The 72089-nt window shown below is 43.0% G+C and overlaps 1 protein-coding gene across 1 annotated transcript; it reads right to left on the bottom strand.

Annotated features, from left to right (window-relative positions):
- Positions 1–17086: 17086 nt before the first annotated feature.
- TWSG1 (twisted gastrulation BMP signaling modulator 1) lies at positions 17087–65628 on the bottom strand. The gene is made up of 5 exons (XM_073550958.1): positions 65369–65628; positions 55871–56031; positions 46340–46439; positions 30695–30967; positions 17087–17813 (listed from the first exon to the last, which is right to left on the bottom strand). Exons 2-5 carry the CDS (start codon positions 55994–55996, stop codon positions 17632–17634), a joined length of 681 nt encoding a protein of 226 aa, XP_073407059.1. The 5' UTR covers positions 55997–56031; positions 65369–65628; the 3' UTR covers positions 17087–17631.
- Between the last annotated feature and the right edge of the window lie 6461 nt (positions 65629–72089).

Below are 72089 nucleotides of genomic sequence, written 5' to 3'. Positions count from 1 at the left end.
AGATGGTTGTAGCCTTCACGGTCCATTATCTGTGGAAACATGAGATTGGAGTGAAACTGAATATACTGGGAACAGGATTTACACAAAGAGACAATGAGAATCGGTCTGTGATTAAATGTGAGCATGATACATTGGGATCAGATTATCCCTCAATCCTACTAGGATCGGCATCAATCACACGGAGATGTTCCTTACCTCTGGCGCTATGTAACCCTGATTGCCAACAAATTTATTCACTATGCCATTCTCAAACATATTCATGGCTGATAAGCCAAAGTCGGAGATTTTGATGTGTCCGGTGTCTTGGAGAAGTATGTTCTCTGGCTTCAGGTCACTGCAGGGAGAAGGAGCAGACACGGATTGTGAGGATAATTCATGAAAATAACTTTCTACAATAGATATGTAAGGAGACAACAGAGTCACAGGTGACAGATTTATGGCGGTAAAATGATTACCTATGTATGACGCCGTGTTCATGCAGGAATTGGAGTCCGCACACCATCTCTGCCGCAAAGAGTCTGTGGAGTAAAAATGAAAGGGTGGATCAGTGGTTACATGCACAATCATACAAAGAACATGAGGAGATCATAGACGTGTCCTTTCCTTTTCATGTCATTATGGTTTCTTGTTGTCATTGTCCATTGCTCTAGGACTACAGCGGATTATTAACATTTAGTACAAGACATTTACCTTGTTGTCTCTGTGTTAAACAACATCGATTCTGCCATGTGGCCAAACAGGTCTCCTCCAGCCATATAGTCCATAGATATAGCATAATTGGTTTGTGTCTCCATATACGCCCGCATGGACATTAGGTAGGGGCACCCGGCAGCCATTCTCATGACTTCTACCTCTGTAGAAAAAATGTCCTCCCTACAAGATCTTTTGTCCATGATCTTAATGGCCAGCAGTCCTTCATTGACCAGATCTGATGTCAAGATCACCTGGAGAAAAATCACAACAGATCAGACAAAAAGCTCATCCATTAATGTGTAATATGTCACTAGTTTATTCCAATTATCCTTACATATGAGTATCCTGTAATTAATATGTACATCCCTCCTGGGTATCTGTGCAGGATACATTGGTTGAATACGGAGGAGGATAAATTCACACTTACTTTTCCGAAGCGTCCGTGTGTAAGAACTTTCTGGAATTCAAGGCTGGCATGGTCAATAGTATTTGGAGTCTTGACCATTTCTTTAATGGGTGAAATACAGATTTTAGCTTCACCAAGGTCTTCTGCTGGCATGGCTGCTATGTCACAAGGTATCATAAGGCTTCCATCTGCTGAGATGATACAAGATTATTAACCCCTTTGCAAATGCATAATGGAAATGTTTATCATGATGTGCAGCAAATGTATGTAGCGGGCTCAGTAGCTGAGCATGCACCGTTCCAGGCAGATGCTCACTGTATTACATAGCTGCCACCTGATTTTTTTTTTTACATTTTTTGGAGGCGCTGTATCCACCTAACAAATTGCAATAAAAAGATATCACAATGTTCTGTCTACCCAGGAAAGATATCAATAAAAACTACAGCTTGCCAAGCAAAAAAAAAAATCACAGCGATCCATCGCGTTATCAAAATCAAAAAGTTACAAAGTCTTAGAATAATGGGGACACGAACCAATTTATAAATATAATTCCCTATTATCTGTTATAAACCCCTATGCGTGTTCAACATTATCATAGTTGTAACTGACATGGAAAAACATCTTGTGAGGTCATTTTCACCACAAATGAATGAACACAGTTAAAAACATGGAAGAATCTTTTTTTCCACAGTTTTATCACATTTTGAACCTTTTTTCCCTGTTTTGCAGAACATTGAGTGATAAAATAAATAGTGTCCTGCAAAACTACAGTTTGGTCCAGTAAAAAAACAAGTCCACATACAGCTACATTGGCAGAAAAATTAAAAAAAAAAAGTTGTGTTTTCGAAGCAGGGAGGCAAAAAACAGAATATTACCCCGTCAACAAGAGGTTAAGAAATATAGCTCCAGAGCATATATTATAATTTTAAACAGAATTATGTAAATGAGCAGGAAATATCTAATATTTGGGCTTTCATTAATCAAAACTGTCCAATAGCAAAAAAGTTCCTGTTACCCATAGCAACGAATCACAGCAGATTCCATTTCTTAACATTCCATAGAACAATGAAAGCTGCATTGTGATTGGTTGCTATGGACAACAAGGGCAGTTTTTCTGCACTTTGGATAATTGTGGCCAGTACATAATATTAAGAGTGTAATCCCCCTCACCCCAGTCTCATTATACAGAGCAATTTCCATCTTACCTGGCTCCTCTTTATCCAGTGAGGTGTTTGGTGGAGAATCACTCAGCTGTTTGTTCTCTGAGATGGAGATGTTCTCAGCTGATGTCCTGGACCTCCGTAATGCACCATTCCCATTTATAATGGGTTTGGCATAGATGAGACGTCTCCTACATTGGACAACCCAGTCTCTGCTGTTCCTGATCCTCTTCTGGGCTGCTGCTCTTTGTAGGTTCAGTGTCTCTAGACTTTCAGATCTGGAGAGTGTGACATGTCTCTGTGTTTCCTGGAGAACCTCTTCCAGCTCTAACTCTGCACTGATGTTTCTCCGCTTATTGAGGATGTCATCTTTGTTCCTCCTCCGTATTTCAGGGACCAGATCTCCGATTTTTTTCAAGGAGATTATAATGGCCCTCTGAAGCTCAGCGGAGGCTACAGAGTGAGACTCCATGAGGGTCTCCATATTCCTTTTCTCTGTAAGAATCTCATGTCTTTTGGTCTTTCTCATTTTCTCCAGAGTTTGACGTTTGGACGCCTGTTATGATTGAGTCACCGTAGGAGGCAAAAACAGAAATGCTAGCTAAGTCCAGAAAACCAGAGAAGTTGGCAGACCCCTGAACCTATCAACACAACTAGCAGTAGCTGTGGGGGGTTACTATGATGCCCTAGACCCCTCGATCACAGCTGGAGAATTAAATAGGCCTAAAGAAAGAAAGGGGAAATCTAAACTGCCCCAGAGCAGACCCCAAAGCAATAGGCAGCCCCCAACATATAATGACGGTGAAGCAAGAGGAAAACACTAACACAGGCAGAAAGATAGACTGAGCAAAGACGGGGCCCAAGCTAACTAGATAGAAAAGGACAGGAAGGCTGCTGTCTGCAATCCATGAAAAACCCTATGAAAATAAGAGCCAACAGACTGACAGTGAAAAAGGCCCTGAAGACGCTAGGCTTCAAAAAAGCTATGTCAGTACTCAGGAATATTCTGAAGACAGAGCTACAGGCAAAACAGCTTTAGAGGAGCAGGAATCAGACTGGTGTCCTAGAAGTCCACAGAGAAATCACCCGCAGGGCAGAAGGGCGTCGGCAGCCTTATATCCAGTCCGTGACTCCACTCAGCCAGTCATCCTCATTAGGCTCAGGTGCCTGATAATCAGGCTCATTACCTTCCTTTACCAGAATAAGGAGTTCACCAGACCTCAGTGACGAAGGGGAAAATGAACTCACAACAGTACCTCCCCCTTGAGGAGGGGTCACCGAACCCTCAACCACGCCACCAGGGCGATCAGGGTGAGCTCGATGAAAGGCACGCACCAATCTTTTGGCATGAATATCAGAGGCAGAGACCCAGGAATTATCCTCCTGACCATAACCCTTCCACTTAACCAAATACTGGAGTCTCCGTCTAGCCAGACGGGAATCCAGTATTTTCTCTACCTCATATTCCATGTTACCTTCAACCAATACAGGGTCTGGAGGTGCCACCCCAGGAACAACTGGTTCAACAAACCTCTTCAACAAGGACTTATGGAACACATTATGGATTTTAAATGTGACAGGAAGAGCCAAACGAAAAGAGACCGGATTAATAATCTCCAAAATCTTGTAAGGTCCAATAAATCTAGTCTTAAACTTAGGAGAAGCCACCTACATAGCAATATTTTTTGATGATAACCACACCATATCACCAATCTTAAACTGGGGACCAATGGTCCTATGTCGATTGGAAAACTGCTGGGCCTTTTCCTGGGAGAGAGATAACTTATCCACCACTTGGTCCCAGATCTGGTGCATTCTCTCCACCACAGTGTCAACACCTGGGCAGGCAGAAGGCTCCACCTGCCCTGAAGAAAATCGAGGATGAAACCCAAAGTTACAAAAAAAAGGTGACATCAAAGTGGCAGAACTAGCTCTATTATTTAAAGTAAATTCGTCCAAGGGCAAAAATGAAACCCAATCATCCTGATCAGCGGAAATAAAACATCTCAAATACGACTCCAAGGTCTGGTTTGTTCTCTCTGTCTGCCCATTGGTCTGAGGGTGAAAAGCAGGGGAGAAGGACAACTGAATTCCCAGCTTGGAACAGAAAGTCCTCCAAAATCTAGACACAAACTGAACTCCTCTGTCAGATACAATGTTCTCAGGAATCCCGTGTAAGCGAACCACCTGTTGCAAAAACAGGGGCACCAACTCAGAGGAAGATGGCAACTTAGGGAGTGGTACAAGATGAACCATCTTAGAGAACCTATCACAAATCACCCAAATAACAGTCATTCTTGAGAGACCGGCATATCAGAGATGAAATCCATTGAAATATGGGTCCATGGCCTCCTGGGGACCGGCAAAGGCATCAACAACCCACTAGAGCGAGAACAAGATTTAGACCGGGAGCACGTCCCACAGGACTGCACAAAATTCCTGACATCATGAGACAAGGTGGGCCACCAAAAAGAGCGACTCACCAGATCTCTAGTACCAAAAATACCTGGATGACCAGCCAATGCAGAGCAATGAACTTCAGACATCACTCTCTTCTTCCACTGGTCAGGAACATACAACTTTCCACTGGGACAACGCTCAGGTTTGTCCTCCTGGAACTCTTGCAGAGCAAGTCTCAAATCGGGCGAGATGGCAGAAAGAACTACCCCTTCGCCTAAGATGGTATCAGGCTTGGTCACCACAGGAGAATCAGCAAAGAAACTCCTAGAGAGGGCGTCTGCCTTGACATTCTTAGTTCCAGGAAGAAAAGAGACCACAAAATCAAAACGTGTAAAAAACAAGGCCCACCTAGCCTGTCTAGGGTTCAAGCGTTTAGCCGACTCTAGGTAAATCAAATTCTTGTGGTCAGTGAGGACCACAACTTGATGTTTAGCTCCCTCCAACCAATGTCTCCAATCCTCAAATGCCCATTTCATGGCCAACAGTTCCCGATTCCCCACATCATAGTTACGTTCAGATGGAGAGAACTTTCGGGAAAAGAAAGCACAGGGATTCATTTTAGATGTTACAGGATCCTTTTGGGACAAAACAGCTCCTGCACCAATCTCAGAAGCATCCACCTCTACCTGGAACGGGAGTGATACATCAGGTTGCCGCAAAACCGGGGCGGAGGTAAATCTTCGCTTCAGCTCCTGAAAGGAAGCAACAGCCTCCGGAGACCAATTCAACACATCAGCACCCTTCTTAGTCAGATCAGTCAATGGCTTGGCAATACTAGAAAATTTTGCTATAAATTTCCGATAAAAATTAGCAAAACCCAAAAACTTCTGGCGGGCCTTCAAAGAAGTGGGCAGAACCCAATCATAAATGGCCTGTACCTTGGCCGGGTCCATTTCAATAGTTGACGGAGACAAAATAAATCCCAAAAATGAAATCCTCTGTACTCCAAAAAGGCATTTCGATCCTTTGACATACAGGGAATTCTCCCTCAAGATCCGGAACACAGTCCGAATATGTTCCAGATGAGAATCCCAATCCTTGGAGAAGATCAAAATATCATCCAGATAGATAATCGAAAATTTATCGACAAAGTCTCGGAAAATATCGTTCATGAAGCACTGTAAGACAGAAGGGGCATTAGTGAGCCCAAAAGGCATCACCAGGTACTCAAAATGTCCCTCCGGACTATTAAACGCCATCTTCCATTCATCCCCCTGCTTAATGCGGATAAGATTATACGCCCCCCTGAGGTCAAGCTTGGTAAACCAGCAAGCACCTCTAACTCTAAAGAATAGATCCGAAATCAGGGGTAACGGATACTGATATTTAATAGTAATTTTATTGAGGGCACGATAATCAATACAAGGCCTTAAAGAACCATCCTTTTTGGCCACAAAAAAAAACCGGCACCTAAGGGTGAAGAGGATGGTCTAATATGACCCTTCTCCAATGCCTCCTTAATATAGGACCGCATAGCCTCGTGCTCGGGTACAGATAAATTGAAGAGCCGACCCTTGGGAAATTTACACCCCGGGCTTAGTTCAATTGCACAGTCATAACTCCTATGAGGAGGCAAGGACGCAGACTCATTCTCACTAAATACATCATAAAAGTCCGCCAAATAGTCAGGAACATCATGCGACTGAGGAGAGGTGGAAAAAACCGGAGCCTCACGAAAGGCACACCGACAACCCCAACTCACCACAGACACAGATTTCCAATCCAAAACTGGATTATGAATTTGCAACCAGGGAAACCCCAGAACAACGGCATCATGCAGACCATGCAACACCAAAAATCTGCAATTTTCTTGATGGTCTGGGGCGACCCGCATGACCACCTGGGTCCAAAACTGAGGTTTATTTTTAGCCAAAGGAGTAGCATCAATCCCCCTCAAAGGGATAGGCGTCTGCAGAGGTGTCATCGGAAATCCACAACGTTTAGCAAAATCCAAGTCCATTAGGTTTAGCGCTGCTCCCGAATCCACAAAAGCCTTGGCGGAAAATGTGGACAGGGAGCAGATCAGAGTAATTGCCAGAAGAAACTTAGGTTGAACACCACCAACAGAAAACGTGTGTGTAAAGCGTTTCTCTCGTTTAGGACAAACAGAAATAATATGCGAGGCATCTCCACAGAAAAAACACAGCTTATTACGCCTTCTGAACTCCTGACGTTGCGCCTTAGACAAAACTCTATCACATTGCATAGGTTCAGACGTCTGTTCAACCGGTGGCAACACCTCTCGTGCAATCCTGCGTTCACGTAAACGCCGATCAACCTGAATGGCTAATGACATAGAATCGTCCAGACCAGAGGGAACAGGAAATCCCACCATAGTATCTTTTACGGCTTCTGAAAAACCCTTCCGAAAGAGAGCAGCCAAGGCATTATCATTCCAGGTAGTAAGGACCGCCCACTTTCGGAACTTTTGACAGTACAACTCTGCAGAATCTCGACCCTGGTTCAATGCCAACAGGGTCTTTTCAGCCTGATCAATAGCATTAGGTTCGTCATACAACAACCCCAAAGCTTGAAAGAATGCGTTCACATTAGTCAGAATAGGATCATCTGGTTTCAAAGAAAACGCCCAATCCTGGGGATCGCCACGCAGCAAAGAGATGACAATTTTAACCTGCTGCGCGGAGCTCCCTGACGAGTTAGGATTCAAGGCAAAAAATAATTTACAATTATTTTTGAAACTCAAAAATTTAGATCGATCCCAAAAAAATACATCAGGTGTAGGGATCTTTGGTTCAACAGCATGCGAACGAGCAAGGTAGGCGGAAATTCCCCGCACTTCCGCAGCGAGCTGCTCCACATGATCAGACAATTGCTTTATCTCCATTGAGAGAAAAAAAAAAATTCCCCCTACGGCCTCAGAGATATCGAGGAAAGAATATACACTCTTTCTTTTTTTTTTTTAAACACAATTCTTTCCTGCTATTGAGTACCCTAGGATCTGTGGTATGGCGGGTGATTCTGTTATGATTGAGTCACCGTAGGAGGCAAAAACAGAAATGCTAGCTAAGTCCAGAAAACCAGAGAAGTTGGCAGCTATCGGATTGCAGACCCCTGAACCTATCAACACAACTAGTAGTAGCCGTGGGGGGTTCCTACGATGCCCTAGACCCCTCGATCACAGCCGGAGAATTAAATAGGCCTAAAGAAAGAAAGGGGAAATCTAAACTGCCCCAGAGCAGACCCCAAAGCAATAGGCAGCCCCCAACATATAATGACGGTGAAGCAAGAGGAAAACACTAACACAGGCAGAAAGATAGACTGAGCAAAGACGGGGCCCAAGCTAACTAGATTGAAAAGGACAGGAAGGCTGCTGTCTGCAATCCGTGAAAAACCCTATGAAAATAAGAGCCAACAGACTGACAGTGAAAAAGGCCCTGAAGACGCTAGGCTTCAAAAAAGCTATGTCAGTACTCAGGAATATTCTGAAGACAGAGCTACAGGCAAAAGGAGATTCAGCTCACCCCAGCAGGGAATGGCAGAATCCAGAAAAGCAAGGAAAGCAAAAACAAAACACAAATGCCAACAGGCAAAGCAGAAAACTTAGCTTTAGAGGAGCAGGAATCAGACTGGTGTCCTAGAAGTCCACAGAGAAATCACCCGCAGGGCAGAAGGGCGTCGGCAGCCTTATATCCAGTCCGTGACTCCACTCAGCCAGTCATCCTCATTAGGCTCAGGTGCCTGATAATCAGGCTCATTACCTTCCTTTACCAGAATAGGGAGTTCACCAGACCTCAGTGACGAAGGGGAAAATGAACTCACAACAGACGCCATTTCTGAGGCGTCAGTGTCCATGTCCGGTAGAGTAATGTCTTTTCGCCCTAAAGCGAACAATGGTACCTGCTCTTCATTAATTCCTCTTTTCTCTCTCAGAACCCGATCTCTATGGGCTCTTCTTCTGTCTTTATCCATTTTGTAATCAATTTTTGCTTCGTTTGTCACGAAAAACAAAAGGGGTTGCCTCACCCTTGGGAGTCTGTAAGGCAATGATTTCCCTTAGGCCGCAACAATGGAATATAGAACGTGATGATGTCACATCACTTGTGACATCGGATTTATTGTGATGTCACCATGAGAGAGATGATAGGGATGATAGACAGATAGATTTTTTTTTCTCTATAGATTGATAAATATAAAATTTGGAGTATGCAAGCCAAACTTTTGCTGGTGTATATATATATATATATATATATATATATATATAATGCTCAAAGTGTGTGTGTGTGTGTGTGTGTGTGTCCGGGATAGGCATCCGCACCGTCGCAGCTACAGCCACAAAATTTGGCACAGTCACGTCTGGACCCCGAGAGCGTCCTAAGCTATGTTGTGAGGCAAAATTTTAACCCCGAACCCCGCGCTTTCCAATTCTCCAAACAATTTTGCCCCTATCTACATACTGGGGGAAAAAGTGTGTGCGTGTCAAGCCCCGCCCCTCATTGTGATGTCACAATGCCCCTATTTGCATACTGGGGAAGCAGTGTGTGCGTATCAAGCCCCGCCCCTCATTATGATGTCACAATGGTCGCCATGGCGACGCTGATGTCATCAAAGGTTGCAAGCCCTGCCGCCGCTCATTATGATGTCATAATGGTTGACTATGGAAGGGAGGATGTGTGATGAGTATATGGGCACCGGACTATGGGATGGAGGATATGTATGATGGGTATATGGGAACAGGACTATGGGATGGAGGATGTGTGATGGGTATATGGGCACTGGACTATGGGATGGAGGATATGTATGACAGGTATATGGGCATGGGACTATGGGATGGCGGATATGTATATGGGCACGGGACTATGGGATGGAGGATGTGTGATGGGTATATGGGCACTGGACTATGGGATAGAGGATATGTTTGACAGGTATATGGGTACGGGACTATGGGATGGCGGATATGTATATGGGCACGGGACTATGGGATGGAGGATGTGTGATGGGTATATGGGCACTGGACTATAGGATGGAGGATATGTATGACGGGTATATGGGCACGGGACTATGGAATGGAGGATATGTATGATGGTTATATGGGCATGGGACTATGAGATGAAGGATGTGTGATGGGTATATGGGCACTCGACTATGGGATGGCGAATATGTATGATGGGTATATGGGCATGGGACTATGGGATGGAGAATATGTATGATGGGTATATGGGCATGGCACTATGGGATGGAGGATGTGTGATGGGTATATGGGCACTCAACTATGGGATGGAGGATATGTATGATGGGTATATGGGCACGGGCCTATGGGATCGTGGATATGTATGATGGGTATATGGGCATGGGACTATGGGATGGAGGATAATTATAATTTTCTATAACTAACCACAGTTAGTTACTATGCCTGGGCAGCGCCGGGCTCTTCAGCTAGTATATATATATATTAGCTGAAGAGCCCGACGCTGCCCGGGTGATCACTGTATTACCTGTACACTGACATTATATACAGTGCTCCTGTGTATAATGGCATTAGTGTTGTGTTTTTTATTAATGATCAGTATTGTAGTATTCGGTCACTATGTGGTGGTAGTATGTGATCTGGTTAAGGTGTGGCTTTATTTCTCCCTGTATGTGGTATTATTTAGTCACTGCGTGATGGTAGTATGTGATCTGGTCATGGTGTGATGGTTTTTGTCCCCTGTATGTGGTATTAATGGTCATTCTAAATAATATATGTGACTTCACTTAAAGAAAAATAAATAAAAATAGACCTAAAAAGAGTTTTGGATATTTTAAGAAATGTTTAATTGGTTAGAGTAGAGTAGGGTCCGGCCAAAAGAGTCTACCTTGTCGAGGTGGCGGCTTAAAAATTCTTTTGGCCAAAACAAAAGTTGCTGGCTATGTATGTGATCTGGTGTTTGCTGGGCACTGCTAATATTAGATTGGTGAGAACGTGGTGCAGAAGATGAGTTTTTGCAAGAGCGGGCGGTGGGACTGTGGAAGGTTTTGTTGTGTGGAGGCGGAGCTGGGGTGGAGCCTCGGTGGAATCTTAAGGAGGCATGAAAATTTTGCCAGAATGGGGCCCCGAAATTCCTGGTGGCAGCCCTGGCTGCATGCCACCTGTGTACCCTATCTTTAGCATTGGATACGCAGGCAGTGCGCAGGTATGTTTTTGCCGGCGCATGCGTCCTTTTGCCTGTTTGTTAGGCAATCCCCACATGTATTCAGGCTGTCTAGCAGCTGCAAATCATGCAGCAGCGGAGACACAAACAATCTTTACAATCGTATATAGACTGTGGCAGAGTACCGCGTGGATTGAGAGTTTTTAAACCAATGGCCCAGTTTCAGGATAATGTTAAATTTTCTGAAGAGTGGAATCGGATTCTATTAAAGTGTTCACAAGATCTCTTGAACTTAGTTTTACAACAGAATATTTCCAATTATGAACAGGTGAAATTTGATCTGGACAAAACTAAGGAGGAATTAAAAACAAGATTGACAGAACAGCAATGGTCGACTTTGAACAAAAAATTGGATAATAAATTAGTGATTTTGCAGACTGAGATCAAAGAAAGAAAGAGAGATAAATTTATTCGAGATAAGCATGATTTTGAAAATAATCAGGTTTTTTCATGGAATAAGATTAAATCTTCTCAGTTTAATCCTCGTTTCAAGAAAAGATACCCTAAAAGGGAAAGAGTTAAAACACGGTATAACAGAAAAGATTACTTAACCACAGACTCAGATTCTAGTGCTAATGAAGAAACCATTCATCCTGCATGTCCAGGTGATATGAGGAGTAATTTTGCATCTACGCCTCTCCCTTTAGACACAGAATCCGCAGAGGAAGGAGGAGGCCCAAGCGGCAACCAACGGAAACGAAAACAAGTATCTTGGAAAACATAGCAGAAATTAACCCTGCAAGTGTTTCGGTCGTCAATTTAACCGATCGCATTTTGGAGAAAAGACATTTTGCGGTAATATCCAAGGGTCTGAATTATTGTGTACCTCAAGACTTTGACATGGTTGAATTCCAAATAGACCTGTTCAAAGCCCTGAGGAAAATCCATTTGCATAAATCATTTGTGTCCAATGTTTCTTCTGAAGTTAATATTTGCCCTGGTGAGATTCCCTGCACCATTGGTCCTTTGGGATTTATGGCAGGCAGCGGATCATTAGCAGATATCAGAGATGATGCTTTGGCTCTATTGGATATTAATTCAGAGCCAAGGCATAGTGCAGTGACACCTAATACATATGATCCGTTTCAGGGAGGGTGCAGTTCATCTTACATGCCTCCCATCTCCCCAGGCAATGTTGTAGATTTGTTCGGTATGAAAGTAGTTAAAGATTTAGAAGCACAAATATACCAGAAACAAACCTCTAATCTGACAATAGACGAAAGACAGGCAATTAAAGAAATACAGGGATGGTCGGATGTAATTGTACGCTCCGCTGACAAGGGAGGTAACGTAGTTTTATTGAAAAAAAGATAGTTACGTTATGGAAGCGAATAGACAACTATCTGATTCTTCGACCTATCCAAACTAAAAAACGATCCAACTAATAGGCATAAAGAAGAATTACGATCCATTCTAAAGAAACAGGTGGAGGGTAGTGTGCTGTCTAAACAGAAGGCTGAAAAATTATTTTCTGAGTATCCACGGAAGGCTCATTGGTATCACATCCCGAAAATACACAAGTCTGGTTCTAATCCCCCTGGCCGCCCCATAGTGTCGGGGATAGGATCCCTCACTGAACCCCTATCCCAATATATAGATTGGTTATTGCGACCCCTTCTAAAAGAGATTCCTTCCTACATTAAAGACGATTTTGTTGCGGTGATAAAGGAAATTTGCTGGCAGGAAAATTTTCAGATGGCCTCTATAGATGTTGAAAGCTTGTATACCAGAATCCCCCACGAAAGTGGGGTCGATTCAGTAAGACAGGTTTTGCAGAGCTCTGGAAAAGATCCAGAGACCATTAATTTTTATTACTGATGGCCTTAAATTTATTCTTACCCACAATGCGTTTCAATTTGACAATAGTTGGTATAGGCAGATAGAAGGCATAGCGATGGGTACGCCCGTCGCGTGTACATCTGCTAATCTATTTTTAGCGGTCTTAGAAGAAAAAGTGATATATGCAACTACTAATCCTTTTTTGAAACATATAAAACTTTTCATCCGTTATGTGGACGATATTTTTATAGTTTGGGACGGATCCAGCACAGATTTTGATTCATTTGTGGAATTTCTGAATTTGCATAATTGTATGAACATGAAATTTACATCTCATTTTGGGGGTTCCCAGATAGATTTTTTGGATGTCAGATTATCATTGGAAAGTGGAATTTTGCGCACGGAAATTTTTCGCAAACCGTCAGCAACTAATTCTCTCTTGCATTACAATAGTGCACACCCTTATTATGTCAAAAATTCCCTACCTTTCAGTCAATTTCTTAGACTTAAAAAATTCAATAGCCATGAGGAGGGTTTTCGCAAACAAGCTGGTGAACTACACAGCAGATTCAGACAGAGAGGTTACCCTGTGTCTATTTTAGACTCAGCTATATCAAGGGTTAATGAGCGATCACTAATAATCAGAGCAGAAAGCAAAAAGAAAAACGTTTTGTGTTTAGTTTTACCTTTAACTCTATGGACAGACATATTAGAACTGTAATCAGACAGAACTGGCATCTTTTGGAAGGTGACAGATTTATTGAATGTGGTCGGCAGAGTTCCCCTGTTTGCAAGTAAATGGAGCACTAATCTCCGAGATTTGCTGGTAAAAAATAGATATCAGGATAAACGGAACAATTGGTTGAAATCCAGTAGTCCAGTAGGGAACTACAAGTGCAAGAATTGGCCTTGGTGCCCCTTTAAGCTGAGTGGAAAAACTGTAAAAATGGGATCTGTGTATCACGAGGTAAAAGAATTTATCTCATGTAAAACTGCCTTTGTGATTTATGTCCTATTTTGCCCATGCGGTTTTTTCTACATTGGCAAAACAATTCGGCCTCTTTACATCAGGTTTAGAGAACATTTTAATTCAATTACCACAGGAAAAGGAGTCCCTAGACTTATAGAACACATGAGGAAAATCCATGGTGGAAATGCGGAGGCACTGCGTTTTGCTGGTATTGAAAGGGAAGCGTCTTTTGCAGGTTGAAGCTAGATGGATTCTCCACACTAAAGCCACAGGTCCATTAGGGTTAAATGAAAAGGTAGATATGGCTGTATTCCTTTGAATATTTAATATGAAAAAAAAAAAATTTTTGAAAGGGATTTTTTTTTTTTTTTTTTTAATTGTATTATAGTGCTGTAGAAGGAAATATTTTTTATCTTGTTTTTTGTTTTTTTCATTAAACAGTTTTTTTGCTAGAGGAGTCACAAGACATGCTCAGGTGAAGGGGAGGAGTTATTATTCACACATGTGTTTTATTTGCATTACCTGTATTCTGAGCATAGGACCTGTTGAAGCGTATTGAGCGCGAAACGGCTGTTGTCCGTCTTCTAGCACATTGCTCCCGTGCCTATGCCGATGCCTTGTGTATGTGAAATAAAGTGATTTGATTCACATGAACGGTGAGTGCCATCCTATTTTTTCTTTCTCTTCACAATGAAATGTTCTGTTTTTTCAACATGGAATTGAGCACCCGTTCCAAGTGGGATTAAGGTGTTTTTTTATTAATGTGAAAAATATATGTGCAGACATCCAGGGTATTCTTCCACACAACGGTGCCGGATATCTATTTTCTCAATTTGTGGACAAACAATCTATGAGCACGCCCAAGATACTCTGAGAACACCTGAGCATGCTTGGAAAACTCGAGTAACGAGCACTGAACTTTAGGAAGGCAAAGTTTGACCAGATTAGAGATGTCCTTAATCTGGTTGACTGGGACAATGTCCTCAGAAATAAGAATACAAAAAAATAAATGGGAAATGTTTAAGAACATCCTTAATAGTAGATTGTGAGCCTTCGCGGGCAGGGTCCTCTCTCCACCTGTACCAGTTATGATTTGTATTGTTTAACATTATTGTACTTGTTTTTATTATGTATACCCCTCCTTACTTGTAAAGCGCCATGGAATAAATGGCGCTCTAACAATAATTAATAATAATTAATAATAATATGCACTGTAAGCGGTTTATACCTTGTGGGAATAAAAGGACAAGAAATAGGAAAAACCCAATGTGGCTAAACAAAAAAGTAAGAGGGGCAATTAACAGTAAAAAGAAAGCATTTAAACTACTAAAGCAGGATGGCACCGTTGAAGCTCTAAAAAACTATATGGAGAAAAATTCTTTATCTAAAAAAATAATTAAAGCTGCCAAAAAGGAATCAGAGAAGCACATTGCTAAGGAGAGTAAAACTAATCCCAAGCAGTTCTTCAACTATATCAATAGTAAAAGAATCAAAAGTGAAAATGTAGGCCCATTAAAAAATTGTGAGGAAAGTATGGTTGTAGATGATGAGGAAAAAGTTAATATATTAAACACCTTCTTCGCCACGGTATTCCCGGTGAAAATGAAATGCTAGGTGAAATGCCGAGAGACAAAGAAAACCCTATATTAAGGGTCACCAATCTAATCCAAGAAGAGGTGCAAAACTAGCTAAATAAGATTAAAATAGATAAATCTCCAGGTCCGGATGGCATACACCCACGAGTACTAAGAGAACTAAGTAATGTAATAGACAAACCATTATTTCTTATATTTAGAGACTCTATAGCGACAGGGTCTGTTCCACAGGACTGGCACATAGCAAATGTGGTACCAATATTCAAAAAGGGGCTCTAAAAGTGAACCTGGAAATTATAGGTCAGTAAGTCTAACCTCTATTGTTGGTAAATATTTGAAGGGTATCTGAAGGATGGTATTGTTGATTATCTCAATGAGAATAACTGTTTAACGCCATATCAGCATGGGTTTATGAGGAATCGCTCCTGTCAAACCAATCAATCAGTTTTTATGAAGAGGTAAGCTATAGACTGGACCAAGGTGAGTCATGGGATGTGGTATATCTTGATTTTTCCAAAGCGTTTGATACCGTGCCACACAAGAGGTTGGTACACAAAATGAGAATGCTGGGTCTTGGGGAAAATGTGTGTAAATGGGTAACTAACTAGCTGAGTGATAGAAAGTAGAGGGTGGTTATAAATGGTATATTCTCTAACTGGGCCACTGTGAGCAGTGGGGTACTGCAGGGGTCGGTGTTGGGACCTATTCTCTTCAACATATTTATTAACGATCTGGTAGAAGGTTTGCACAGTAAAATATCGATATTTGCAGATGATACAAAACTATGTAAAGCAGTCAATACAAGAGAAGATAGTATTCTGCTACAGATGGATCTGGATAAGTTGGGAACTTGGGCCGAAAGGTGGCAGATGCAGTTTAACAATGATAAATGTAAGGTTATACACACTGGAAGAAGGAATCAATCTCACCATTACACACTGAACGGGAAACCACTGGGTAAATCTGACATGGAGAAGGACTTGGGGATCCTAGTTAATGATAAACTTACCTGGAGCAACCAGTGCCAGGCAGCGGCTGCCAAGGCAAACAGGATCATGGGGTGCATTAAAAGAGGTCTGGATACACATGATGAGAGCATTATACTGCCTCTGTACAAATCTCTGGTTAGACCGCACATGGAGTACTGTGTACAGTTTTGGGCACCGGTGCTCAGGAAGGATATAATGGAACTAGAGCGGGTACCAAGGAGGGCAACAAAATTAATAAAGGGGATGGGGGAACTACAATACCCAGAGAGATTAGCAAAATTAGGATTTAGTCTACAAAAAAAGACGACTGAGGAGCGATCTAATAACCATGTATAAGTATATAAGGGGACAATGCAAATATCTCTCTGAGGATCTGTTTATACCAAGGAAGATGACAGTCACAAGGGGGCATTCTCTGCGTCTGGAGAAGAAAAGGTTTTTCCACCAACATAGAAGAGGATTTTTTACTGTTAGGGCAGTGAGAATCTGGAATTCACTGCCTGAGGAGGTGGTGATGGCGAACTCAGTCGAAGGGTTCAAGAGAGGCCTGGATGTCTTCCTGGAGCATAACAATATTGTATCTTACAGTTATTGTTAGGTTCTTTAGAAGGACATAGATCTGGGGATTTATTCTGACAGAGTTTTATAGGCTGGACTAATGTCTTTTTTCGGCCTTACTAACTATGTTACTATGAGCACACTCGCTCATCACTAATCAGAACCTGTAGAGCTAGGATTTAGCCCTAGCTTACCTGGCTTTGATACAGTTGTTATAATTATTAGCATTTTCAGGGTTTGTAGTACATTTTAAAGTCTTCCTAGTTACTAAAATCGACCTCTTTTCACACAATTATAAAATGGAACAAAACACAAGATGCAAAAAAGTAAGTAAAATTGATTTATGAAACATTTCAAAGTAGTGACCAAAAGTGCGACAAATTATAAAAAAAATTCCCAAATTAGAGGAATAACATCAAGAAAAATATACAAATTACGTAATATACTTTTCCAGTAAACAATGCCTTTTCCTTTAAACCATTTTCGGGAACAGCCATTTAAGACATAATATCTGTATCACAGCAAACCTTTTTTCTGTTACAGAAACTTTGCTCTCCCAAATGTAAAGACATTATAAATGGTACGGATATGGTAAATTATATAATAAATTTTAATTTTACATAGTTTATAAAAAATACAATCTGAAATGGTAAACAGCAATCTAAAACATTTACAAAAATCTAGAGTATAAAAACAGAAATGTTGTTACCAAAAACTGAATGCTTCTTTCTATGTGACACATTTTCTTCTTTACCATTTTCTCCAAATGGACAGTGTTATGTACTGCTGTAGTTCAGCACCGATTATACAACATCTTAGTGGCAGGAATGCAGTTCTATACAGTGGGCAGTAAAGAGCCTGGGGATACCACCTCAGAACATGCAGTTCATGCATTTCACTGCCTTACTGCCATAGTCTATACACTCTGGACCAACACACTCGCAACACGCGTTGTGAAACCACCGGTATTTTGATGCGCCCATAGACTCACAGGAAACTTTACACTGATGGATAGACATGCAGTCGTCAAAGTACACCACGGTGCACATGTGCTCTGCAAAATAAATGCAAAAATACAATATGTTATTAATCTTAATACTTTTGATTAAAATGAAAATAGCACAAAGTAAAAAAAGAATATAAGCAAGAGAGTGTTAACTTGAATTCAGCCATTTCTCATCAATGCAATATTAGCCAAATGTGAAGCTCCTGGAACCAGGTACAAATTTGCTGTTTCTAAAACCCATGGGTGTTCTACACAGGACTGATTCAATGGCCATTCCAATGTCTTCCAAAGTGAAGTCCTATAGTTATTGCAAAACTAAAGCTGTGTAGTTTTTTGTTGTTTTTTTTTCACATGCATAAAAAAGGTGTAGTTTCAGGAAACTTTTTTTATTTTTTTTATTTTTTTTAGGGGGGGGGGGGGAAGGGGGAGGGGAGTTAGCAGGATTCTTGGAAACTTATTTTCCTGAAAATTTTTCTGAAGTTCTTTTAAGAGGTTTGGAAGAGTGATTTTTTTCCACTGCATTTCAAAGTTTTTCTTGTTTCTACCAGACATTTTTAAAACACTCAATGTGAAATTTTTTTTATATATATTTTAAGAATAGCAAATTTGGTTAGTTAGTAGATGGAGTTTTCAAGTAGGATTTTGGAGAGGTTCCGATCCAAAATACTCTTAAAAAAATGTGTTCAACATAGATCATTTTGAGTGATTTAGGCTAATAAGCCATCAAAACCATATGAGAAAATGTATTGGAAGGTTGGATAGATTCAGGGCAAATTGACATATTAGCCCACCACAGTACAGTGGTCAGGTTCCAGGTGGTCATAATTTATCACCTTTTCTGTGGGTAAATGTACCAGCATTTGGTACTACCAATGATTTTCTTTAACATTTTGCCCATATGAAAGCAGTATAGTCTTAGCAAACTGCATACATTTGAAACATTAGGGTGTGTGGTAACTTGGCAGCAAAACACAAGAAACCAAAAATCCTCAGTAATTAAACATAATAGTGACTTTACCGCTGGAAAATATGACCACTGCCAAGGAGAGACACTTGGCAGCCCCTAAATACTGTGGGTGGCTAACACACTTCCAACATTCTGGGCTTGTGTGCAAGTTTATTTAGACAATAAGGAAACCAAGAGTGGATGTACAGACATACAATTATAACCGTTTCTAGAACCAGGACATGTTTGTCTTTCCACTTTTCCCAACTATTTTTTTAGGAAGTCCTCTTCCGACACTTTTGAGATGTTTATCCTTTAACTACATCACCTCTGGAGTCACAGATCCAATTTAGACTCTGGGTTATACAAGGACATCCTAAAAACACACATTGTACTGCCAAGCTCAAGGAGGTCAGGTTTGGTAAGGAGAAATGAAATGGAACACACTGACCATTAGTCATACAGTAAACACCAGATTCTCAAAGAAAACACAGCTTTATAGTTTACAATCCTTGGGAAAGTCTTAACAATCCTTCCAGCACAACAGAGATGTTGTTGAGGACTATTGGCTCTTCTTTACTGCTCACCTTAAACTCATAATGGGCCTGGAGTATCCTACTATATCACTATCAGAAAGAAAAAAAACAGCATTCATCTCTCCCAACCACTACTTCATATACATGAATGCTCAGTTAAGCAGAGTGTACATACATTTGCAGTGAGGAGAAGCAAGTAAGCTGCTGCTTTCAAGATGACAATCCACTTTCCCAACATCATGTGTTGCTGAAGAGTGGGAACACCCCCATGCACATTAAATTAGAGATGCACAGACTTTCAGGCCAAGGACCTTATTGTATTATAGGGCTATTTCAAGAGGCCCAATGAGGCAATACAATTTATCACCTCAATATAGGTCATGTAAAATAGAAAAAATCCCAACATAAGCATTGCTAAGACTATCTGGTGCCTCAAAGTGACTACAGGTCTTTAATAGCGGTCTGTAGAGCAGCCCAAACAGACAAAAAAAATGAAAGTATTTTTTAGAGGGTATGTGTGGGAGTCTATATTTATTGGGAAAATTTAGAATGGCACCCCTCATATGAGAATCTTACTATTAATGGGGGAAAATTGCTGGCATTATGAATAAGTGTGCATACCACTGACAATTGAAGTGGGAACTTTTCCAGTACTATTAAAGGCACTCTGCTATAATAATTGATGAAAACCCATACACACTCCACCAACACTATAAAGAGGGGGCACAATTAATGCTGGGCATTCTGCACTAAATTTTATGCATATAGACGGCCATACTGCTCACGCGAGGATTGCATCGCAGTGACTGACTAACCGAACACCTCTCCAGACCTGAGCGTACCAGGGTGATGTATTTCTATTCAGCTGTCACACTCAGGACAGGAAAGCCGATGGTCAGGACGAGGATGGAATGCGATCCTCGCATAAGAAATACGGTCTGTCTGTCCCCTTACATGTATGCGCCTTATATTTTTTAAAAGCCAGTGCCTCCGACTACCACCAATGCTCATACTATAACAACGATCCTTCCCACAGTAATCTAGGATTGAGCAATAATGTCCATATGGTCCATAGACAGCTAAGGTTTGTTAATACTTGCGAGGTTTAGAACCCAATTTGTCTCTTAAACTTTGTTCGATTGTTGGCTCGGACTTCTGCCCAATTCCTGCCAGCTAAACTTTTTTTTTGACCAAAATAATGTTATGTTCTGGCACCACTGTTGCTAATGGTAAACACTCCATAAAAACAGAAAGCTAGGTAGTCCCACGGATACAATTGATGCTACCTTGAAGGGATTAAGGGAACATGTAATCGCTTAGACCGTACTCCTTGCTTTAGCTGTAAAGGGGTTGCTTTCTACTGGAAAAACCCTCATCAGCAGGCTCTCAAAATTGAATAAAAAAATATTGATCCTTCTGGACCAGTACCACTCCTAAAATCAGTGTGGTGTCTCCAGCAGGTCTGCTGGTCTCAACATTTGATAGAGGCATCACGTAGACCCAACCTTGAAGCCAATCAGCCGCTGTTTGGCTTCAAGGTTGGGGTATGTTGACCCCAGCCGGGAATGCAGCACTGAGTATGGAGGAGCAGCACAGGTCACCTCCTGAGCCCATTAATATGAGGTTGTCCAGCAGTGGACAACTCTTAAGCCATGACCACTAGTGACTTAAATGGGAACTCAGAATGCCACCTGCAGTCCATGGCACCTATCTTTGCAGCATTTGGTTCCAATTCAGGATAAAATTTACAATCAAATTTCTTTATAAAATAAATGGATATTATAAAGATTGTTGAAAAAAACATGTTGTGGGGAAAACTACGCACAATTTTTTTCCCATCTTTGTTGCTGCAGGGTTTGAATAGAACAGCTTTACAAAATCTTGTCAACAACATTGTACAATGCATATGACCCACACTGGAACCAGATGTCAAGTCAAATATTAAATCAATAAGATGAAGGCAAAACCAAAAAAAGAAAAAAAAAAAAAAAAAATGTATCCAGAGATGCAGTCCTTCCCCAAAGCCATTCTATTGGTTGGCTTATTTTTTATGTCAGCATTACATGTCATCAGTTTATCTGGTCAGTTCTGTTTTTGTTTTAGAGTCCACCAACTTATACCTCCTTCTTTAGACACTTTTCAAAATCGTTCAGTAAGATATTAAAATTGTCTGGCGCACTAAATCTCCACCTTAGTATTTAACCACCATATTTTGTTTATGCTTCAACATTTTGGAGACGATTCAGTCATTCATCGCACATATGATTTGCTGACATTGGACAGGAGCACAGTGTAAACACATACTCCTGTTCTTCCTGTCCTCAGGATTTTATTTTTTCCTTTAAGAGGGATGAAAAGGCAAACATTTCCAATAAATTAGTTTAATATGACACATCTGCTTTTGCACTTCCTTTATTACAAGAACTTGGCCTATATGTACAGTATCTTGCTGTGAAGTAATGTAACACAGAAACATGGTTGAAGTTTAAAAAACAAAACAAAAAAGAATATCCTGGAGCAAAACAGTGGGATTTCGATCTAATGACTTAACTGAAGTTATATTAAACTTTAAATTAAATAAAAAAAAAACGTGTAGGAGCAAAACTCTTCATGGAGTTTCCATAATTTTTGCCCATTTTAACTTATTAAATATACGCATTAATGCAGGACTAAACTTGCATCATTGTGACAGTTACCAAGCCAAATAGACCTGTGGTTAATAGGTCTTGTAGAATAAGAAGCCAGAAATTATGAATATCACTATTACGGGTGGACTGAAAACATCAGCAAAATTTACCAAGGCATCTCCACAAGTATTTTTTTGCAAATCAAAAGGTATGTGCATACATTACATTTTTGCATATTTTTCTGCTGCAAAACCCAGAGTGTGGACCTGTGGCGCAGGTCCTTAGGCCTGTTTCACACTTCAGTTTTTGTCCATCAGTCAAGATCCGCCGTTTTGCAAAAAAAACGGATCTGTTATTTTGTTTGGTGGATCCGTTTTTTTTCCCATTGAGTTGCATTACCGGCGGATCTTGACGGACGGCCATCCATCGGATCCGTTTTTTTGCGGATCCGCCAAAACTTTGCCGTCCGCCGACATGCCCGAACGGAGCATGTAACGTTTTTTTCAGGCGGCAGGATCCGCACTTCACACTGCGCATGCCCAAAAGACTTCACTCAGCCTGTAATTTAACCCTAAAGTCTGTTCTGCCGCCTGGAAAAAAAAAAAAAATTAAAAAAAATCTCTCTCTCTCTCTCTCTCTCTCTCTCTCTCTCTCTCTCTCTCTCTCCTCCCCGGGCAGCGGTTCCTTTAAAATTCTTCATTCATCGGAGCCGTCATAAAAACAGTCCGGTGGCATCCGTACACATCAGATAGCAACGGATCCGCTTTCCGCCATTTTGGCGGATTTTAACTGACACAGAAAAACTGAAGTGTGAAACAGGCCTTAGGGTGCTAACCTCCGTGGTGGGTAGGTTAATAAATATAATATAAAAAAGGTTAGATCCACCAAGAATAATTACAGATGTCACTATGAAATACATAGACTCAAAAGGTACCACCACCAACAATTCACAAGTCCAAAATAGCTAAAGTGCAAGTGCCTGGTGCTCTCTGACGAAGGATTTCTGAAACATACGTTGGGCAGGAGGAACATTTGACGGCAGCAGCCTGAGCCCAGCAGTCACCTCTACTATAGTTAGTGCCTTTATTGTAATAGCCTATTTTTGGTCCTTGACTAACTCTTATGGCAGTAACCCTTTGATAGCAATACCCTTTATTCCTTTTTGCACACTTCAGCTATTTTGGACTTTGAGGGCACGCCATCAACTTAATAAGCATGTATACTATGTTATCAATTAATATTTCTCTCCACATAATGTGGTTGGATATTCTGCTATAATATACTGCTCAAAAAAATAAAGGGAGCACTATTCCATATGCAACAGGCTGTTTGTATATATATTTTTCTGTAATGTATACTACTTGAGCATTGCTCACTGGTGCTGTGACTGGCCTACTATTACTGCTCCCGTCGAATGTCCCTCCCACTCTGAGGCACTTTGTGCATGTATCTTTTTTCATTACTCGTTCTAATAAAAATACTGCTTTTAAACTTGTTCCATTGTCACGTGTATCCCTACTGTCACATGTGTGAATTGTTGGTGGTGGTACCTTTGATTCTAGGTTAATAAATAAATAGTTAGGTAAAAATAGGGAAAGACCATCTACCCCTAACCCCCCCCCCCCCCTTCCCTCTTCCCAGCTATGGAGGTCAGTCGTGCCGCTTGACAAAGGTAACATGTCATTTAATTTTTAATCTCTTATAATTATGGTATAATTTCAAGATTTCTCCCAGAGCGCCTTTCGAGTATTTCATATTTGAGAATCTTTCACAAGTGTATCTCTCCCTTGCGCTCCTTTGACTCTCATTGTGATCTGAAAATTTCTCATTCTTATACAGTATATCCAAATCTGTTTATTTCCATTTTGTACACATTGTACCCCAATCCTGTCCATTGGGTTCACCTCCTAGTGATCCAATGTATACATAAATTGCCTTATGAAATTGAAAACCACAAAAACAAAAAACCCACAAAACATGCAATTGGCATTAAGGAGATCTTTATCTCCCTTCCTTTTATTTCTGATATTAAATAGGAATAAAATGTGAGAATTGAGGTTACTGTCCTTCTGTCTAGAGTGTCGGTATTGTTTCACTCATATGGTACCTATGACCAAAGTCATTCGGCACATAATACAGTACATGCGCCATCTTGCACATATGGAGGCGTAAGTGCCCTAACATCCTGTGACGCAGGTCCCAATATGGGACCTCAGCGTTCCACCGGCCAGATGCTGCTGGAACTGGATATCACGTGACGCTTAGCGATTGGATGTATTCGATCACTAAATCCAAGCGCATTCCAACAGCCGAATATCCTCTTTAGTGCAGACTGGAAGTACGCCAGAAGCACACACAGGATAAAAAGGAACATACCGTAACAGGTAATAGAGCAATCACAGCATGACATTTTTTAGTCCTGGACCTTCTCTGCATCACTTTCCTGATGAGTGATTTGACAAAACGCATCGGTAGCCATTGAGGGAGAACAGTCACCAGCATGGTAGGATACAGCATCCAAGGAATTTACTGACTAACCACCATAATAATAATAATCTTTATTTATATAGCGCCAACATATTCCGCAGCACTTTACAGTTTAACAGTTTCAAAACACAAGTCATACGTAACAACGTTAACAATACAGTAATTGAAGCAAAATAAGACGAAATAAGACGACCCTGCTCGTGACAGCTTACAATCTACAATGAGGTGGGGGAGATACAGAGTACAGGTGTGTATTTACAATGAAGGTCCAGCCATCTTGAGGGAGTGAAGGATGGATGGAGATGGTGAATGGGCTACACAAGCACACTTACACAGAGAATGACTTCTGACGTTGGGCGAGACTGTTTCAACATACTTGTATACCGTATTCATGTATACCGTATGTCTGCACAGTGGTTTGGGGTATCGATAGATGTATACCCCATCCAGCCTGGCAATGGATTCTATGAACTATATTACAGCTTTGAATAGACGAGGGCAAATTCACCACTGAGACCTTATGCAACACAAATATACTCATTGCATCTAAAGATAAAAATGGATGTCTTATGTAATTAGAGTTGTGTAAAAGTGGGTGAAGCCCATAATATATATACACCGACATGCAGGCTGCAGTATACCACTTGTAAAATATACGGTAAGTGGAAACCCAATCTGCTTGGGCAGAGAGCATCTCACATCAACCTTAGATATATTGACTGGTAGGATTGAGCACTTATGCTTGTAATTTGTCGGTTTGCTTGTCCTGCACCTTGCACTTTCTATTTTAGTTTTAGTCATAGTGAAATAAAAGTTATATTTTAAATATCCTAAGTTCACAGCTATTTAAAAATGGCTCACACCATACCCAACAGATGCTGACCATTACATAGCCGACACCTACCTGTAATAGCAGTGAGCGGAGAATGCTTTGATTGCTGATGTTTAACCATTTAAATTATGCTGTCAATCACTTACAGCAGCATTAACATTAAATGATTCACATCTATCTAATATTCTGCATTTTTTTCCCATAAAGATCAATCCAACTGCTGTGTCTGGAAAGGGCAGTGTGAGTGGCTCAGTTTCAGTGTGTGATAAGCACACATGAGCTTGAAGCCCCCCAGCTGAACAGAAGAGAAGACTGCAAAGGCAAGCTTAAAAATCAATGAATTGTTTACATAATAGAATTGATCATCATGGATTAAGCTGGAGTCACACATAGCGACTTACCAGCGATCCCGACAACGATATCAACGTGTCAGGATCGCTGGTAAGTCGCTATGTGATCGCTGGTGAGCTGTCACACAGACCGCTTCACCAGCGATTAGCACAGGGATGCCGAACGCGCGGCATCACTGTGTTCGTTAGCGCTGATGCCATCCCTGTAAAAAAATAGAATTAAAATAAAAAATATTGTTATTCTCACCTTCCGACGTCCCGCGCAGCATTCCCGCCTCTCTCCACGCTCCCGGTCCCAGTGATCCTTTGCGAGAATGACCGCGAGAATGTCACGGTCTCGCGGTCATTCGTGTAAAGGATCACTGGGACTGGGAGCGTGGAGAGAGGCGGGATGGCTGCGCGGGACGTCGGAAGGTGAGAATATCAGTATTTTTTTATTTTTTATTTTTTACAGCTGATCGCTGGTCTCCTGCCTGTCACACGCAGCGATGCGTGCTGGCCAGCGGGAGATCAGCGACGAAAAAAAAAGTCCAGAGGTTTCTTGCAGCGATCAGCGATACCGACAGGGGGGCCGGTCGCTGGTCAGTGTCACACACAGCGATGTCGCTGGTGAGATCGCTGTTGCATCACAAAAGTTGTGACTCAGCAGCGATCTCGCTAGCGAGATTGCTATGTGTGACTCCAGCTTTAGGGACAAGCGCTGTACAGGGAAGAGAGTTGGCAGCTGCTGAGTAGTTCTCATTGACTTTGAATGAGGGCAGCGCTGCAGTACCTTGAGACGGCCACTACACATTTTTTATCACACAATTGCCCTGGTGGCACTTCGTCATAAATAATTGGGTTTTAGGTTACAGTTTGGGCACTCGGTCTCAGAAAGGTTCGCCATCACTGCCCTATGGCATTCAGGTCCCTCTTTTTCTGGATCTAGTACCTTTTTCAATTAGTATGTTTTTAATTGTCTTATTAATAAAATCATATTTTTATCTCCAAGTACCATTTTATTGGGATCATTTTGTTATTTATGGTCACCAATACAGTGATTAATTATTTTTGTTGAGTAGACTTGTCAGCTGACTGCATAGTTTATTGCGCCAGTAAATTGGTGTCGGCAGTACAGGGGAGTTTGTATCGGTGTGTGTGTACAGGCCTTACATTTAGTCGATCGTTTCTCGCTATGGGAAGAAATCGGCCACGTACACCACCCATAACTATGGAAATGAAGCATTACTGATTGCTCTTGTGTCATGTTACTTCTCTCATGCTGATAAGACGACATTATTTCACTACTCCTGTCAGATGATGGTTAAACTGGTAATTACATACATTTTGGTGATTAAATAAGTAAACGAAAATGTCTAAATGTCTAATTCACATGTACAGATGTCTTGGAATCATTTAGAACCCATTTATCAGGATTAATTAGAATATTGTAATATTTGGCAATAATGCAATCATGTCATCTTTGTAGAAAACACTAATCTAATGAATGCAATGTTTAGGTAAAAGTATTCTACTTATCAGAGCAGCAGTTGTGCTCCAGAGCTGCTCCTCTCTCTGTAATGGGACAGAAACTGCAACAATGGTAAGTCACTGCAGCTGCCAATAGCACCAGGGGTGGATACAGAAGGCAAACGCAGAAACCTCACAAATTAGGCCTCTTTCACACTTCAGTTTTTCGACGTCAGTCAAAATCCGCCACTTTTAGAAAAAAACGGATCCGCCCATTTTTGGGCGGATCCGTTTTTTTCCCCATTGATTTTCAATAGTGGCGGATTTTGACTGATGGTCGTCCGTTGGGTCCGTTTTTTGACGGCTCCGTGATAATTTTTTCGGCTCCCGGGCGGACGAGACGGACACTGCAATGTTTTTTTTTCGTTGACGGTCCGCTATTTTGAACTGCGCATGCCCTGAAACTTTGCTCCGGGAGCAGTTTTAACTATATCATGCAGTTCCGGGAGCCGGGAACAGTCTCTCTCTCTCGACCTCCTGCGAGATCGCGGCGATGCAGACCGACCTCCCGCGAGATCGCGGCGATGCAGACCGCGATCACTTTAAATCACGCCGCATTACTTCTTCCACAGATCCGTTCTACAACATGGTCCGATGTCATCCGTACATCGCTAAACGGAGACGGTTCAGTTTTTCTTCGTTTTTCTTCAACCTTTGGCGGATTTCAGCTGACCGCCGCCGACGGAGGTATGAAACAGGCCTTAGACTTGAGGTGTCACTATGCGTGCACCGGCGCCTGTGGCTCTCCCGCAGACACTGACTTGTGGCGCATCTTTCCAGACTGCAACAGGTCAATTTCTCTTGCAGAGATGACACACTAGTCTCCGCAACAGAAATGTCACCAATACAATGTGTTGAACACAGTGTTTCCGCACGGTTCAGTGAACACATGCGGATTTACCTGTGCTCAATAGACGGCAGCGCTTTGGATGCAGTGAACGTGCGCCGTCTCCAAAGCGCTGCTAGTTCCGGATCGTTGGCACCCAGCCAACAGTTATTAGCATTCAGTTTAAGGTTTCTTTCAATTTACGGTAAGCAAAAGGTTATATTCTTCATTTCGTTACGCTTCAATCAGAACTCAGTACTATCAGCCCAATTACAATGTTCACTATATCGGCACTAACACTAACAATCCTATTTGAGTCATCATTATTCAGAAAAAAAAAAAACAACCAAATAGATCACAGATTACACAGTATTGATTACGATATCTTCAACATTCCCAGACTGTTCTCTTAGGGTACCATTACACCTAGCAACTCACCAGCGATCCCGACCAGCGATATGACGCGGTCAGGATCGCTGGTGAATCGCTGGGTGGTCGCTAGTGAGCTGCCACACAGGCAGATCTCACCAGCGACATCGCAGGGGACGGGGGTCGCTACTTACCTGTCAGACGCGGCGATCCTGCGTCCTCCCGCCCGGCTCCACGCGTCGCTCGTCGTCACAGCAGGAAGCGCCGCAGGAAGTGGACGACGAGGAATGGTCCAGCAGCTTCTCGTGCGATCAGCGATAACCAGCGGGGGAGCCGGTCGGAGGTAAGTATCACATGCAGCGATATCGCTAGTAATATCGCTGTAACGTCACAAAATCGGTGACTTTACAGCGATATTGCTAGCGATAACGCAGTGTGTAACGGGGGCTTTAGGTTAGGCCACGTTCACATGTTCGGTATTTCACCTTAATATCTGTAAGCCAAAACCAGGAGTGAAACAGTCAGAGGAAAAGTATAATAGAAAGACATCACCATTTTGTGAAAAAATGTGACAAACAATTCTGCCTTTTTTTTTTTATTTTAATGGGGTTCGCAAAGTGGGATAAATAGCATTATAATTTTATATAGTTTGGGTTGTTATAGAGATGACGATCCCATATATGTATCGTTTATTACTATTTAATCCCTTTTTCCACAATAAAATACAGCGTTTAAAAAAAAGAAAAAAATATTTGGGTGTTGCTGTATTGTAAGAGCCGTACATTTTCCATGAGACTCTTGATTTTATTATTTCACATGTCAATGTGGCATCCGTTGTTGTTCCCCCCCAGTATAGAACACATACTCATAACATAAGGTTGTAGTCACATGTCCATGTTTTTTTCACGCATCGTGTGCCTGTGCAACACACGGAGATATGTCCGTTTTTTTTCTATATCATGGATGAAAAGGGTCAATACAAGTCTATGGGTCTGTGAAAAATGTAATGTATCCATCCATGAAAAACACTGATGACATTGGCACCATTTTTTCAGAAATGTGTTTAAACATGATGTGTGAATGAGGATTTAAAGTGAGTCAGGAGGGGAAGCTACAGATATCTGCAGCTCCCGATTTAACCCCGAATATCTCAGGCTAGATAGCAACTGCAGGAATTCTGGACCAGTTTTTAAGTTGAAAATCTCACTTTCAAGTGAATCGTCTTGTAAAATACAAATGTGACGCATTGTTAAAATTTAGAACTAGAAAAAAGTAAAATTTCTCCCCGATTCAATAACGCTGCTCACTATTTCTTCAGTATAAAAGAGTTTAAGCTAAAGTCAAAGGCTATTCATCTGTAGTCATTACTGCGTGCCTCACACCGCCAAGGAAAGCCGGATGTTCCTGTGGAAGAACAGGAAGGACACTGGAATTTATGCTGGCATCAAGATATTGCAGGAAGAGTGAAAATTGGCATCTGCTCATTGCTGGAAATGAGCAATTGTGGGAAACTGCAAACACCCATAAAATATAAAATGGAGGGGAATTTATTTCCAGGATCTATGAAATAATAATATTGGAAAAAATGTGAACTTCACAGTTCTGCAGAAGGTATCGAGTTCAGTGGATCAGGATTTTGGCAGATTTGAAGAGACTCCAATTGTAAAGATTATAAATGTGTTGAATGTTAACACTACTTTTCTACAGCAGCATAGATTGAAAGTAAGTTAGTATGGATATTGCCAGACTTTCCTCTGCAGATGGAGGATTGTTAAAGGGATTGTCCACGACAATATTGTATCTTACAAAGAAGTCCTGTGAGCTTTAAGGAGAGAAAACAAATATGGCGTCCACTCATCTTCTGGTCCCCCTTGTGTTCCTCTTCACCCACTGACCATGTTCTCCACTATTTTTCATCCTTCTTGGACTGAAATTCATGGTTGTAGAAAAATCAGTGTTCACCAATTGGCTGTGGTGGTCACCTGATGCCCCCTGCCAGAAGAAAACAAGAGGAGAGAGGTGGGGGCATAGCCAGCAGTGAGGAGGGACACAAAAGGCCTAAATCTTCAAGAAATCCACAAAATTGTGAAAAGCTGCACTCATTTTTGTCAGGAAAAAAAAAAAAAAAAAGTTCTCCGGCAGATGAATAAACAGGCTCATTAATCTCAGATTCCACATGGAAAAGCTACAGATTAGCTCCATTGAATGATAGTATGGCAATCCTCATGCAGGTCATTTGGCAAATCTACAGCAGAAACGTGTTCAGACAAAATCTGAAGTTACCTACTATATTGGCTTTTGTGGGGAACCTGAATTGTGAATTTTGGCATAGCTTTCCTATGACCATTGGTGGTGAAGTAAGAGACTCACCTGTATTAAAAATATCAGCATGGATATAGGACAGAGAATTGCAAACAAAACATGAAAAGAAAACATTGCTCACATACCTTTATCACCTGAGTGTGACACGTGGACTCCATTTTGAGGAACCGACACATTCTGGTGTTGCTGCTGATTTACTGAGTCAAGGAAGGATACAAGGTTTTCATGATGTGAAAGTTCCTCTATCACTGGGAAGGACACAATGTTCCAGTTGAGCTGATTCAGGCTCTCTCCTTCAGTTAGTGCTCGGAAAAGGGATGGAATAGGCTCATGAAGTTCCTCAACCGTACTCTTAGAAGTTGGAGGAGTGTCACTATAATTTCTCGGATTGCACATTCCTACAAGTGTAAAACAAGCTGCTTTCATCAGAGTTCATTACTGGCTGGACAACCAGAGATTACATTATAATTATATATATATATATATATATATATATATATATATATATATATATATATATATATATATATATATATATATATATATATATATATCTCTATCTAGAGAGAATATACCGAATATATCACACACACTTGTTTATTCCATGCCTAGAAGACTTGCTGCTGTCCTTATAGGTCATACAAAATATGACATGTAGTTTTTGATGTGGGATCTATTCATTTTTGCAACAACTAATTTGCAATCAACTTATTTTGTGTAAAAGTTATTTTTTTTTAACCTTACTTTCATGTTATGGGTTTAAAAAAAGGTTCTGCAAAGCTCAGGTTCGTCAAAACTTTGAAAATTGTTTTTGCATTCAGAGAGATATTTATTAAAATCTTGCTTTTCAAAGAGGGTGTACTCATTTATTCCGAGTCATATTTTTTTATGTATGTATCTTCCTCACTTATTTTAGCACCATCAACTCCACAGCACCTTACAAATAAGAGATTATTATTGCGATTATACACGTTTATTTCATTTGTGTGTATAGGAACAACGTAAAAAAAAAAAAAAAATGGTCCAGACAAAATAATGGTCATTCACAATTTAATATTTGGCTGCTCTCCCTTTGTCCCTTTGGAATAAATAACTGCAATCAATCGCTTCCTATAACCATCTACAAGCTTCTTACACCTCTCAACAGGAATTTTGGATCACCCTACTTTTGCAAACTGCTCCAGATCTCTCATATTTGAAGGGTGCCTTCTCCCAACAGCAATTTTAAGATGTCTTCACAGGTATTCAATGGGACATAGATCCAGAGTCATTGCTAGCCACTTCGGAACTCTCGAGTGCTTTGTTTCCATCCATTTCTGGGTGCTTCTTGACGTATGTTTAGGGTCACTGTCGGGCTGGCAGACCAATGACCTAGGACGCAAACCCAGCTTTTTGACCCTGGGCACTTCATTCCGACCCAAAATCTTTTGGTAATATTCAGATTTCACTATGCCTTGCACACAGTCAAGGCACCCAGTGCCAGAGGCAGCAAAACAATCCCAAAACATCTTTGAACTTCCACCACATTTGACTGTAGGTACTTTACTTTGTAGGCCTCATTCTTATTTTTGTCATTAAGTAGAAAGATGTGCTTCACCAAAAAAACTCTATCTTGGTCTCATCTTTCCACAAGGCACTTTCCTAGAAGGATTTTGGCTCGCTCGCATACATTTTGGCAACCTGCAGTCTAGCTTTTTTACGTCTCTCTGTCAGCAGTGGGGTCCTCCTGGGTCTCCGGCCGTAGCATTTTATTTCATTCCAAAGCCAATGACCAGGGCCGGTTTTAGACAAAATGGGGCCCTGGTCAAAACTTAAAAGTGGGGCCCCAAATGCTAATATATTGCACCATCACACATTTTTTGTTGTATTTACATGCACTGAGTTCAGGCCATAAAACTAATGTGATCAATAATATTGAAGTCATTCAATGCTTGTTTCCCGGCCTCTTTACACCAGCTGAGGAAGAGTGATGGGCACAGAAGATCACCAGTAGATCAATCCGTTCCAATACAGTACCATGTTATCACAAGCATATCTGCAGTTTTCACCTGGTGGTGTGCTACTGAGAACAATGATTACTATTTAGGCATAAACAATGAAATCACTCGATGAATAGGCAGCATTTTGCCAGGTTAGTATAATGCACACCTCATAGTCCTCCATAAAGTATAATGCATACCCCATTGTCCTCCATATAGTATAATGCACACCCCATAGCCCTCCACATAGTATAATGCACTCCCCATAGGCATGCATACGGTATAATAAAACTTTTCATAGTCCTCCATAGAGTATAATGCAGACCCAATATAGTACACATAGTATAATACACTTTCCATAGTCCTTGTTCAAGTACAACACAGCCCCCATAGAGTACATTGACTATAAAATCAGACCTCATATGGTATAACGCAGCCCCATAGTCCTCCAGTATTATGGCCACTCACTGATTTAAAAATACATACTCTTCATTCCCCCGCTGATCCAGTGTCTGCAGCGCATCTTCTCAACATCTCCACTGCTTGGCACAGCATGGCGCCCGATGAAGTGACATAATCATGCCCGCTGCATCTGAAGCAGAGGGTGAATGATGAGAGAGGGAGGGTCACTTAACGCTCTCTCCTCCATCATTGATTTCAACTGTATCAGCATCTAAAATGCGCACACAGTTGAATGTACGATGCATAGGGGGAGGCTGAGTCGGTGCAGGCAACGGCCACCCTAAATCATGGGTTTAATAGCAGCGTGGTGTGCCGCCATTAGCAACATGCCACTAGTTGGGGACCCTTGGGCAAATGCCTGGTTTGCCTGCCTTTAACACCGGCTATGCCTACGGCTAGTACATACTGACACGGATGCACCCTGAGCCTGCAGGACCGTTTGAGTTTCTTTGAAACTTGATTGGCGCTGCTTAGCCACCACCCAGACTATCCTGCGCTGCAATCTTTCATCAATTATTATCTGCCACCGACGTCCAGGAAGATTGGCTACAGTGCTATGGGTTGTAAACTTCTTGTATATGTTGAGCACTGTGGACAAAAGGTACATCAAGATCTCTGGAGACGGACTTGTAGCCTTGAGATGGTTGAAAAAGTCTTAGTTACTCACCGGTTAACGGTATTTTTCGGAGTCCATGACAGCACCACCTGAGAGAGGGGATCCGCCCTTTAGGAACAGGAAACCTACAGATACAAAAGGGTGGCACCTCTCCCACGCATCAGTTGGATTACAGAGCACAAGAGGACTTCCAAGGTTAATGCATGATTTATGTACAGTATTCTTTACAATTATAAACTTTTTTCACCAGTGAGCATATACAAGAAATAGACGTGCACACCCCAATTAAACTAAAGGGAGGGAATATACGGGTGCTGTCATGGACTCCGAAAAATACCGTTAACCGGTGAGTAACTAAGACTTTATTCGGTCGTCCATGACAGCACCACCTGAGAGATTTACAGAGAGTAATATCAGCTTTAGGGAGGGACTACAGCCTGCAGCACCCTTATACCAAAAGAGAGGTCTGTGGAAGCACCCAGGTCTAGCCTATAATGACTATAAAAGGTGCTCGGAGAGGACCAAGTAGCCGCCTTACATATCTGGTCAATGGAGACTTCTGATCTTTCGGCCCATGAGGTCGCCATGGCCCTGGTGGAATGCGCCCTCAGCTTCCCGGGTGGCGACCTGCCCTTTGAGGTGTATGCTATTGAAATCGCCTCTCTAATCCATCTGGCTAGTGTATTTTTTGATGCTCTACAACCTTTTCTGGGGCCTTGATGAGAGATAAATAGGGCATTATCTTTCTTCCAGGGATCTGTGACTGTCAGATATTCTATGAGGCCTCTCCTGACATCCAGGGTGTGTAGTTTCTTTTCCTTCTCGTTAGTTGGATTAGGGAGGAAGGATGGAAGAACTATTTCCTGTGTCCTATGGAAACTAGAAACTACCTTCGGCAAGTACGCTGGATCAGGTCTAAGTATTACCCTATCCTCTTTGAACTGTAAATAAGGAGGACACCTAGATAAAGCCTGGATATCACTTATTCTGCGGGCTGATGTTAGAGCTACCAGGAAGGCTACCTTGAGGGACAGGTTTTTTAGGGAAGCCGACGAGATAGGTTCGAATGGGGTCTCTGTCATAGCAGTGAGGACTAGGTTCAAGTCCCACGGCATGAACCTATCCTTCATTATTGGCCTGGATCTACCTGCCGCCTTAATGAACCTGCTTACCCAATAATTACCAGCGATGTTACAGCTAAACAGGGCCCCCAAGGCTGACACTTGTACTTTAAGGGTACTGGTAGAGAGCCCCATGTCCAGACCTTTTTGTAGGAACTCTAATATCTGCATTATAGGCGCTGAATCCCCAGCGACTACTCCTGAGTTTTGAAGGAATTTTTTCCAAATTCTGACATAAATTTTTGTGGTAATGATTTTTCTACTCTTAAGTAGGGTGTTAATTAGGTCTGTGGAGAAGCCCTTCTCTTCTAATAACGACCGTTCAAACTCCACGCCATCAGATGAAGGCCAGCCACCTGAGGATGGAAGACTGGGCCCTGGTACAGGAGATCCGGGATGTCCGGCAGAACCCAAGGATCGGACACCGACATGGTCCTGAGGCATGAGAACCATGCTCTTCTGGGCCAAAATGGAGCGATGACTATAACCCTCGCTCTGTCTTTCCTGATTTTCCTCATAACCAGGGGTAGAAGAGATAGGGGAGGGAAGGCGTAGGCTAGTTTGAAGTCCCACTTTATCAGGAAGGCATCTACCGCCAGAGGATTCTCTCTGGGATTTAGGGAGCAGAATTGTTTCAATTGCCTGTTGTCTCTGGTGGCGAAGAGGTCTACCTCTGGATATCCCCACTTTTGAACAATCAGATTGAATATGAATATGGAGGTGTTTAGGGACCATTCCCCTTGCTTTAGCTGATTGCGGCTTAAAAAGTCTGCCGTGATGTTGTCTCTTCCTTTTATATGCAACGCTGTTAAAGATAGAAAGTATTGTTCTGCTAGATGGAACAACCGCTGTGCTACAATCATCAGGGGTCTGGAACGGGTCCCGCCTTGGTGATTGATATATGCCACGGTGACCTGATTGTCGGAGAACACTCGCACGTGATGGCCCTGTAGATACACAAGGAGCTTTTTAGCCGCCTGTTCTACTGCTGTCAATTCTTTTAGGTTAGATGACACTCCTAACTGATCATGTTGCCATTGGTCCTGGACTAATATTTCACCCATATGAGCTCCCCAACCGTAAGGACTAGCATCCGTGGTGACTATGCGGGTTACGTTATACTTCCAGGGCACCCCTTTAGACAAGTTATCCTTGTCTAACCACCACTCTAGGGACTCCCTTGTGTTACGGGACAAGGTTAGCTGACCCTCCAAGTAACCCCCAAGGACTTTTTGATGTAATAAGACCTCGCTCTGTAGTTTCCTTGCATGAAACTGGGACCATTGGACTGCCGGGATACAGGCCGAAAGAGAGCCTAGAAGGGACATGGCTTTCCTGAGGGACATGGTGGGGTTATTGGAGGCGTTCAGGATCTGATAATGGAGGCGAACAAGCTTCTCCGGAGGCAGACGGCTTTCCTGTTTTTCAGAATCCAGGGTTAGGCCCAAGAACTGTTGGACTTTCATTGGTTGCAACCGAGACTTTTTGACGTTCAGCAACCATCCTAACCGTTCTAGGGCAGACATTGCCTTTTGTAGCTGTTGTAAACAATGATTCGCCGTTTTACCTACAATAAGAAAATCGTCCAGGTAGGGGATCACCAGAATGTTCGATTCACGTAGATGGGCCATGACCTCCACTATTACTTTAGTAAACACTCGGGGAGCGACTGCCACTCCAAAGGGGAGGGCCGCATATTGGAAATGTCGAATTGACCCATCCAACTGAACCGCCACTCTGAGAAACTGCTGATGGCCTGCATGGATGGGTATATGGTAGTATGCGTCTTTTAGATCTAACACCACCATAAAGCAGTTTTGGAACAGCAATTTTATTGCAGATTTAATTGTTTCCATTTTAAAAGGACGTATGACCAAAAACTTGTTGAGGGCCTTAAGGTTTATTATTGTCCTAAAGGAGCTGTCTGGTTTGCGGACCAGGAACAGAGGGGAGTAGAATCCCTTCCCCCATTCTCCCTCTGGAACCTCTATCAGGACTTTCTTGGCGCACAGGTCATGAACCTCGGCCTCCAGGGCAGCTTGTTCTGAAGCAGACGACCTGAGTGGGGTGATTTTAAATTGATCAAGGGGAACCCTAGAAAACTCTAGTCGTAGTCCCACAGCTATTATCCCCAATATCCAGCTGCTATTAGAGATCAGAGACCAAGATGGGTAGAAGGCAGCTAGTCTCCCTCCTACCGGGGCAACTAGTCATTGGGGCGGCTTTTTCGTATCCCGAGCTGGACCTTCCTGGCGCCCCCCTCCAAACATGAATCCTGTACCTTTCCTTTTTTTTCTCATCCCATCTGCCCTGATCTCTGGACGGCCTTCTCCGGAAAAAACCTTTCCTGGTAAAGGGACGTCTGTAAGAGGGGTTCGGGAGACTGGGAAATTTCTTTTTGTCATCTCCAGCTTTCTCTAACAATTCGTCCAAGACGGGGCCGAATAGGTACTCCCCCTCGCAGGGAATGGAACAGAGACGGGACCGGACTTGAATATCTCCTGGCCAGCATTTTAACCAGAGCGCTCTTCGCGCTGCATTAGATAGACCCGCGGCTTTAGCCGCCATTCTTGCTGAGTCTGCAGAAGCATCGGCTAAAAACGCTGCGGCATTCTGAATGATCGGCAAACTTTTCCAAATAGATGATTTTGATGCTCCGTCTTTTAGCTCGGAATCCAGCTGATCTAGCCAGACCATCATGGATCTGGCTGTACAGGTGGCAGCTACCGCTGGTCTTAACGCGCCTGCTGACATCTCCCATGTCCCTTTAAGAAAAGAATCCGCTTTTTTATCTAGCGGGTCTTTCAAGGAGGCCATATCGTCAAATGGTATGGCGGATTTTTTAGATGCTTTGGCTACTGCTGCGTCTAGTTTCGGGGCTTTATCCCATCTGTTTACTACCGGGTTATCAAAGGGGTATCTCCGCTTAAAGGCTGGTGGCATGGAGCCCCTTTTTTCCGGTCTTTTCCATTCTGTCAATTAGGCTCTGAACCTTATCGTTTAATGGAAAAGCTCTGCGTTTTTTGGGGTCTAGACCCCCGAACATTATGTCCTGTGCTGAGAGTTCCCGTTTTTTGTCCGCTACCCCCATGGTGGACCGTATTGCTTTCACTAATCTGTCCATCTGGTCTAAGGGGAAGCAGAACCGGCTAGAGTCTTCATCCGAGGAAGACGACGAGGAGGCCGAGGAGTTGTCACCTTTCCTAGGGGCGACTGAGGTCTCCGAGCCTGAACCGCTAGCCTCTCTTCTCCTAGAAGGTTCTCTTTGAGGTAAGACTTTCATTTCTGCCCTGATCATCTCTCTCAGGTTTGAAGTGAAGTCAGGTGTCTCTTCCGCTACCTGCATAAACGGGGGAGAGTATAAGGGCCTGACAATCTACCCCTGGACTCCCTGTCTTTAATAACCCCTACCGTGTGCCGAATGCATGGTTGGCATAATTTTTTAGGGTGGCCAGCTGGTAGGGGGGAACTACAGAGGGCACATTCCCTGTGCTTCTGTTTTCCCGTAGCCTTCTTCCCCTGAAAAAAAACATAAGGGAACACTGCATCAGGGTACATTCACGGAGATCTCTTACCCATGCAGATGAAGCAGGTACCGGATCACGGAGGGAGGCAGGGGGGTCCTTTCTGGAGGAACTTTCGCGGCTCTGGTCGCTAGTTCGTCTCTGTTTCTTCTGCTGGCCACTCACATGCGGTTTTGTCGTGGCCTGTTTTTGCGGGCGCTCCTGCGCCTCGTCCTGCTGGTCTAAGGGGGCTTCCGTTGTATCCATTGCTGGGGCCTTCAGAAGCACCCCAGCGGCGTCCCCATCTGCCTTATATGGCCTCCTGGTGTCCGGGTCAGCAGGTATCCTGCCATAGCACCACCCACCCGGCCTTTCGCGCTCCCTCCCCCATGCTCCGGCCCCCCTCGCCTTACCCGGGTCGCCGCGCGACCCCCGGACGGGCATGCACCCGCGGCGCGCGCCGGAGGCCGGCCGGCACCCGTCTTCTGGTATCGGCGCTATCGCTCCACCCCTTCCGCCGCGTCACTTCCGCCGCTCATCAGAGCCCTGCGGGAGCGCGCGCGAAGGAGCCGCGCAGCGCCTCCTGCCCGGAATGACCCCCAGCCCCCCTGCGCACGCCGCCATGAGCCCGCCAGGGGCCAGCACTGACCGGGAGGACCGGGCCTGGGGAAGCGCAGCAGGACCGGGGCATACATACCAGGTGCTGGCGCTTTGGAGACGGCATCCACCGGACCCCTGCTCCACCTGCTCCGTCCACTGCCGTGGTGACCTACCCGGCCCCACCGTGGCGCTTCCAGGGACCCCGCACTGACCGAGGTAGGAGACCCCCTCGCTACCTGGGTCGGTCAGCCGGCCTGGGTACTCAACGACGACTCCATGACGGACGATCTGTAGAGAGTCCTGTCCTCTAGGAACAGGAAACCAACTGATGCGTGGGAGAGGTGCCACCCTTTTGTATCTGTAGGTTTCCTGTTCCTAAAGGGCGGATCCCCTCTCTCAGGTGGTGCTGTCATGGACGACCGAATAAATATCAACAATTTTGGTTCTCAAGTCCTCAGACCGTTCTCTTTCTGTTCACCATGCCTAGTGTGGCACACACAGACACACAATGCAAAGATTGAGTAAACTTCTCCCCTATTTATCTGGTTTCAGGTGTTATAATTGCCATAGGTGAGTTTGAAAGAGAATCACATACCTGAAACAAAGTTGCTTATCCACAATTTTGGAAAGGTGTCAACAATTTTGTCCTCCCCATTTTTTGGGGTTTAGTGTGAAATTATGTCCAATTTGTTTTTATTCTTGATTTTGTTTTTGTGTTGTTCCAATACACAAAGGAAATAAAAGTGTAATTGTAATAATTTTCTGGGCGAAATACTTCATTTTCTGGAACAATTTAAAGGTGCCAACACTTTGGCCATGACTGCACGCACACACACAATTATATTTCTAAAGGGAATCTGGCACCACATTTGACTTTATTAATATGGGTTTGCAAGTTATGAACTATTGAAAAACATCCTACATGCATGTCTCATGTCAGCTATCTTGTTGTTAATAAATCATCTTTTATCCCTTTATATAAACGACATCTTCCAGGTTGTAGGGAGGATGGTGCATGGAAGATAACTGCCTCCAGAGCTCATTTTACATGAAGGGGAGTTACCAGTGTGATGGTCGCTCCCTGCTCTCCTGATCTCACTGTGTGTGTGATTATACCGGACACATCTGCTGGTTCCTCTCACCTTCTGCTTCCAGCTCACAAAGCTATAATATTGTTACAATACAGCAGAGCTCAGCGAAGCAAAAAAAAAAAAAAGTGTTTGCAAGAAGACAAATTTAATTTCTCCTGTTCTGTTAGTTACTTGTCTCACTGGTAACTCCACTTCATCTAAAATAAGCTCTAAAGGCAGAGTTACCTTTCAGGCAGCATCCTCCCCGGAGCCTGGAAGAGATCTTTCATATAAAAAGTGATAAAAGATGAGTTCTCAACAACAAGGCATCTGACATGAGGCATACAGGTATCACTTTTTTCAGAATTCTATAACCTGTATGCCCATATTAATAGTTTAGATGGGTCAAATGTGGTGACAGATTCCCTGTCATAGTCCTTGTTAATGGTATAAAGAATATTCTTTGTTCTGGTCAGATGGAGAAAATATTACAACTGTAAGCTCATAGACGGAGGGAGTAAAATAAATTTTGATGTTCTGCTAGTAACTCCTGGTTATTTCTACACCTTCACTTTCCTAGTCAGAATTGAAGAGTAAACATCTGTAAAATGTATAATCGTTGCTGTATCTACTTCATAAAGGAGAGGTGAAGCAGTTTCCTTTATAAGAATAAATCAAACAAGTAGGTGAGAGAGTTGGGGAGAGGAGGTGTAATGAAAGTACAGCTCCAGCTTGTGTTATTGTAAGCAGTGATGTCAGCTTATAACTTTGCACATCTGGAGGAAAATGCTGTGTGTATAACAGGCCTTAGGGTTGGGTTCTAATCTGGCACACAGAGTCACCTGCATTCAATTACGCCTGAAGACAGTAAAGCCATGCCAAGTGTGATCTGCCCCACATCAGAGCTTTCACAAGTGCTCCTGGGGGCTCCAGCTATTCCATTAAATAATATGTTAAAAACATTACCAAGGTCTCACCCAATTGTACACAATGCCTTTATTTACCTACATTTTTTATTGTTACTTGACAGGGTGGATCTGTACGGTTAATTATTGAATGTCCATATACCTTTAATCATTCACTAGCCCAAAAGCTATTCCTCTTGACTTCCATGTACATATGCATCCTCAGTTTGGTTAAGCGTGCACTTATCAATGTGAAGAAAGAAATAAGCCACTGTCAGGCAGACTCCTATAGACCTGGCTTATGGTGGGGAAAACAAAAAGGCTTGAGTGTCGAAACTCAACACGTCTGATCCTTATTTTAGTCAGGCCCCCCATACACATTAGATACTTGTCCAGCCTCACTGAAATTTGCATGTGTAGTCAAATTTATTTTAAAGTCAACCTGTCAGCAGTTATGTGTTCAATAAACTAAAGACACTGTCAGGTTGGCGCTGTTATACGGATTACAATACCTCGGTTGATGAAATCCGTCCTGTTTAATCTTTATTTTCAGTTAATGAGATTCTCGTGCTTCGGGGCGGCCTGTGTGTGTGTGGGGGGTCTTCATGTGGTGCCCTGCTTACATATTCATCTGTATGGCTTATGACAGGTCAGTGATCCCTCAGTGACCTGCCTCATATTTTAAACCCTGCATACAAAAATTGGCCTTGTGCAAATGAGAATAAAGATGATGCTTCTACAATGTGACAGCCCTTGAGATATTTGTAGACAGCTATTAAGTCTCCTCTCAGTCTTCTCTTTTGCAAGCTAAACATTCCCAAATCCTGCAACCTTTCCTCATAAGACAGGGTTTGCAGACCGGTCACCATTCTGGTCCCTCTTTTCTGAAATTGCTCCAGTTTGTTGATGTCTTTTTTAAAATGTGGCGCCCAAAACTGGACACAGTATTCCAGATGAGGTCTGACCAAAGAGGAGTCGAGGGCAATAATGACTTCACGTGATCTAGACTGTATGCTTCTGTTAATACATCCTAGAATTGCATTTGCCTTTTTTGCTGCTACATCACACTGTTGACTCACATTCAGTCTGTGATCTATTTGTATACCCAAGTCTTTTCCACATGTGCTGTTGCTTAGCCTATTCCTCCCATTCTGTATATGCTTTTTTCATTTTTATTGCCTAGATGTAGTACTTTGCATTTTTCCCTGTTAACCTCTTTACGACCGCCCACAGTAGATAAACGTTGGCGCTTGCTGGGCTTTGTGCAGCGCCGACGTTTATCTACTGTCGGCGGTTTTGTGCCCCCCGGGACCCCCACATACCTTCCAACGCGGGGATCCCGGTGCGCAATGCATGCTGGGACCCCCGACGTCATCGAGACCTGATTGGTTCAGGTCCCGATGACGTCAGCGTCACAGCAGCCAATGTGAGCGATCGCTGGGAAAGCTGCTTGTTTCCCGGCGATCTCCCTCATTGTAACGCGGCTTCTCCCTCTGATCTAACACTGACAGCTGATCAGAGGTGAAGCAGCGTTACTGTGTGACTAGATCGCTGCCTGGCACAGCTGATCGCTGCCTGGCACAGCTGTGCCAGGCAGCGATCTTGTCACACAGTAACGCTGCTTCACCTCTGATCTCACACTGACAGATGATCAGAGGTGAAGTGGCGTTACTATGAGTCAGATCGCAGTGCAGCGATCTTGTGACAAAAATAAAAAAAAAAGTAAAAAAAAAAAAAAATGCAGGGGCTAGGGTTAGGGCTAGGGCTAGGGTTAGGGTTAGGGCTAGGGCTGGGATTAAAGTTATGGGTGTGTTGGTGTTAGGTTTGTGGTTAGGGTTATGGTTAGGGCTCAGATTAGGGTTATGGGTGTGTTGGGGTTAGGGTTGGAATTAGAATTGGGGGTTTCCACTGTTTAGGTACATCAGGGGCTTTGTAAATGCCATATGACGCCCGCAGACCATTCCATCAAAGTCTGCATTTCAGAACGTCACTACTTCCCTTCCGAGCCCCACCGTGTGCCCAAACAGTAGTTTTCTCCCACATATGGGGTACCAGCGTACTCAGGACAAATTGGACAACAACTCTTAGGGTCCAATTTCTCCTGTTACCCTTGTGAAAATAAAAATTGGGGGCTAAAAGATCATTTTTGTGGAAAAAAAATGATTTTTTTATTTTCACGCCTCTACATTATAAACTTTACTGAAACACTTGGGGGTTCAAAGTGCTCACCACACATCTATATAAGTTCCTTGGGGGGTCTAGTTTCCAAAATGGGGTCACTTGTGGGGGGTTGCCACTGTTTAGGTACATCAGGGGCTCTGCAAACGCGACATGACACCCGCAGACCATTCCATCAAAGTCTGCATTTCAGAACGTCACTACTTCCCTTCCGAGCCCCACCGTGTGCCCAAACAGTAGTTTTCTCCAACATATGGCGTACCAGCGTACTCAGGACAAATTGGACAACAACTCTTAGGGTCCAATTTCTCCTGTTACCCTTGTGAAAATAAAAATTGGGGGCTAAAAGATCATTTTTGTGGAAAAAAAATGATTTTTTTTTTTATTTTCACGGCTCTACATTATAAACTTTAGTGAAACACTTGGGGGTTCAAAGTGCTCACCACACATCTAGATAAGTCCCTGGGGGGGTCTAATTTCCAAAATGGGGTCACTTGTGGGGGGTTTCCACTGTTTAGGTACATCAGGGGCTCTCCAAATGCGACATGGCATCCGATCTCAATTCCAGCCAATTCTGCATTGAAAAGGTCAAACGGCACTCCTTCCGTTCTGAGCTCTGCCGTGTGCTCAAACAGTGGTTTAGCCCCACATACGGGGTATTGTCGTATTCGGGAGAAATTGCATAAAAAATTTAGTGGTTCATTTTCTCTTTTTACACTTGTGAAAATAAAAAAAAATGGTTTTGAAGTAAAATGTTTGTGAAAAAAAAAGTTAAATGTTTATTTTTTCCTTCCATATTCCATTCATTCATGTGAAGCACCTGAAGGGTTAATAAACTTCTTGAATGTGGTTTTGAGTACATTGAGAGGTGCAGTTTTTAGAATGGTGTCAATTTTGGGTATTTTCTGTCATATTGACCCCCCAAACTCACTTCAAATGTAAGGTGGTCCCTAAAAAAAATGGTGTTGCAAATTTTGTTGTAAAAATGAGAAATCGCTGGTCAACTTTTAACCCTTATAACTTCCTAAAAAAAAAAAAAATTATGTTTCCAAAATTGTGCAGATGTAAAGTAGACATGTGGGAAATGTTATTTATTAACTATTTTGTGCGATATCACTCTCTGATTTAAGGGCATAAAAATTAAAAGTTTGAAAATTGCAAAATTTTCTAAATTTTTGCCAAATTTTGATTTTTTTAACAAATAAGTGCAGATCATATCTAAAATTTTTTACCACCATCATGAAGTACAATATGTCATGAGAAAACAATGTCAGAATCAGTAGGATCCGTTGAAGCGTTCTAGAGTTATGACCTCATAAAGTGACACTGGTCAGAATTGAAAAAATTGGCCCGGTCACGAAGGCAAAAACAGGCTCGGGTGCGAAGGGGTTAAAAACCATACTGTTAGTTGCTGCCCACTGCTCCAGTTTATTTATTTATAATTTTTTCTAACTCCACAATATGATATGGATTATGTAAAATAGGGGGAGGTCAGTGAGGGATCATTGACCTGTCATAAGCCCACAGTGGCTCAGTCGCTAGCAATGCAGCCTTGTAGCACTGGGGTCCTGGGTTCAAATCCCACCAAAGGACAACATCTGCAAGGAGTTTGTATGTTCTCCCCGTGTTTGCCTGGGTGTCTTCTGGGTTCTCCGGTTTCCTCCCACATTCCAAAGACATACTGATAGGGAACTTAGATTGTGAGCCCCATTAGAGACAGTGCCATTAACGTCTGTAAAGTGCTGTGGAATTAATGGCGCTATATAAATGAGTAAAATTAATAAATAAGTACAGATGCATATTTAAGCAGAGCACCACATAAAGCCCCCAGCAAGGGCTGGAGATGGTCTGGCTGTAGGCCACATCAATTGTGACTATTAGTATAATAGAAGGCCAATATTGTTGTGTGTGTACAGGGTTGGATAACCATCATACTATGTGGGGAGTTGTGGTGTCCATCTTACTGTGTGGGGTTATTATGCCTCCATGCTGTACATGTGGAGAAATGGGGGACATCATTCTGAGTTGGGGCATTTTTGGGGGCATCATACTGTATTGGGGCCATGAAAGAAATATCATAGTTGGCAATAACACCAAGGGGCTTCAGAATGGGCGAAATAACCGACAATGCCTTAAAGGTGGGAAGTCTGCACTTTTGTGACAATGCCTCTGTGTCGGCAAAGCGCCTTTTGCAAAGGCGTCCTGTGATTTCTATGTGCTGAGAAACAAAACAGGAAAAGAAGTGTGTATGTAATGGTCAAGATCACCCAAATATAAATTATTATTGATTATGAAACACAACTGAACAGCTGTAAGGAGGCATGGGGGGAGCATTAATACTTTGAGGACATACGGAGGGAACATTATTACTAAGTAAAGACACAGAGGACAGAGGGGGCACTGTTTATTGTGTGGGTAACAAAAGGACGGTAATATTATTGTACAGGGCACAGAGGAGACACTACTACTCTCTAGGTCACTGGTTATAGCACTATATATTTTGCGTAGAGGTGGGCGAATGTGAGAAGGTGGATGTTTCGATGTTGTATTTTGCAGAGCTGCGTTATCGATGGAAAAAATGGTCTTGGTGGTCTGAGTCAAATAAAAAAAGAAAAGGGAAATGAATGACAACAATCAATGAGAATGTAACTGGTGAGAAACTTCACAGTGTATAGTCTGCAGAGCACTGGTGTAGAACTGATATTACCAATATATAGTCACTGTATGGTGGTGATATCAGTCCTAGTACACAGGTTTTGGCTAATGATCAGTATGGCGATATTACTATGGTAAACCTAGTAATATTTGCAATATTAAATTTTATATAGCGGTATTACTGGAAATATTGGAAGTAGTCTTGATGTCTTGCAGTCAGGGTTCTATACGTAATATAGACCTCTATCTGGGCAAGGAAAGCAGGGACAGCAATGGCTTCTGCGCTTTCAAATGTCAGGGCTGAATTTTAGTCCCAGTCCTTCCCTGACCACCCCGCAGTACCAGAATCTCGTTAACTGAAAACTGCAAATAAAGATTATAAAATAACACAGATTTCATCAACCTAGGTGTCGTTGTAATCAGCATAACGGCGCCAACCTGACAGTGTCTGTAGCTAACTGAGCACAATCCTGCTGACAGGTTCACTTTAAGTGTCTTAATCTTATGGCAAATCCACAGTGTGTGGATGCAATGTCACCATGTAGCTCTCATCTAATAGCTGGCCTAAAAGGAGTAAAATATTATGCAAATCATGAAATCACGTAAAATCTGTATATGATTAGAGACTTGTTTGTAGCCAAGTAGTCAGACAGATGATATAACATGTGAGCACAGACTTACCAACACAGTCACAGCACTCGTCCCAGAGTGTGCCCAAACACAGCATACATTCCTTACAACATGAACAGTTCCCATCGGTAGGCCGGCACTGGCAAAGCTCCTGGCAAAGTATTGGACAAAAAGAGTGAAAAAAAAAAATTAAGATCAAAAAAGGAAAATAAAAAAAAATTCAAACTAAAACCATTAACATCTGGAATCTCTGACACTGGGCTTTTCCACTGTGTTTTTGCATGTGAAAGTCAGTAGCTCTGCTTGTAAAGTGTGATAAAATCAAGACAGAGAAAACTCAGTGAAATTGTCCTAGAGCTCATTATTGCTCCCAGCAGGAGGAATGGAACAACCACAATTTATAATGCGGAGACTTCTGGTCTAGAGCAGAACAAACGTCTGCAGGGGGGAGTCACACAAGAGGAAGTCATTAAGCTTTTGTTTACACCGCAACTTCTTAATTCTATTCCAAGACATAGTAATGTTTCCAGATTTACCTGGTATAAGATAATTACAATGTAAGAATGGAGCATAATTGTACAAACAGATAAAAGTTGACATTTCCTCATTTTAGGACTTAAGCGGAATTTACCTCTGAACGATTATCATGAGTGTTCTCAAGAAAGATCAATTGCTAATAAACAGGCTGCCAATCACCCGACAAATAAGCAAAACACTTTTTCATTGGGTGAAATTATTGTTAAATGTGTGTTTACTCCACCTGACTTCCAGCGGTAAACAACCAGAGATAAAATATTTGTTTGCTTAACGGCGATAGTTTAATAACCAGGCACACCACATTCCGTATATGCGCTTATCAATCTGTAAGACCTCCATCGTTCACAGCAGCACAGTGCCTGTTTACACAGGACAATGTGCTGCCAAGAACGATGGCTGTTCGTCAGTTCAAAATAATTTCATCCAATTTCCAGATTATCTGGAAACGAGAGCTCTAAGAAGTACTCTTTAACAAACATCATGCATTATAAATCTAACTTGATCGAACATACAAATCATCACTCGACAGCACAAACTGGACACGTGCCCCCCCAGAACAATTGAAGTCTATGCGCACAGAACAATATGTTACAGATTGTTCCATGCGCATAACTAATGTTTAAACAGGCTAGTAATCAAACGCTGAGCCGCAAACCAGTGACCAATCGGTTGTTTACAGTCATAACATTACAATGTTAGTTATTTCTAAAGTATGAAGACATCCATGACAATAATTGCTCCCTCGTATAGTTCTGAAGAATCCAAGTCATATTTACATAACTACATCTAGAATTACTACATGGAGGGAATAAATATAAAATAAATCAAAGATACTAAATAACTGTCAACTATGCCAAAAGGTGTCAGATCCTATTGCCCCCCAAATGCAGTTTTTCACTTTACTTAAGGGTTGTCCTAATTGTGCTCTTCTGCCTCTTGGCTTCATGTTTTGCTGTGCGCTCTTGAAGATTGACAGCTCGGACCAGCTGAATGACCACACCACTGGTCAAAACTAAGCGCTCACTCATGCGGATAGTAGAGATTTGATCCTGTAGCATGGGAGAAGTGCTGGGAAACGGAGGTTGGCGAATCCAGCAAGCCACAAAAAGGCGTCCAACTATGGGGCAGAATCATTAAGACTGACTGTGTACACCAGTCTTAAGCCCCCGTCACACACAGCAAGATCGCTAGCGAGGTTGCTGCTGAGTCACAAGTTTTGTGATGCAACAGCGACCTCAGCAGCAATCTCGCTGTGTGTGACACCTATCAGCGACCGCCCCCCCCCCGCCGGGTATCGCTGATCGTTCAGGAATGTCCTGGGCATTTTTTTGATTGTTGGTCTCCTGCAGGCCAGCACGCATCGCTGCGTGTGGCAGCGGGAGACCATTGATCAGCGAGCTCCCAGCGCTGTAAGCAGACGTTGGGAGCTGGTATCCAAGGTAAACAGCAGGTAACTAAACGCGCACGTGGCTTAGTTACCCGCTGTGTACCTTGGATACCAGCATGCTCACGCTGGGAGCTGGTAACCAAGATAAACAGCAGGTAACTAAGCGCCGCGCGCGCTTAGTTACCCGCTGTTTACCTTTGATACCAGCTCCCAGCGTGAGCACGCTGGTATCCAGGGTACACAGCGAGTAACTAAGCGATGCGCGCGTTTGTTACCCGCGTCGTCGCTGGTCCTGATCGCTAGTGAGATCTGCCTGTTTGTTTGACAGCTCACCAGCGATCATGTAGCGACACACCAGCGATCCGGACCAGTTCATATTGTTGTCGGGATCGCTGATGCGTCGTTTAGTGTGACGGGGGCTTTAATGAAAGGCTCGCTGGAGCACGATGTGCCTAATTTCTTAAGACTTTTTTTTGTAGCTGATGATGAGGTTTGCGCACATGTCAGAAGGAATTTTAGTCCACTCCTCTTTGCAGATCATCTCTAAATCATTCAGATTTTGAGGCCGTCGCTTGGACATTCGGAGCTTCAACTTCCTCCATAAGTTTTCTATGGGATTAAGGTCTGGAGACTGGCTAGGCTACACCATGACCTTAATGTGCTTCTTTTTGAGCCACTCCTTTGTTGCCTTGGCTGTATGTTTTGGGTGATTGCCTTGCTGGAAGTCCCAGCCACGACCCATTTTTAAATGTCCTGGGGGAGGGAAGGAGGTTGTCACCCAGGATTTTATGGTACATGGCTCCATCCATTTTCCCATTGATGCGGTGAAGTAGTCCTGTGCTCTTAGCAGAGAAACACCCCCAAAACATAATGTTTCCACGTCCATGCTTGACAGTGGGGATGGTGTTCTTTGGGTCATAGGTGGAGATGAGTGAATTTGTTCAGATTCGGTTCCAAATATGATTGGCATCGAATATTGCTTTTGCAATATTCGTCGAACACAGCCGAACGTCATTAGAGTCAGTGGGAGTAGAAATTACTGAATATGTTCGGAACCGATCATTAAGCATACATTCGGCATGAATAGTGTTCGAATATGGCACGGATGTGTCAAAATCAGTTTCGGGGACAAAAACCGAATAAATTTGCTCATCTCTAGTCATAGGCAGCATTTCTCTTCCTCCAAACACAGCGAGTTGAGTTAATGCCGAAGAGCTCAATTTTTGTCTCATCTGATCACAACATCTTCTCCCAGTCATTCATAGAATCATCCAGGTGTTCATTGGAAAACTTCAGATGGGTCTGCACATGTGCCTTCTTGAGCAGCGGGACCTTGCGGGCACTGCAGAATTTTAAAGCTTTACAGCATAATGTGTTACCAATGGTTTTCTTGGTGACTGTGGTATCAGCTGCCTTGAGATCATTAACAAGTTCCCCCATATAGTTTTAAGCTGATCTCTCACCTTACTCATGATCAAGGATACCCCACGAGGTGAGATTTTGCATGGTGCCCCAGATCGATGACAATTGACAGTTATTTTGTATTTCTTCCATTTTCTTACTATTGCACCAACAGTTGTCTCCTTCTCATCCCGCGTCTTACTTATGGTTTCGTAGCCCATTCTAGCTTTGTGTAGGTCTATGATCTTGTCCCTGTGAGAAAATGGAAAATGGTCTTAGAAGCGCAGGAAAGAGACTCAGACAAGAGATGGGTTTAAACCACAACGCGTTTCGACGGATGATCCATCTTCATCAGGTGGAAGTTTATTAATGACATAGGGGATGGGGTAGTTAAATGGAAAGCAGCCTATCACAACAGTCATATGTTATGATGTCATCTTGTCGTAACATGTGACTATCATATATTACAGAAAAAAAAAAAAAAAAAAGACAAAAACCACCTATATAAAACGTGAGATAAAACAGCATGAGTTAAACAAGTTTTAAATGTATAAAATGTTCAAAAAGGAGCAATAAAATAATATAGATAAAAATAAATAAACTTATTAACAGGTTAGCAGACCAGTAAAAAGACCAATAAAAAAAAGTGAGAACCCATAATGATAAAAACATGTAAACAATAGCATCTAAGTAAAACGCACTGATGATAAAAAGGCAAATAAAGTTATCTGGTCACTTTATCAATAGTTAAATTCAGACCTTCAGGGGCAAGTGTGCCAAGCTTGAATATTCAAAAGCTCTCTCTATTGATTAAACTGTTGAAGCGATCAGCCACGGTATCAGGTATGTGGACAATAATCGTTAGTTTCAAAGTTTTTGGATTTTTTTGATGCACAGTTAAAAAATATTTAGAAAGGCTGTGCAGAAGAAAGCCATTTTGGATATTCTGTCGATGCTTGTTCAATCTAGCATGCATCGTTTGTATGGTTTGACCTACGTACTGTAGGCCGCAACCACATTCAATCAAGTATACCACAAAAATGGATTGACAGTTAACATGAAAATTAATTTTATATGAAGTACCTGTAGTGTTGGATTTAAATTCATGTACCCCATTTAGAATGGAGGTGCAGCAAAGACATTTGGGGGCTCTACATGCATAGCAACCAGGGTTCAGAGAAATTGGTAGAGAGGATAGGGAGTCTGAACTCAAGGTGATGTTGCTTGGTGCAACAAGGTTCTGTAACGTGCGGTTTCTGCGGAATACCGTTCTAGGTCGGGGGGGGGGGAATATGCTTGGTCAAAACTGGTTCCCCTTTCAGGATGAACCAGTACTTGGTAAGGAGCTTCTTAATCAACCCATAGGATTGGTTGTAAGTGGTAACGAAACTCCATCTACCTAGATCATCTACCTGTGACCCTTTGTGGTGAAGAGGATAGATCCGGATTTCTATTCTAGGCTGGACCATGATACCGCTATCGATATTTTTCTTGAATACACTGCATTCATTAAGGGGGCCCACTCTTCAGGTATTCCGCAGAAACCGCACGTTACGGAACCTTGTTGCACCAAGCAACATCACCTTGAGCTCAGGCTCCCTATCCTCTCTACCAATTTCTCTAAACCCTGGTTGCTATGCATGTAGAGCCCCCAAATGTCTTTGCTGCACCTCCATTCTAAATGGGGTACATGAATTTAAATCCAACACTACAGGTACTTCATATAAAATTAATTTTCATGTTAACTGTCAATCCATTTTTGTGGTATACTTGATTGAATGTGGTTGCGGCCTACAGTACGTAGGTCGAACCATACAAACGATGCATGCTAGATTGAACAAGCATCGACAGAATATCCGAAATGGCTTTCTCCTGCACAGCCTTTCTAAACATTTTTTAACTGTGCATCAGAAAAATCCCAAAACTTTGAAACTAACGATTATTGTCCACATACCTGATATCATAGCTGATCGCTTCAACAGTTTAATCAATAGAGAAAGCTTTTGGATATTCAAGCTTGGCACACTTGCCCCTGAAGGTCTGAATTTAACCATTGATAAAGTGACCAGATAACTTTATTTGCCTTTTTATCATCAGTGCGTTTTACTTAGATGCTATTGTTTACATGCTTTTATTATTAATATGGGTTCTCGCTTTTTTATTGGTCTTTTTACTGGTCTACTAACCTGTTAATAATTTTATTCATTTTTATCTATATTATTTTATTGCTCCTTTTTGCACATTTTATACATTTAAAACTTGTTTAACTCGTGCTGTTTTTTCTCACGTTTTATATAGGTGGTTTTTATCTCTTTTTTTTGTAATATATGATGTCATCTTGTTGTAACATGTGACTATCATAACATGTAACAGTTTTGACTGTTGTGATTGGCTGCTTCCCATTTAAATACCCCATCCCCTATGTCATTAATAAACTTCCACCTGATGAAGACGGATCCTCCGTTGAAAAGCGTTGTGGTTTAAACCTATCTTTTGTCTGAGTCTCTTTCCTGCGCTCCTAAGACCGTTATCCATTTTCTCATTGATACTATCCTCCATTGGAGGTTTTCAGCTGGAGCTGCATTGGAGAACTGACATCCTTGTCTGCCCCTGGGTTGCTTCCTAAGCGCTCCTTCATGACCGCTTATCACTGACTCTTATGATCTTGTCCCTGACATTCTTATGAAGCTCTTTGGTCTTGCCCATGTTGTACAATGGTTCCCACAAGTGTGAACGAAGCCTGATGATTTTTAAACGGCAGTTAGATTGTCTTCTTTCCTTTCCTTTATGACTGGTAGAGTGATATCAGCATTAAATGCAACTAAAGGGCCTGTCACACTAAGCGATATCGCTATAACGTCACTGATTTTGTGACATGCTGGTGATATCGCTGTGTGTGATACTTACCTCCGACCGCTCCCCCGCTGATTATCGCTGATCGCGCGAGAACCTCCTGGGCAGTTTCTTGTCGTCAACTTCCTGCTGGGCTTCCTGTGGCGCCGACGAGCGACGCGTGGACGTCAGGATCGCCTCGTCTGACAGGTAAGTAGCAACCCCCGACCCCTGCTATGTCGCTGGTGAGATCTGCCTGTGTGGCAGCTCACTAGCGACCACTTAGCGATGTACCAGCGATCCTGACCGCGTCATATCGCTGGTCGGGATCGCTGGTGCATCGCTAAGTGTGACAGTACCTTAAGTAAATGAGGACATTACAGGATTTTCACCACTATAGAACGTAACAGCATGTTGCCAAGTTATACTTCATCACTTTCTAATTGTTGAGAAAGCTTCCACTGGGACCCCTACTATTTTATAAATGAAGGGGCACGTGTCCCTTGATTCCAGTCCTCAGAATAGAAGGGGGCATCAGTGCAGAAATCTCACTACAGCCATTCTATTATAGAAAATGGGAGATAATAAATACAAGCAGGATTCATGTACTAAATGCCACTTGATCAATTGTAGTCCCTGAGGCCAAACAACCTACTAGTTATAGATTTATCCACGTATATCAGGTTCAGTATTTGGTCAGTATTTTACCTCAGTATTTGTAAGTCAAAACCAGGAGCGGGTGATAAACACAGAAGTGGTGACATGTTTCCACGTGGTGTATTCTGAGCGCATTGGACGCAGCGTACACCCGCCCAAAGCGCTGCCGGCTTTTGTATGCGCGGTGATTCCACATGTGTTCATTGAACCATACGGAATCACCGCATTCTATACATAGAACAGTGCTATTTATCTTGCGGAGACTGAGCGTCTCCGCAAGATAGACAGACATGCTGCGGTCTGTAAAGATGCGGCGCATGTGCGTGTACGTAGGTCTGCACCTGCATCTTTGTACGCATAGTGGATATGGGATTTCATAAAATACCATCCACTATGCTGTAACGTCTGGACGCTGCGGTGTCCAATCCGTAGCAAATACACCACGTGGAAACATACCCTTATACTTTTCCTCTGAATGTTCCACTCCTGGTTTTGGCTTACAAATACTGAGGTAAAAACTCAAATACTCAGCGTGTGACCACGGCTTGAGAATTCCAAGATAAAAGTGAACTGCTGTTATTTAACAGTCTCCCCGCTAATAGTGGGGGTCTGGAGAAGGTGTATCTGTGTGAATATGATTATTGCTAGAATGGTTTTTAATTTAGCGCAAGGGTTACCTTTCTAAGATAAGCAGAATGAGGCATAATGACTGACAGAATAGAACAAGCCATCTGCGGAGCAGGAGTGAAATGCAACAAGTCAGAACAGCTCACAATCTGGTTGAGAAGAAATGTTATCTACAACTGTGAAATTACAATGCAGCAGAGATCACTTTTAGATGTGGTAACAGGGTCTGCTCTTAAAGGCATAGTGAGCTAACACTGGGCGTCTTTCCATTCCCAGGCCTCGTGCAGGCACCAGTATGTCTGTACAGACCTGTCCTCCAGACAGCTGTAATGGTGGCAGCACGCTCGTCACTTTCCCTGCAGCAGGAAAACGTACCCATGACTATTATTCAGCGCTTAATGTCTACGTCGTACATTCCATCCTTACATGCATATTTTCCTGCCCCGTATGTGCGTTTTTTCTACAATAAGGTACTACTCATTATATAAAAGCGTACTTGCTCTATTAATCTTGTCCTTCCTTATAGGAGTTTTTTTTTTTCTAGTATTAGGCACTTTGTCTATGTTTTATCTTCAACTTAAGTGCGTTTTAAAAAAGTTATTAGCAAAACGCAATGAGCTGCGCTACCCTTCCTACTGCAACTTTCCTCAAAAAGGTCTATTTTTAATTAAAAGCATAAAAAAGTTACCGTATTTCACTTGTTGTTTTCTGCACCTATCCATTCCCTCCAGTATTGATATGTGGCCCTCTCTTCCCAGTTAGTAAGTCTAATCTTGTTTACCAAGGGAGCGTGGTCCTCATTTAGACGCCCACAGAGTTTAGGACCTTGCCCACTTGGCTAACAAGACTAGATTTGCAGACAGAGAAGAGGGGGCCATATCTCAAGAATAAAAAGGTCAGGAAAAAAAAGTTACACTATATTTAGGAGAATAATTTACATATTATTGGCAAGTGACCTGTCCTCTGTAATGGGTACTTAAGCAATTGTAAGCTAGTAACGGTTTTGATAAAATCTAGTCCATGAGTTTATGAGCAAGACTGCATTACACTCTTTCCATAATATCTACAAACATTAAATTGGAGTTCTGAAAACGAAGCAGCCTGGCAAGCTACACTGTTTCCATGGGAGTTATGGAAATGGTGTCTCTCAGCTGCGCATGGCTGTTCACATAGCTCACCTACTGTACCTGGCGCTTGGACACTGTTACTACCATGTCAGCCAAGAATAGAGGCACCTGAAATGAATAAGGAAAGGGCCTAGCGCTGTGAAGGATTGGTTGGGCCTTTAGGAGTTAATGCCATTAGGTGTGTGGTATAAGGGGGTTATAAGAGGGAAAAGGGTGCCTACGGTCATTTGGCCAATTTTTACCTCAGGAAGAAGAGAACGCTCGCCCTCCCTTATATTCTCTTAAAAAAAAAAAAAAAAAAGGGTTAACACAAGATTGTTTTGCAAGTATGTTTTTTGTTAGTTGTCACAGCTTGGTGGTTCTCGTCCATGCCCGATAAGTTTTATTTGCAATGCCTGCTGTATAGCAGCGGCTGGCCTTTGGAATTTTGTTTGGGCTAAAGGAACGGTATAAGCATTAAGAAAAAAAAAAAATAAAAATAATAGGCATGGACGGTGAATGAGGTTTTTTTTTTTTTGCATTGTATGTATTGTGTTTTTGGTTAAATAAAAGCTGAGGCCAACCCACTCAGCCCAACATTTGGTTTCTAGTATCGTTTATTCAAAGATATAACTTTGTGATGTTTTTGGAAAGGAAGCCCAATTTATTACGCGAAGGAGTTGTTAGATCTTACACGCCTTGAAGTCCAGCTGAGACGAGAGTAACCCTTTAAGAATCTATATTAAAAAATCAAATTTTATCTATAGAAAACCAGGAAGGATGGTCATAACTGCACTGATCTACCAGGGCACCAGAGGATCCAGTGGGCCCAAGGTCTAAGGGACCAGCAGAAGACCACCCGAGTAGCCTGACAGATATTAACCCTTGTTGATATCATCGCTCTGCTATGACATGTTCACAACAAATAATGCATTGCAATTAAAAAGTTGACTTATGCATATAGGGAAAACGCTCAACAGCACTTTCTCATGAGGACTGACAAAAGCCAAGTATGAGGCTATAGATTGAAGGTACCTGTATTAAGCATTTGCTGACATCACTAGCACACAGAGCTTTATTGCAGCAGTGAACGGGCATAATCCACATAAGGCCTAAAATGACGGCTATTGCTGGAATGGGAAAGGCGGACAGCTGCTTCATCCTTTACAGATCACACAGAAAATTAGCACGGAAATCTGAAAATATACAGAAAAGATGGTGTTATAAACTCCTCTATGCATACCATAGGCCAAAATGGTTAGGGATATAGAAAGACATTAACATGGAACTAGCCATTCCCTAGAAACAGCCCCTAGTTGGATGCTATAGTCATAGTGTAAAAGGGTTAAGTTAATAATGTTCATTGTTGTATGTATGCTTACTGGTATTGCTACATGTTACATGTACTACCTCATGTATGATATGGTACTGCTACGCCTTCTGGTTATTACCATTGCTTTGTCTCCATGTTCTTCATTGCATATAGTGTGATAATGTTCACTATGCTTCTTGTACAGTATAGGGAAAGTGTACTGCTCTTAGTTGGACACTCTAGTATACAGAACAGTTAGTAGATAGTATAGGGTTAAGTGTGGGAGGTGCTGCTGGGTCGCCCCCTCGCTTCACCCAGGGCTGTTGGGTACTCGGTACCGGCGACCCGGTCCGTGGCCCTGGGTGCCCAATATCAATGGCGGTGATGTTTGTACTGTAGTTTATATGAAAAGTTTGTGACGCCACCTGTGGTGTTGGGCAAGTGAGATGGTAAGCCAACGCTGCTTGCAGATCCACTGGGACTGATGGTGTGATGCAGCAAAGATGGTGAAGCTCCCCACAGGTGGAGCTGTAGTCCCATGGCAGTGTAGGAGCAATGGATGAGGAGAGGCAGCGAATGGTGTAGATGTTAAGACCCAAATGTGGCGGTGCTGATGCGGGAAGGAATGGAGGACACCAGAGCTTGCAGTTTCAAAGCTTTACTCACAGTTCGTAGTGCACAAAGGTGCCTGCTTCGGTACCGTGTCCTCCGGGGCAGCGGCCCAGCCAACCTCCAGGCAAGATAGGACTCTCCCCGCCAGCACCCCTCCAACATGTGCCTTTCCTGAACGACTCCTCTATTGCGCCTTTTGGTGTGAAGAGCTCCAGTACCGTGGTTCTCTGAAGTTCCTCCTGTCAGATGTTCCTAACAACTCTACTTGTATGACAGACAGCTGTAGCCTGCTTCGGGGACTCCCTTCTCCTGAATCCCGGCTCTCTACTCGTTTTCTGTTGTGTCCCAAGTCTTTGATGGGAGTAGTGCATTTACAGCCTACTATTCCACCGGTGTCTGCTGCAGAACCATAAGTGTCCATACAACCTCTGGGACCGGGCCCCGGCCTTGCGCTGAGAACCTATAGGCAGGGTTCCTATCCAACCCACTCCTCCTCTCTCTTCTCCTACTCCTTCGTTCCGTGCTGTTCCTTCTGTCTCTTATGGAAGCTTAGGTTGCAGTCCTACGTCTCTCCACCTTTCTTACTTTCCCGTGCCAGCTGGCTCAGGTCACTGAGGCAGCTGCAGCATCCTCCATCCCTTCTTCCAGGGATCCCCACTCCTCACCGAGTGGCTTCCTACTCCGCCGACCTTCTGTCAGACTAAACTTAACTGTGTCTGACGGCCCCCTAAGGTACTGACTGCTAAATCCTATCTTTCCCCTTCTTTTATACTAACTCCACCCACCTCCCAGCACATCTCGTGTTACGAAGCAGGGTTCCACGAAAGGTGCTCTGCTACACCCTGAGCCTAAAGCTGCAATGTGGTCCTGCTGAACTATCCTGTGTGTGGGATGCAGGTGCTGGAGTGTGGCAAGGCGTACCCACCTTACCTGGATGGTGGGGCACTACACCTTAGGAGAAGATGCAGTACCTCTGTGGCGACAGCCTCAGGGGCGCCACACTGCCGAAAGTTAAGGTTAGAGCAGAAGGAAAGTTAGTCATATGGGGCCAGGGTGCCCGAAGTGTCCACCATGGGCTATAGGCAGCTGCGCAACGTTAAGAGGCTACAGCCCACGTTATCCACGGCCACTGGGCATCATTGCAGTGGGCCAGTGCAGTAGGAAGATGTGGCGACTCATAGCCTGGGCGAACGCTTTTAGGGCGGGAGTCAGTTGGAGTGAGGAACAGAAGGAAGTTGAAGCTTTGCAGGGAATGGCACAGATGGGCCGGATGTTTTTCCAGAGTCAACTAAACCGGGTGGAGGATGATTTCAAGTCTGGGGCGAAAGAGGCAGAAGGAATGGTCATCATTGCGAGGTTAGGCCAGGATGAAGCTGGGAAGCAGTCTAAGACGGTCCGGTCCAGATGTGTGCCGCACAGAAGCGTCAGCAAAGTAGGGAAAGCCAGTAAAGTGGAATGTGAATTCCATGATGTGCCAACTGTGGATATAATGTGTGAAGTCCTAAGTAAAGAAAACCTTCAAGTTATTGTGGACTGTGTCTCCATTACTGGGGGTCGCCTGGAAGAAGGGCCGTCACCGCCTGGGAAGTGCCCAGGGGGACCTGAACCTAGAGACGCAGGTACGCTGAGCAGTGGATTACAGTTTTCTGTGAGGGAAGGTCGGGGAAACATGCTTCAGTATCACTGGCTATGACTACAGTCCCTTATGAGCAAGGGGTTGTGAAGTCTTTAATGCAAAGGGCAAAGAGCACTTTAGCATCAGGGACTGCTTTCAGGGGACTTGGGGGAGCAGCGAGTGCCATATTAAGACTTTTCTCTTACAGTGATGCCTATATTAAAATTATGCACTAAGAAAACTTTAAAGGCTATGTACGCCTTCAAACAGAACTTTTTTTTTACTGTTCATTTACTCCCTTTATGCAAAGTTCAGCAACGTTCTAAATAGTCTTCAATAAAAAATTTTCTACGATAATAGACGGTGTAAAAAACTGTCTGAGATCAGAACGCAGAGCATAGACTGTCTCAACTTGAGTGTGACAGCTGCACAGAAACAGATGAAGCTATCACGCTAAGTTCGGGAGAGCCGCCAGCCAATCCATGCACTGTTCCGATCTCGGTCCAATTTATAAGGCCATCTGACTGCAACCTAAGAGAGATAGCAGCAGTATACAGATCTATAGTGGAAAAAGGAACCATCTAAAAGTTTTATGGAGAGCAGAGAAAACAAAATAGACAAGGAATAAAGCACATACTGAGAAAATAAATGCAGTTCTGGAGCTGTACTGATACAGCCAAGTAAAGACAGCAGCACCTCCTTCATGAGAGAAATATGAAACTCTGTTCATTCTATAAGCTGCATATGAGGGGATCTAAAAATTAAATGCTTATTGCCATTGAGAAAACACACTGCCATATTTTCAGCCAGTTATAAAAAAAATAAAACAAAATAAAGAATTACATACCCTCCCCGGGTCTAGCACTCTGCTTCCACCACTGCCTTGGTCCCATGTTTGGCTGCAGCGGTGACATCACTTCAACATTGCTGCAGCCAATCAACAAAGTCAGTGGCTCATGTGATCTACAAGGGCAAAGACAAATGCAATGGTGGAGACAGAGCATTGGACCAAACGTTATTTTTTTAAACAATGGAGTGTAAAGGGGGCTTTACACATAGCGATATCGCTAGCAATATCGCTAAAGTGTCACCGATTTTGTGACGCAGCAGCGATATTGCTAGCGATATCGCTGTGTGTGATACTTACCTCCGACCGCCTTCCCCGCTGGTTATCGCTGATCGCGCGAGATCGTCCAGGTCCATTTCTTGTCGGCGGCTTCCTGCTGGCACCGACGAGCGACGCATTGAGGCGGGCGGGAGGACGTCTTCATCGCCGCGTCTGAAAGGTAAGTAACGACCGCTGCAGTGTCGCTACATCGCTGGTGAGATCTGCCTGTTTGGCAGCTCACTAGCGACCATTTAGCGATGTACCAGCGATCCTGACCGGGTCATATCGTGGTCGGGATCTCTGGTGCATCGCTAAATGTAAAGGGGGCTTAAGCCAGAATATTTTTGGACAATGGACTGAAGAGATAAAGATTGCAGACTAAAAGTTAATAACTGTACTAACTAAAGATCACGCTAACTCATGTAAAATCATTTTTCCCCATGCCAAAAGTGTTCAAAGCCTTTAAAGGGTTTTCCCCCACAAAGCAAAGTTAATTTTAATCAATAGATCTTGGAATAGTAATATTCTCCACAACTGGATGTGTTTAAATAAAATGTTCCTGTGCTGAGATAATCTTATAAATGTGTTCCTGCTATGTACTGTGTAATGGCCGTGTCTTACTTTGCAAGAATATGGTTGGCAAGTACCAGGGTTCCTGGGCAGAGGTAGGGGAGAAAAACATTCAGGGAAATGTTTTACCTCACAAGAAGAATCAGCTGTGATCCTGTGCTCTAATGTCTGTATACTCTCTTGCTTCCTCCCCTGCCCAGGAGCTGTGGTATGATCAGACCATGTCCCTGTATGGTAAGACACAGCCATTACACAGTACACAGCAGGGGCACATTTATAACATTATGTCGGAGCAGGAACATTTTGTTTAAACACATAAAATTATGAAAGTTAATATTATTCCAACATTTACTGATTAAAATGACCCTTTCTTTGTATGAAAACCCCGTTAAAGTCTGTTGCATGTCTCCTACCCAAAAGTATCAGCAGTTTTATAAACTTAAAACTGCAGACAAATTACAGCACTTTTGAGGCCGGGTTCAGGTGGACATATTTAATCTATATGCAGACAGCAACGCTCAGATTGACTGCAAGTCTCCTGACCTGAATGTACAGCCTCTTATTTGTTCCTGAAGGCTGTAAGTTCAGGTTTGGAGACTGGCAGACAGTCTGGGCATTGCAGTCCATATATGTACATTGTACAATGAAATGTGCCCATCTTAACACAGCCTAAATGCCACAAAGAAAAAATCCACGCGTTGTGTAATTAATGCGCACGGTGTAAAGCTGCCAAATCACTTTAAAATGCTCCGAGAATAAAAAATAAAAAACATTCATGGGCATCGCAATTGCTGGCTTTTCCTGATGATATTCTTATATCATGGCAAGTTCATTCATCCGTTTTCCATGTTGATATGGAATCATTCCTACATGTACCTCTAGTATTCTATCCACGGAGATTTGTTATAGTGCCTGTGACCTCACATTTTGTGCATTTTACAGAACACTTTATACTTGGTGGATTATGTCTTGGGGGTCATTTAGAAAATGACATAACGGAGCTACATTTCTAATGTGCCGTTGAGCAATATCCCAGTCTTTCCAGCCCAGTGAGCTGGAGGGCAGCAGCACAACAAGCAGAGTTATCTCTGACTTAAGTTTCATTATTGGATAATAAGATCAGATTCTGTTCCCGCTGTTGGTTGCAGGGTTGGCACATGAAGAATGTTAAATCTTTTCATTAGTAGGGGTTTACCCCATACCAAGATAAGATAACCAGAAAACATTCCACTTGCTGACTGATGGAAACCTAATTATCTAGTGAAGTTTTAGGCCTCTCTTTTAAGGAAAGTATCCGCTTATTTAAAGTCCAAAAACTCTACTGCTGACTTAAAGAGATTGTCCACTACTTTTACATTGATGGCCTATGGATGGATCATCAATGTTTGATCGGGCGGGTCCGGCACCCCTGCCGATCAGATGTTATCATTTGGAAGTACTCCCTTGCGGAGCTGGCCGTCTACTTATAGTGACGGATGCAGATTACTACACATCCTCCGCCTCCTATTGTAGGAGGCGGATGTGTAGTACCCTGCGGCAGCCACTACAAGTAGACGGCCAGCTCCGCAAGCAAGTACCTCCGGCCAGAGGCTGCCGACACTGGTAACATCTCATAGGTGGGGGTGCCAGGTGTCAGAAACCAGCCAGACATTGATCACTTATTCCAAAGACAGGCCATCATTGTAATAGTAGTGGACACCTTCTTTAAGGAACCTGCGGTATTTTAGCTGTTGCAGTACTATAACTCCCAGCATGCCTTTACATATGGTAATCTAATTGACCTAATTTACATAATAGGTGCAGATAATCTGCAACATCAAAAACTCACCAAAAGCCCGTTGTGGGAACGTAGCTTTATTTAAAAAAAATAAAATACTTTGCTTTTCTACTCTCACATTGCTTTTTGTGGGAGACAAAAAAAAAAAAAAAAACACTGCAAAAAAGCAGAAAAAATTGACATGCTGCATATTACAAGAACGCTGCACTTCTCAAATTTAGTCAGGAAAAAAAGATATGCGAGTGAGATTTCTGAAATCTCACAGCTTTTGCTGATACTGTTAATTGCAGCTTGTTACTTGCATGAAAAAATGCAGCAAAAAAAAAAAAAAAAGTCCGAGTGGGAACATAGCCTAAAGGCCCCGTCACACTAAGCGACTTACCAGCGATCCCGACACCGATATCAAGGTGTCAGGATCGCTAGTAAGTCGCTATGTGATCGCTGGCCATCGCTGTAAAAAATAGAATCAAAATAAAAAATATAGTTATTCTCACCTTCCGACGTCCCGTTTAGCCATCCCGCCTCTCTCCACGCTCCGGTCCCAGTGATCCTTTGCGAGAATGACCGCGAGATGTCACGGTCTCGAGGGATAACAAAGTCTCGCGATCATTCGTGCAAAGGATCACTGGGACCGGAGCGTGGAGAGAGGCGGGATGGCTGAACGGGACGTCAGAAGGTGAGAATAACTATACTTTTTTTATTATTTTTTACACCTGATCGCTGGTCTCCCGCCTGTCACACACAGCGATGCGTGCTGGCCAGCGGGAGACCAGCGACCAAAGAAATGTCCAGAGGTTTCTTCCAGCGATCAGCGATACCGGCAGGGGGGCCGCTCAGTTGTGACTCAGCAGCGATCTCGCTACAGAGATCGCTTAGTGTGACGGGGCCTTAACTCTCAGTTAAAACATTGTAGAGTGAAAGTGGCTTAAAGGTTTCAGAATATACAGTATATATACATATACACACACACATACATGTCACAAAACAATTTATTGCTATGTGACAATTATTGTATAAAATCAACTATGATGAAATAATGAAATGTACTAATTTATCATTATACATATAACATTATACCTAGAACATAATAAACCTGTCAAGCTGGCTTTACAAAATAGCATCATGCATAATGATATATGTAAAAGGTAGCTATAGTCATGTAAGTAAATGCATCTCTTACGCCCTGTTAGCAACCATTCAGATGCAGTGTTTTTTTTAATGGGATGCCAGACATAGGCTCTGTGCACACGATGCGGATTCTGCTGCGGATCCGCTGCGGACTTGGCCCTGCGGATTCGCAGCAGACCTGCATGTGATGTGCAGTGCCATTCTTTTCTATGTAAAATAAAATCCGCTATGCACATGCTGCGTTATTTCCCACGCGGATTTGCTGCGGAATGAAAACTGCAGCATGTCACTTCTTTTGTGCGGTTTTGCTGCAGTTTTCCACCTGTTCCATTCTAGAAATCCACAGGTGGAAAACTGCACAAAAAATGCACTAAATCCGCAGGTCATTTGACCTGCGGATTTAGTGAATTCTGCGCGGACAATTCTTAAACAGAATACGCACCGTGTGCACATAGCCAAAGAGTCCAGAAACATCTACCCCTAGGGACTTCCTTTTATTTCAAATATCTACAGTTAGGAGAACCTTTAACATTTTCATACATATGTGCACTATATATTATACCATTAGCTGCCATTTAAATATTATGTAATAATTGTCTTTTCAGTCCATTCTGTAGGTTAGTCAGCTTTTATGCATAGAATATTTTGCTACATTTTGAAGCTGTTGGCAGTCCATGTATACCATGATCCTCATGGATTAGGAGACCGGCTCTAGCACTTGTCCCACATCAGGACACAATATGCCTCCCACTATAAAGAGCCTCCCCACTTACACTGTATCCAATAGACCCCTAGATTATACTAGGCATTCTTCTCTCCATACACTTACCAGACTGGATTTTTTTTTTTTTTAACTCTCTCCCCACTTTGCCTTATACAACTCCATATCTGGTCATGGGTGATACATTAGGTGAAATAAAGTATGTATACATCTGCTTTGTACACACTTAGGCATGCAGAAGCAGACCCAAATATATCAGGTTTTATGAGAACTTGTCCTGGTCATGTAGCTTTAAAACACATGGGAAAAAGCAAACAAATTTTATTAATTATAGGCTTACACTCCGTGACTACAATTATTAGTGTCCAGAAAAGAGAACTTGGAAAAGGTCAGTAAATTGGGACCTCCCAATCCTGATCCTATCAGGCTCAGACTGGCCCATAGGGGAACAGGTGAATCCCCCTGATGGCCCCTGTGCATGAAGAGTAGATGGCACAATATACTTTATATGCCATGTACAGACAAAGGTCACATCTCATCCTTCACTAACCAACTATCAAGTCTATTATTATTATTATATGGCTTTGTGAATGATGGCAATGTAATATTTCCTCATAGCTGAAGAGTGAGACCCCAGAGTCGTTGCTACTGGTGGGCCCTTGGCACCACAGATCAATACTGCCTATAATAACACATAATACTTAATCCTATCTTTCCAACACTTTTGACCACCTGGATCTTTTATTAAAATAATTGCATCAATTCGTTTAAAATCTAGCCTTATTTTTTCTTAACTTTCTTAATTGTTTTCTCAGGGAGCTGGGGTATATTATGTCGCATTTCACAGTAACAACAAAATCAATGAGATTTCTGAAATCTTCGTTTTTTTCTGCGCACATTTACAAAACTGCAGAATGTCAATTGTTGCAGCATTTTTCACCTATTCAGATAAATACCTAATAAAAAACAAAAACGCACTTCTTTCTTGCCAACATATATATGTTTTTCATACTAAAAAAAAAAAAAAAAAAAGTTGCAAAAACACCCTGTGTGAATGTACCCATAGAAAGCCCAAATATACTTGTTCCGGAGGTCAGATCATGCAATCTGTCTTTACAATCAGCTAGAAACCAAAAATGAACAGACATTGAATAAAATCCTGTTGCATTTCGGATTTCATTTGTTTTATGAAAGGGAGCGTAGGCATTTAGTGAAGCAAGGTGATAAATAATATAGATCAGTGTTTACAATGCCTTCCTGACCATTGTTTAATAAAGGAACATTTTTTAACGACTCTGGCAGAACCGTGAATGCATAGCAGCGATAATCTATAACGCAGCCATCCAGATGTCATCGGAACACAAAACCATCCAGAATTCCAATAACTACTAATGCAATGAATAGGAGTGGAATTACATGGGTTAACAGCAACACAGCCCAGAGTAACTAATTGCAGCATAACATTCCTTGTAGTCATTTGTTGCCATAGGTGGTTCCTACATACATCTCTCTCCGGCCTCCTCTACCTATAAAATCCAACCCTGGATGACACAAACGTGAATAAGAATTAGTCATTGCATTGAACACTTAGTTTCTTTGCAGTTTTGAATTTCACCCCAAGGAAAAAAAAAAAAAAAGACTATTTCTCATATTCCCTGACAATCCAGCCCACCTCCTCCCAGGTTCTTACCAGTAAATTGTATGGGATGGGATCCCGGCTTCACCTTAGGGTTTGTCTCACTATACTTCTCCTTTCAACAAGGATCAAACTATCCAGCTTTCTCTAACCTCCTAAACTCTGATGGCGTGTGGAAAAGAAGGAGAAGGAGGAGCAGGGATATCCCAGCCCCCAATATGCTCACAAAAAAAAAGTTGGAGTGAGTTTCCAGAGCACCTCCCTCCTGTTTTCCATCCCCATAGACAAATGATTGGTATTCTTCTGTTAGATACCATCACTGCATACAGAAAGCCCTGAGAACCTAAAGAGCGGCTTTTTATCCTGGATTACAAGGGCCTAGTGTGCTTTTTTTTTCTATTAACAATGCTTTTTTTTTTTCTAGTACGGATTCATTCACACTAGAGGAATAGACCAATGTTTTATCTTTTTGTGTGATCAAGAGAAAATGTTTAGGCTACATGAACAGGGATAGATTTTGGTGCAAATCTGTGGGAAATCAGCTGCAAAACACACATGTATTTCATGATAAAACACAGTTTTTGGTGTAGATTTGCGTTACGGATTTGATCCCGTTACATGGCAGTGGATGAAACACATTCTGCAAATATACGGGATAATGTTTGTCAATTTCTGTGTGGAAAATCTATACAGCGCTTAGATGGTAAAATCTCATCTAATTGGCTGGCACTTAAGGCTTTGAGTTTTTATCACAAAATGTGAGCTAAAAATCTGCAATTTTGGGGCAACACGTTGGCTCAGTAGTTAGGACTGTAGTCCTGCAGGTCTGAGGTCCTGGGTTTAAATCCCACCAAGAACATCTGCAAGGAGTTTGCATGTTCTCCCCATGTTTGTGTGGGTTTCTTACAGTTACTCCAGTTTCCTGAGGCCCCCGTCACACATAGCGACACACCAGCGATCCCAACAACGATATGACCTTGTCAGGATCGCTGGTGTATCGCTACATGATCGCTGGTGAGCTGCCAAACAGGCAGATCTCAGCAGCGATCAGGACCAGCGACGACGCGGGTAAGAAGCGCGCGCGGCGCTTAGAAACCCGCTGTTTACCTTGGATACCAGCTCCCAGCGCCAGCACGCTGGTATCTAAGGTACACAGCGGGTAACTAAGTGGCGTGTGTCCTTAGTTACCAGCGGTTTATCTTGGATACCAGGCTCCAGCTCGCTGATCGCTGGTCTCCCGCCTGTCACATGCAGCGATGCGTGCTGGTCAGCGGGAGACCAAAGATCAAAAAAATGTCGATACCCGGTGGGGGGGCGGTCGCTGATATATGTCACACACAGCAATATCGCTGGTGAGATCGCGGTTGCGTTACAAAACTTGTGACTCAGCAGCGATCTCGCTGTGTGACGGGGACTTTAGGGTACGTGCACACGCTGCGGAAAGCTCTGCAGATTTGGCCGCGTGGATTTTGTAAAATCCGCAGGTAAATCTGCAGGTCAAAAGACCTGCGGTTTATCATCTCTACAATGGAGGAGATGGTAAACCGCAGCAGAATACGCAGAAAGAATTGACATGTCAATTCTTTCTGCGGTTTAGAAACCGCGGAAAAATCCGCACCGTGTGCACTGCGGTTTTTGATATCCATAGGATATTATCCCACCAAGGACAACATCTGCAAGGAGTTTGTATGTTCTCCCCGTGTTTGCGTGGGTTTCCTCCGGGTACTCCGGTTTCCTCCCACACTCCAAAGACATACTGATAGGGAATTTAGATTGTGAGCCTCATCGGGGACAGTGATGAAAATGTGTGCAAACTGTAAAGCGCTGCGGAATATGTTAGCGCTATATAAAAAATAAAGATTACTGTACACCGCAGCAGAATCTGCTGCGGATCCGCAGCAGAATCCGCAGCGTGTGCACATACCCTTACACTCCAAAGTCATACTGCAAGGGAATTCAGATTGTGGGTAAAGTGAGGTTGGTAAATTGTTGCACACTATGCATGTAGCCCCAGGCCAGGGCTGGTAAATGGTTTTGCAATTTGGTTTTGTAGCTGCTCATCTATTTTCACCCCTAGGTTATGTTCAAAAAAACTTATTTTCAGTCTGTGTGGTAAAAATTGACTACACTCCACCCCAACGTTAGTCTATGGGCGAGGGCACGTGGGCTATTTTTTATACAGTCCTCAGGAAAATTGCAGCATTCTCTAACCTGGTCTGATTTATGGACCAGACTCATACATGTAATTAGCAGACAGCTCTTGCACCCTTCCACTATAGAAATGGGCACACAGAGCCATTCTTGACCACAATTTGTGGACATGAATAGACTGAGCTTTACAACAGCCAACTGAACTTGGCCTAAGGGTATGTGCACACCATGTGCAAAAGCATGCTTTTCTTGTCCTGATGAAGAAGTCTGTAGTACTTTGAAATGCGTTAACGAAATAAAGAAAAACCGCATGCACTTTCTGTCTGGATCTGGATCTATTATATGGGATACCAGCAGCACAGATTATCCACAAACCCTCCTTACCTGTGTTTTCTGGGTCAGATGACCCGTTGGACCTACAGCAACTGGATGTATAAGTGACTGAAATGTTGTGTATACACAGCTAAATCACATTAGTATAACTTTATTTAAACACTTACATCTTCCTTGGATAAAACCCTATTGCGCTGTCTTTTCCCGCCTAGTTTTATTATGTTTTGCCTGAAGTGTTGTCTATGTCATCTATTTAGCTGTTTTTTTTGTGGTAGTTTGGGTCATTGACCTTTTTTTTTTTAGAATTCTATATATAAGGTAGTGGCGACTTTCAAGCGGATGCTCCCTAAAGAATTGTCAACTCCCTTGTTTTAGCTGCTTCACAACTTTCAAAGTCTGAAACGTGTTATGAATGAGTCACCGTAGGAGGCAAAAACAGAAATACAAGCTAAGTCCAGAAAACCAGAGAAGTTGGCAACTATCAGATTGCAGACCCCTGAACCTATCAACACAACTAGCAGTAGCCGTGGGGGGTTCCTACGATGCCCTAGACCCCTCGATCACAGCCGGAGAATTAAATAGGCCTAAAGAAAGAAAGGGGAAATCTAAACTGCCCCAGAGCAGACCCCAAAGCAATAGGCAGCCCCCAACATATAATGACGGTGAAGCAAGATGAAAACACTAACACAGACAGAAAGATAGACTGAGCAAAGACGGGGCCCAAAACTACCTAGATTGGAAAGGACAGGAAGGCTGCTGTCTGCAATCTGCCAAAACCCTATCAAAGACATAAGCCAACAAGCTGATATGAAAAAGGCCCTGAAGCAGCTAGGCTTCAAAAACTAAATCAGCACTCAGGTATTTTTAGAAGACAGAGCTAAAGGAATTCAGCACACCCCAGCAGGGAATGGCAGAAATCCAGAAAAACAAAGCAAAACAAAGTCAAAGCACAAATGCAAAAAGCCGAGCAGCAAACTTAGCTTTAGAGGAGCAGGAATTCAGACTGGTCTCCAAGGATCCCACAGAGAAATCACCCGCAGGGCAGAAGGGCGTCGGCAGCCTTATATCCAGTCAGTAACTCCACTCAGCCAGTCATCATCATCAGCCTCAGGTGTTTGATAATCAGGTTCACTACCTTTCTTTACCAGAAGAGGGAGTTCCTCGGGCCTCAGTAATGAAGGGGAAAATGAACTCACAACATATTTCTATGCAGCCGCACACTCCGGTCCCGAGTGCCGGATATTGAGGTGCAAGACTCGTGCGAGTTTCTCGCAAGTGTGATCCCGGCCTAAGAAAGACATTGTCACTTTTTTTAAATCTGATATAAAATCTGATATAACCAATTAGTCATTTTCTGATGATACATTCCCTTTAGCACTGGAATGTGAATGTAGCATACTATGGGTACATTTTTGCTGTAAATATCAGCCTGATCACAGTTTTTTTTTTTTACTTGAACAGTATCAGATTATTATACTATGAGTTATTACAGCTATGGCTGGACTGGGGATTTGAGGCTGAATATTTGGTAGTGTGAATCTAGCCTTAGCTCTACATAGATCCCTATGGAGTTTGGTTCAGCAAGAAAAACTCAGTTACTGGATCCAAGACAGACATTAAAAAATGTGGCAATGTTATGGCCTTCTGAAACTTGCCTTTTTTTTTTAAATAATTTTTTACACAACATAATCACTCCTTCATTGCATTGCATAATGGAGATATGTTGCCCTGTCTAAATATTTATGATAATCTGTCAATGAACAGGACTTCACATTTGGCTTATTTGTTTCATTAATTTATATGATATGTCCCTTTCATCTAACAGGCTTATAGAAATCTGTGTTCTTGCCCCTGAAATCTGCAGTGTGAATATACCCTAAGAAACCTTGTTACACAGTGAGGTTTGTGTTCATATATTAGTGGTTGAGAAAGCTCCCTGCTCCCGGTGATATTAGAGATATATATCCATAAAGATCAATGCATGTTTTTCCATACAAAACACATCCACATGACCATGTCTACCTGCTGCTGAGGCCATTGTTCCCCCTCTATCTCAGATAGCAATATTCAATTAAAGGGAATCTGTCACCTCATTTTGCCCTAAGGGCCCCGTTACATTTAGCTATATGACCTGGTAAGGATCGCTGGTGCATCGCTAAATGGTCGCTAGTGAGCTGCCAAATAGGCAGATCTCAGCAGCGACGCAGCAGCGGTCGTTACTTACCTGTCAGACGCGGCGATGATGACGTCCTCTGCCCGCGTCCAAGCGTCGCTCGTCGGCGCCAGCAGGAAGCCCAGCAGGAAGCCGCCATTAGGGGCTTATCTACAGCATTTTGTAATGATGTAGATAAGCCCCCCCCCCCCCCCATGTAACCTGAAAGATAAGAAAAACAAGTTAGATTATACTCACCGGGGGTCCGGCGCCTCCCATCTTCTAGCGATGACGTCCTCCTCCTTACTTCTACCGCGGCTCCTGCACAGGCGTACTTTATCTGCCCTATTGAGGGCAGAGTAAACTACTGCAGTGCGCAGGCGCCAGACCTCTCTGATCTTTCCCGTCGCCTGCGCACTGCAGTACTTTACTCTGCCCTCAATAGGGCAGATATAGTATGCCTGCGCAGGAGCCGAAGGAGAAATATGGAGGAGGACGTCATCGCTAGAAGATGGGAGGCACCGGAATGGACCCCCGGGTGAGTATAATCGAACTCGTTTTTCTTATCTTTCAGGTTACATCGGGGGGACTTATCTACAGCATTACAGAATGCTGTAGATAAGCCCCTAATGTCGGTGGCTGCATCTCATAGGGCAAAAATGAGGTGACAGATTCCCTTTAACAATGAGAGAATAGTGTAAATGAAGTGACACATTCAGGAACAGCACAGTGGTGGAGGAAACTCTCATTTCAGATATTAGTGTGAAACACTTCAGGATAACATTTATAGCACAGCAGACTAAAACCACAGGCAGGCCAGTTTTACAAATGTTTTTTTTTTAATATGTTTTCTATTCGTTATTTTTGAGGCTAGATCATGGGCCCTTCGTAGGTCATTTTTTATGCAGAAACAACTAATTTCATTCATGCTGCAGATCAAACTCACAAGTAAATGACCTTGTGAAAAATGAAACTAGCACACAAATGTCATCCCTGTGCTGTTGTCACGCTCGCGCCTTGGCTGATTGGCGTGAGCCTGGGGGTTGTGGCCCCACTGTGCCACAAACCAGACTACCATGGAAGGGGCGTGACTATGACAGCTACCTCGGTCTTCGCTGGAGTCTCTGATGGTGAGGCTTGTGCAGCAGGTAGCTGCCAGATGCCACTCCAGGGTGGTGTCTGGCTGTGGCTGCTGATCCCACTTGGAGACAAGGCACTTGGACAGGTGCGACTGGTAGGCAGGCAAGTAGACACGGCAGGCACGGCTTGAGACACAGGGCAGGCGGGCACGGCTTGAGACACAGGGCAGGCTGGAGTGGTATATGAAGGAACAGGTAGAGGCCTGTTCACACAGCGGGTGCTAGTACTGGAACAGACAGGAGAGAGTGGATTATGACAGAACAGGGTTGGACCTGTTCACACAGGAGGTGCAGGTATGGATACAGGCAGGAGTGCGGAGTAGGCGGAGCCACATGAGTGCAGAGTAGGCGGAGCCGCAGCAAGAGGTTCTGAAGCAGCAGGAGCAGAGCAAAGCTGAACCACAAGGTCTGTGGAGAGAAGCTGCAGCAAGAGGTTCTGCAGCAGCAGGAGCAAAGCTGAACCACAAGGTCTGTGGAGAGAAGCTGCAGCAAGAGGTTCTGCAGCAGCAGGAGTGGAGCAAAGCTGAACCACAAGGTCTGTAGAGAGAAGCTGAAGCAAGAGGTTCTGCAGCAGCAGAAGCGGAGCACAGGCAGAACAGAGCGGAACTGCTAGAGTACAGAGCACAAGCAGACAGGGAGGACACCAGGAAAGACACAGCAGGGAAGGGAACCACAGACAAGGAGTCTGACAGACAGAGGTAGGACAGAGTTCAGACAAGGCATAGGTGTGAGACAAGGTATAGGACTAAGGAGACAGATACAAAGCAAGGCTGGACCAAGACAAGACAATGAGTAATGGCACCTGGACCAGGATATTCTGCCTCCTGGAGGGCGGACAGAGAAGTACTAGGCTAAGTACAGAGACAGGGCTAGGACAAGGCACAGAGACCAGGATATTCTGCCTCCTGGAGGGCAGACAGAGTACCAAGCAAGGCAAGGGGAAAAACCTCCAGAGAAGGAGATACACTGGAGAGGACCTGGCAGGCTCAGTAGCAAGATA

Source organism: Dendrobates tinctorius, unplaced genomic scaffold (genome assembly GCF_039654945.1).
Source record: "Dendrobates tinctorius isolate UK_male_01 unplaced genomic scaffold, ASM3965494v1 ptg000171l, whole genome shotgun sequence".
Lineage (NCBI taxonomy): Eukaryota > Metazoa > Chordata > Amphibia > Anura > Dendrobatidae > Dendrobates > Dendrobates tinctorius.
This window is presented reverse-complemented; position numbering and strand designations above follow the sequence as displayed.

Excerpts from the sequence above, each read along its gene's own strand:
- TWSG1 (XM_073550958.1), bottom strand. The coding sequence starts at position 55,996 with ATGAAGCAGCTGTCCGCCTTTCCCATTCCAGCAATAGCCGTCATTTTA. Across the intron at positions 46,440-55,870 it reads TCAGCAAATGCTTAATACAG|GAGCTTTGCCAGTGCCGGCC; the intron begins GTACCTTCAATC and ends ATACTTTGCCAG. Across the intron at positions 30,968-46,339 it reads CGAGTGCTGTGACTGTGTTG|GAATGTGCAATCCGAGAAAT; the intron begins GTAAGTCTGTGC and ends TTACACTTGTAG.